Genomic DNA, 65,889 nt, shown 5'->3' with positions numbered 1-65,889 from the left:
TATATATATATATATATATTTATTGTCCTTTAATTAAAATAAGATAAAAATGTCTAGTTTTTTATTATTATTTTGTGTTTGGTCAAAAATATAATAACATAATAAAATAAGTAAAAAAATAATTTTGGTTATATTAATATAAACTAATTTATCCATGATTTTTAATGCAATCTTTTGAAGCAATTGTTTTGATTATGCAAAACCATTCATGCATTTTGAAACATAGTTTGTACAATGGTCTGTTTGGCTGGAAAATATGAGAAAGTTGAAATCAATAATCCTTTAAATCCATGGATATATATATATACTAGCTTTATAAGTCTATTATATGATCCACCATTTGCTATGAAAGTTTTGATTTAGCAAGTGATTAAGGTCAAATGGGTTATCCCAATGTCAATGTTTATGTTTGAATTGGTAAGATGAAAATTGTTACTAAAAAAGAAAACAGAAATATGATCTTGATTTCCCTTTTGACATTATATTTGAGTTCTATTTTTTTTTTCCATTTGTTTTAATCTTTCTGAAATTAAATGTCAAAATATTTTATTATTATATTATTTCTTACCTATTTTTTTAATTATAGTATTTTTAATTGAATCAAAATAAATAATAATTATAATATATTTTGTCTAATAAAAAGCACCCGATTAAAATAGAAGGTTACAAAAGGAGACTTGTCTATTGTCTCAAGAACGCGGATTTATCATCATTCGGTTGACTGTTTCTGCTATATATGAATTGTTGACAATGACCTTGTCTTTGTTAATCTTACTTTACAATTTACATGATCTATATGTTTGTCAAACTAATAAATATCTGAATTAGACAAAGACATGATGAATGCGTCTTAATTTGATTATCACAATCATTATTAATTCTTTCATTTTTTACTCTTGTATCCTATGTATATGCACAACCAGATGTAAGAAGGAATCATATATATGATGACATTTATACATATGGATGCATGTGGTACACCTGATTTTGTTAACATAATGATTGATGGTGGCGGCGGTGGCGGGTTCAGCGGTGGTGATAGTGATTGCGGCGGCGGCGGTTTATATAGATTATTTGATAACTTTTTATTTTTGTAAAATAATTAGAATAAAAAACAAGTTTTGATATCTTAATCTTGTGCAAAGTTGACAATGAAGTTTTGATATCATTAAGAGCTTATATTATTTATTCTCCTCATTGTTTAAAAACTCCAAATCCCAAACCACATTTAAAAACTAAGTCTAAGAAATTGTTCGGATTGGAGTTATTTATATAACTTAGAGGAAGTAAAAATATTGATTGGTTGGATATTTTTGAAAAAATAATGATTATTTTTAATAATTTTTTTTAAAAGAATATTAATATATAAATAAAATAAAAACTAATAATTTAAAATAAAGAGTATTTTAGTTAATTAATTGAACGAGGCAATGAATGAAAATATAGAGTGAAATGATATTCGAGTGGTTTGAAACCGAACGAGACCTAAGTCTAGCTCGAGTCAATCGGACTTATTAAAAATTATTTTTTTAAAATAATTTAAATATACTGGACCCAACACTATTATTATTGACACTCATCTCTTTATTAAAGATTTTTTTTTTATTTTATCTAAAAAATTGTTAGATAAAAATATAAGTTATTTGAAATTTTAATTTTATTTATTAAAATATTTTTTTTTTATTGAAAATTTAATATAAATTAAAAAAAAATTAATCCATGAAATAAGTTATATAATAATTAGAATAATGTGACAAAATTAAAAAAAATCTTAAAAGTTAAGCTTATCAAACTGCTCTAATTGTATCTTTATGAATCATCCTTTTTTTTTTATATGTTTGTATCCTTTTCTCTTATGCAAATAGAAGTTATAAATGATTTGACAGCGTTTCTTCCAAACTGAAACTAAACATCAATAAGAAGTTCGAATTTTTCCTCAGTTGGTTATTTTGGTGGGATTTGCTTTTGAGTTTTTTTTTTTTTATCTAGATTTTTCAAAATGTAGTTGACTATTGTATTGTATAGATGTATGGGATTTTTTTTTTTTTGGAAGAGAAAGGGAGATAAGTCATAAGAATGATTTTTCTCACGGCTAATCTCAGATTTGTAATTAAGCTTGTAATTCCATAATATTTCAGTTGATTTCTTCTTGCTATTAGTCTACTTGTTAAAATAATTAAATTAGTATTTAGAAATTATGATATGAGTGTTGTGTTGTAGTTAATGGTAGTTGACATGCATAAATTAAAGATATCAATTAAATCATACACTTTTCAACACTTACCTATCAAATGGCCAGCAAGAGGAAAAAAAAAAAACAATGATCCTTTTATTTTTATGCAAAACCCAATTGTCATCAATAAAATGAGTGATAAGACATATATAACTCAAGTTTTGACCAGAAGTCCATGCATTAGTTCTCAAACTAATTCGAGAAGAAAGTATTTCAAAAATAACTTTCAACTTTCGCTTTTCTTCAATGAAAAAGCTATAACAATCTCTAGCAATGGTCTTGCGTGATGGAATTGAAAATACATGATTCAAACACTTGCAGAAGTATATATAAATATCTCATGTTCTACAAAAGCAAAAGACAATTCATCCACGATAATCATCCTAACAAGGGCCTTTCTACAAGCTGTTTGATCATATTACCAACAAGACAGAAGATATATTGTTTCAAACACACCATCATCACGGTCAATAGTTTTTGTTTTAACTCCCATAAGTTTTTACTTCTTATCCATATTAGCAGAAAGTTGCTTACATCTCTTGATATGATTAACTAAATGAGTTGTTTCATTTTTTGTCGCACAACTAATTTTTATAGCACAATATTTGCACTTTGCATAATTTATATCATTCATTCTATTAAAATGAGATCACCAAATAGAATCCTTTATCTTATTATCACGACTAGAACTAGAAGAAGAAACACCACTAGAGGAAGGATGCCTAAGTAGTTTTTGACTTGTAGAAACAGGAGGTTCATTTCTATCAGACACAAATTTTTCACTCATATTTGTAAACTTTGAATTAATATTCTCTAATTTTGCTAAATTTATTAGGTTAATCATAGTAGTTACTTTGCGACTGTCTTCAACATAAGACCAACATAACATGCATACTTCCATTTATCATCAACTATCAATAAATTTACTATATCTTGACCAACAGAAGATTCACAAAATGGATCAGGGCATCTCAGCATTAAGCATCCAACACCTTGCCAACATCAGCATGTACGACATTAATCATCTAATCTCAGCATTAAGCATCCAACACCTTGCCAACATCAGCATGTACGACATTAATCATCTAATAATGCATAATTTCCCAAGGAGGAAAAACTTTGCCAGCATTAGGAGATTTAGAGAATCGGGAGATGAAGTCCAGCTCGTTGTTGAGGCTTGAACGAGGTAGAGGCCAAAAAGCGGCTACATCATGGTAGGAGAATGGAGATTTGTCAATGACGCGAGCAAGCAATCCAGACTTCACTTTAGGCTCTTAGGGTTTTTAATTTGTATAAATATGTTATTTTATCTTTAAATTTAAAAAATCACCGGATCGAATTCAGGTATCCGATTTTTTTTTGTCCAATTCGTATTAGATCCAGAAATCCGATAAAAGTATCAGATCGAATAAGCCAGATCAGGTATTTCACATCGGATTTTTTGGCCACCATCGTAGATAGGAATAGTAAGATGGAGTAGTTTGACATTGGGTTTCATATAAATTATTATGAATAATAAAAAAAATGATTAAATTTTTTTTATTTATTAAATTAATATATATTTTAAATTAAATATTTTTATTATTTTGTTTTTCAAATTTTCAATTTAATATTATTAATTTTGTTTTTCATTTTTTATTAATATTTTTAATTTAATGATATATATTTTTAAATAATAAAATTATTTTAATGAACAATAATAATATAATATTTTTTTTTATAAAAATATATATAATAATTTTAAAATATTAATACAAAAAATAAAAGTAAAAAGTATTAATTTTTTTATTTTATAATATTTGGTTTTATTATAATCACCATGTATTATATATAATATTATAAATTAAAATATTAAATATATAAAATATAGTATAATTAATCATTTTATTTTATAGTTGATATATATATATATATATATATATATATAAAAGTTTATAATAATAATATAAAAATGATGAAAAATATAAAAAAGAAAAAAAAACCAAAAAAAGAATTTTAAAAAGTTTTTTTATAAATAAAATAAGGTATATATTTTAATTAAAAATAAATTTTTCTTTCAAATTTATTTAATACTAGAATTATATTGTTTATGTAATATTTTTGTAATTAACATATTTAATAATTCAAAATAATTTCTTAATAAATGCTATTATAAAATCAATATTATAAAAAGTATATAATATATAATATGTTTCAAAGAAATATTAAAAAAATTTAAAAATAATATTTTGATTTTATTTATAATTATGTAATGCAAAAAATCGACCATTCCCGTGAAGGGGTTTTCGTTACTCGATAGTCGAGCCTCATAACTCACATTACTCGAGAAATTAGGTAAGAAAAACATTTTACGTGTTCAAACATATTTTATAAATTCTGTTATTAGTTCGGTGCTTGGTTACACGTGAGAAAAGACTTTCGTGCTATGACTCCCATTCTGTCATATGACAGTCTCTATTTTAAACTTTTGGTCATTTAAAAGAGTATTATTGACACCTTATTTATTCAATACTAGGGCATGCGTCTAGAGATAAATCTAAACATAAACATGTGTCTAGTTTTGTATCATTTTGTTCCTAAGGCATGTGTATGTCTTTGTCCTAAAATTAAAGCATAATAAAATAAAATAAAATAAAATGCTAGTACCTATAAACGAGAAAGGAGGCTCGGCTCGGAAAAATAAAGGTGAAAGAATCCAAATAAACCTTTATTACATTTATATATATATATATATATATATATAATATTAGAAATAATTACTTTTTATTTTGGAATATTTTTAATAGAAGAAACCAAACAAGTCCTAAATAATGTTTTGGTTGAAAATAATATGTTTTTTGAAATTTTAAAAATTGATTAAAGCATTTAAAATAAAAATAAAAGTACAACAAGAAACTGAAACCTGTCAAGCGGCACATGCTCTATATGAGTATGTGGTTAATTTACACAATTGCTAACTTGGCCGAGTTGGAATTTATGTTGACAATTTCATTTTGATGTTTATGTGTTTGATGATATCTCTGATGTTTTTTATGTGAATTAACTTGTGATAATAATTGACATAATTTGTGGTTTGTAACTAAGAATTAATTAGTTGAATAACTTGGTTTGTAACTAGGAATTAGTTATATAGGATGATCCAAAATGACTTGTAAATTGTAAACTTTCAAAAATTAAAAAGAATAAAAACACGTGACCGCTTGTGACGCCTTATAGATCTCACGATGGTCTATATAATCCGAGGAGATGGAATATGTTTTAAATATTATTACATTTGTTTTTAACTTTGCAAAATTTAAGGTGAAAGAAATGGTGAATGTTCTTGCCATTCTTCTTGTCGTCCTCATTGTTTCCATTGTGGTGACTATGTTTCTTCTCTTCTTAGTAACCAGTTGGAAGGAGAAGAAACATCATGACCTAAAAATTGGCAAAGGGAAATTAAGTTCTTTCTATTATTCCGGCCAAACCTATGGAGGTGCTGGCAGTAATACATTTAAAGGGGATTCCGGTGGCGGTGGCGGCGGTGATGGTGGTAGAGCTGACATGATAGCGGGAGCAATTGCTACACAAGCTTTTGTCGGCATAACCATGGATGGAGATAGCGGAAGTGCGTTCCATAGTAGTGGTCATGACGGTGGGTTCCATAGTAGTGGTCATGGCGGTGGGTTCCATAGTAGTGGTGGTGGCGGCGATGGTGGCGATGGTGGCGATGGCGGTGATGGTGGTGGTGGCGGTGGTGGTGGCGGCTTTGGTGGTGGTTATTGAGAAAAGTTAACAGTTAATTTTGTTTAGTAAAAATAAAGACTTAGTCATCCGATTTTGTTGATTGATTAAGTCATGAGTTAGTTAGACATTAGTTAGTAAATAGATTTAAATTAAGTGTTTCAATTAATTAGCTTAATGGAAGGCTCTTAATGAGATTATAAAGTTTTACAAAGTTAATTAATTAGAGATCCTTTTCTTCTGCCGATATAGTTGTTTCAACTTTTATTTTTATTATTAGAATAGAGGTCATGCAAGTTTTACCTTTGATCTTATGAGAAACTATTATCTAATTTACTTGATAGCAACTAAATGAATTATGGTTTTATGAAAAAAAAAAACATTGACTAATGTTGATTTAAAAAAAATCTACCTAATATGTTTTAATTCGAAGAAAGCTAGTATAATTGTGTTTTGTATCTTATATTTCATCAAAATATATCAAATCTGCATGACTAAAGAGAAGACTAAAAATTAAGACTAAAGAGAATACTAAATTTAATCTCAAGGATGGATATTGTTTGAGAAAGAAATAATGATTTTACCAAATGAAAAATGGTGGCATATATATGGTTATTTATGCATTAAGTAAACAATAATATATTAATATTTGTTTTCTTGTCTTTTCAGTAATCTGTAAAGTTTTTTTATCTAATAAAATAAAAAGTAAATAAAATATTTATATTTTCATATAATCCCATAATATAAATATTGCTATGTTAGAAAAAATTGAACAATATTTGGATTATGGGAATATATATAGACCCTAACCTAGCTAGCTATGTGGTCAAGCAAAATTAATCGTTCTTCGTATATAGGTTTCCATAGTCCAAAATAGCCACTTCAAAAAGGTTCATTGCTCCCACTTAGAATACGATTAGTCTGGTAGGGCTATATTTACCGGATAAATTGATAAGTCGAGCATTCCTGGTCCACCAAGCGAAATCAGTGGTTTCTTAGTCACGACCAGTTAAAGTTCCATTAAGAGCAGAAACTCCTAAAGAAATATAAGATTTTAACGAGGCGATCTTGAGCCACCATACAAGTATGGATACCTCCGTTTAAGAGAATATTTTTAGTGTAAAATATGTAAATCCATGATTATATATACTCATATAAAATTAATATGCAGGCTATTTGTACGGATTATTTAGTAAATAATTATTTGTGGAGCCATTGTCGTGTCAATCGGACTACGAAAATAATTAATTTTGGGTTTTAAATAAATAATAAAATAACAAAAAATTATATTTAAATAATTAAATATAATATTGATATATTTTGAGTATATTAAATTAATGATTAATTTTAGAGTCATCGTCATGTCGATCAAATTCTGAAAAAAATAATTTCGGTTTAGAATAAGCTAAAATGTATAAAATAAATTATATATTAATATATAGATGAATTTATTTTTGTATTAATGTGTTTATTTTGTTTTGTATGTATTTTGGAAAATGGAAGAAATTAAGAATAAAAAATATTGACCGACCAAGAGCTCGACCGAGCGTCTATTCTTGACGTTTTTCAAATGTTCTTCAACAGAATTCCGGATGACTTGGTCCAAACTGTGTGGAGCCTTGATAATTTCTTCAAATACGCTTTTTCTTACTCGTTTTAATTTTGAATTTAGCTCTATAAAGTGTTGTAGAAATGTATGGGAGATTATAAATTGAATTTGCTAGCACATTCGACTAATAAACAACCACGAATTCTCCAACGAGGATAGAACAAGTATCGGTCAAAAAGAGCCAAAATCGAAATTCCGAGAGTTTGGCTGACCTAATTTAAAAAAAGCCAAAATCGAAATTCCCAGAGTTCGGCTAAGATTTTTTGTCGTATTTTTTACCGCACCTTATAAATACCCTAGGCCACCTGCCATAAAAAAAATATATAGTTGCCTAGACTCCCATATCCCAAATTTTATTTTTCAAAGTAAAATAACTAAATTTGTCTCCTTAGTACTTTAATCAAATTATTTTGCTTTAGAATTTGTGGCTAGCTTCATAAGAATATTCATAATCTTTATAAGGAATCCTATTATTATTATTTTTTTAATTTCAATTTCAATAAAGAGTAGATTGTCATTTCTTTAATTTCTATGCATGTGTGGTGTTTGAATTATCAAATTAAATTTGCACATTGTTAATTAAATTGTTTTAGAAGCTTGATGTGTTCATATAATTACAAAATTCATATCCAATCAAAAACGTCCAGATTGATGATTTAATTTATAAAATTGTTACTTGATCTTTTGGTTTAAGGGAAAGACTTTAAAAGATGTATAATTTTATATATTAATGGAATGAAATACTTGCCGCTCCTAAAAACACCTTTTGATTTGATTAAATAAAATAAAGAAAATTTATTCAAAAAATTTAATTTTCATGTTTGATTGATGTTATAGATGTGATTATGTTGTTATACTGCTGTTAAAAAAAACTCTAAATTCATATTTTGTTCGGCTAAATAGAGAAAATATCTAGATTTTCAGTCAATCGACCGAGAAAACTAACCAACCCCATTCACCCGACCGCATTTTCCATGTAGCCTAGCGTGTTTTCTAGTCAAACTCATGCATTCGACCACATTTCCAGCTCTCGCTAGATTTCCGACCGAAAAATTTAGCCACGACCAAGAAAATCACCCATGACCGAGAAATAGAGGCAATAGTTTGGCCTTTGATTTGGACCCGGTTCAACCAGCCTAGTTCATGCTTAATGTTTGTTTATTTGTAATTTTTGTGTTTGTTTGGTTTATTTTTGTATTTTATTTTTTTTTTCTATGTTTTAATTAATTGCTAAAAATAAAATATAAATAAAATTCACAAAAATAATATTTTCAACGAAAATTTGAAATTTTTTCCAAATAAGGGCCGGCTGAAAATCTCAATTTTCCTCAACTCTACATAGTCATATTGAAATCAAAAATATTTTCTATCCTATTATCGGGTTTTCATAATTTTCTGAACACTTTGAATTTTTCGACACTTTTCAAAGGTTCTGGACATATTTTGAGATATGTAATATTTCTTTGATGCATGTGTATGAGCTTTATCTAATACTTCTTTCTTTGTTTTGGAGAATTTCTACATACTTGTACATATGTTTGTTTTTGTATTATTCTTTATATTTGTAACAAAAGTTGAAAGAACCACACAAATATGAATAAGGAAAAATCAATAAAATGTAAAATGTAAAACTATATTCTAAAAAGTCTAAAATTGCCGTAGTAAAGTCCATCTATTTTGACGGGCGTTGTAAGAGATAACATTATTAGCCATTTTCTACACATAACCAAGCATAAAACTCATAAATAAAATCTATAATTTTTGGTGTTTATACACCATAATCATCTTTTCCTAATTTTGCGAGAAAAATTAGGTGGCAACTTTTTGTTGTGGATTTTATTCTTAAAATAGAAAAAAAAACTAAAAGAGACCTATGTAAACCCGTCATTTTATTCTTATTCTCGTTTGAAATTCAACAAGAACGTATGTTTTGGGGTAGATTATAAAGTCTAATTTATTTCACCAGATTTTTTCAATCATTTAAACTTTCAATAAACATTTTTAAGCGACTAGAAAATCCAGAAAAATTGAGAAATTTTATCTTGTACAATATATTAAACCTCTTTAGGGTAATACCCTTAGGAACATGAACAAAATATTACTTTACCGAATTTATTACTTTATTAATATAATAATATTTTATTACGTTATCGATAAAGTAATATTTTATTACTTTACCGAAGTTTTATACAGTATATACATTATTACAATACAATACATTATGTTTAAAAACAAGAATCAATCATATGCAAATTGTTTTCGGCATTGCTTGTCAGCAAATTGAAAGTTGTTGGTCGTTATTGTCTTTTATACAATTAGGGCTTATTTAACTATTAATGGGCTTAGACTTAAATGTGTAAGTAGTTTAAGACTTCTAAACTTAAATGTGTAAGTAGTTTAAGACTTCTAAGCTAATTTACTCCTTTAAAATGATTGTTTGCAAAGATTTATATACAACACTTAAGGCTTAAAACTTTTTCTCTTTAACAAATATTATTATACTTCTAAGTTTTTCCTAAATTTCACTTGTTCATCATTGTTCTTAGAAAATCCGATAATCGAAACCAATATTTGGTATTAGAGCCTATATGAAGATCATGCCATCGACAAGATCAACTAGAGATGCGGCGACAATGAAGATCAGAAGAGAAGAGAAGGGAATGTGGCGCTCTCATATCTGTCACTCACAAAGAGTAACTACTCAGTGTGGGCGTTGAAGATTCGAGTAAACTTACAAGCACACAAAAGTGTGGGAAGCCATGTGTACGCGTTTAAAAATGTCCACCCCGAAAATCAATTTTTTCGACTTTTAAGAAAAAAATATAAAATATAAATATCTCTTTGAAAATTTTGAAATAAAATTAAATCAAATCGGGAAATTGTTTAAAAATCAGTTTATGACTAAAGAGTGGCCACCTAATTTTTCTTACAAAATTAGGATAAATAAATAAATTATTGGCATGTAAAATAATAACGCATTTGAAAAGAGATTCTTTAGGGGTTCGGTGTTTGGTTACACATGAAAAAGGGCTTTGGCTATGTCTCACATACAAATTGTTTTCAGCATTGTTTGTCAATAAATTGAAAGTTGTTGGTTCGTTATTGTATTTTATGCAATTAAGGCTTATTTAATTATTAATGTGCTTAGACTTAAATGTATAAATAGCTTAGGACTTCTAAGCTAATTTACTCCTTTAAAATGATTATTTGTAAAGGTTGATATACAACACTTAAGACTTTTAAAACTTTTTCTCTTTAACAAATATTATTATACTTCCCAGTTTTCCTTAATTTCCTTTGTTCATCATTGTTCTTAGAAGATCCGATAATCGGAACTAATATTTGGTATTAGAGCCTATATGAATAACATGTCATCGACAAGATCAACTAAAGATGCATCGACAATGAATATCAGAAAAGAAGGGAATGTGACGCTCTCATATCTGTTACTCACGAAGAGTAACTACTCGGTGTGGGCGTTGAAGATGCGGGTAAACTTACAAACACAAAAGTATGAGAAGCCTTGTGTACGCGTTTAAAAACGTCCACCCCGAAAATCAATTTTTTCCACTTTTAAGAAAAAAATATAAAATATACATATCTCTTTAAAAATTTTGAAATAAAATTAAATCAAATCGGGAAATTATTTAAAAACCAGTTTGTGACTAAAGAGTGACCACCTAAATTTTCATACAAAATTAGGATAAATAAATAAATTATTGGAATGTAAGATAATAACACCTTTGTAAAGAGATTCTTTAGGGGTTTCGATGTTTGATTACACGTAAAAAGGGAATTTGGCGCTATGTGTCGTATGCCTACTAAAAAACAGACTCTACTTCTAATATTTTGACCAATTTTAAAAGATATTTTACACTTATATTATTTATTTGTCCATTCTTATTCTTTCTAAAATATATAGTAATAATATTAAAATAAGTATTCACAAATAAATAAACGTGAGAAAATAACTTTTTTTTATTATATTCATAAATAAAATTTATGATTATAAATAAATCAACTCACAATTTTTGGAGTTTTTATATTTGGGACAAAAAAAAATTAAAACAAATATTTAAAAGAAATAAATCAAAAAAATTTATTTTAATTAAAAATATTATATTTATTTTTGATTTTTTTATAAAATGGTACAATGTTATTTAAGTGAAATAAATAAGAAAAATAAAATAAAACATAAACAAACCGTGAGTTGTGGGTTGGTCAACGAATTTCATCTTCAACCTCCCCGTTGCTGCAAATCATGTGGTTTCCTGTGATATCTTTGGGGTTGTAGTTCTTGAACAAAGAGCTCAAGAACGACAAACCCGTTTTTCCAATTTCACAATTTAAAGTTGAGTATTTTCAATATAAATTAAATAGAATAAATTTATTTCAACAAAAGAAACAACTTTTAAATTATGTTAGTAAGATTTTCAATTAACAATTTAAATTTAAGGAAATTAAATTGTAACTTAAATATATAAAACTTGTAAGCATGAAAATTTGAAATAGCCTAATTTAAAATTAACATTATTAAATTATAATAATATTTTGAATTTTTAAATTTAAAATAACTCAAAAAGATATTAAAGATCAAATTATGGTTAATTATTCTGACAATTAAACTCTACTTAGTAAAATTAAATAAATTCCAAAAATAATTTGAAGTTAAAATATTGTATTTATTTTACCCAAATTGAACCTTGGAAGGGTTGAAATTATTTAATTATGATTTTAAACATAAATTATGTATATTTATGGCTTAAAACAATTAAATAAATACCCAAAATACCAAAAAAATAAAAATAATGGACATAATTTTTATTATGTTTCTAAAAATAAATTTTGTGAAATTTTTGGTGAAGAAAAACACAAGAAAGAGATTAAAATCCGATTTCAAATAACTCTTTTTTATATAAAAAATAAAACATATAATCGGGTGTAGCCGAAAATGAGAAATTAAATTACAGTATGTTCATGGACCATCAGATGAGCACCTGGGCATCATCGAACGCTCAGGAAGACGCCACGCACCCCGCTGTAGTAGAGGCACGCGCGCGCCCGGTCCATACGGAAGCAACTAAACGTCAAGCTCGTTAGCTGAGATTCTCAAATGCGGACGAATCTCCAACGGAACATAACAATATGTTTTTTTAAACAAAACAATATCCTTTTGTTCGTCTTTCCCGATCGAAGCTATAGATTGAAAATTTTAGGTTGAACAAAGAGAATAATAAATGTAGACTCTCATACCAAGATAAGTTAAAGAGAGTAGTTAGTGTTTCTTATTAACAAGCTTAAATAAATTGAATGTAATGAAAGAGTTTATATAATTAGTGATTACATTAGACTAAAATGTTTTTAAGTGCTAATAAGATAATAAAAGTAATATATATTTAACACGATCATGTCTTTTTTTTTCAGGATACAAGGCAAAGTATTATAACTTTAATATCGAAAAAAAAAATTACACGATTGAACCCGAGAACGCTCCATTCATCATCTGGTGTTCATTATCATACCAATCGTGTTGATTTTGTAACGCTACCCAATTTCTCAAAACACACTTGATGGCGTCTCAACATACAACTATACACGTGGCGATTCATGATCAAATAGTCGTCAATATATGCTTAGGAATAAAATATTGAGATGCTGCTACAATGCTTTAGAGGTCGGAATTTATGGATTTATAATCAAATGACATCTTTAATATAAATTAAAATAATGTGGTTTAATAATAAAATCATGTATATGAATATATTTGATAGGGTCAAAAACAATAGTAGAAGGAGGTTGAATACTGTTGTTCTATTTTTCACTTAAATGCGATTTTAATCCTATTAGGGATTGAAAATCTGTTTCTATTCTTGGATAAATCGTAGCAAGCTCTTGAACGATTTCAAGTGCAGAAATGCTTCCAAGATTTGAAACGATAGATATAAGACTGAATGAAGCAATGAAAAGACAACACACAATCTTATGGATGTTCGGAGATAACTCCTACGTCACCCCTTCTTCTATTTCCAGAATGATTCCACTAGAAGACTTTGATTTGTATAGCCTCTACACAACCTACTCAGATCACAAGTCTTAACGCTTGCATGTCTGAACTTCTAGCTCTCACACCACCGTGTTGAATAGACCACTATCTGTTCAACTTATACAAAATAAGTAAAATGATTTTCGAATGATACAAAATATTATTGCTTAACGTATATCATCTCGTGTATGCGTAACGTTGTCACTTGCAAAAGACTTAGTCGAGAGAGAGTGCTTCGGATGAACGAGTGCGCGAACTAGAGAGTCAACCGTTGTTCTCCGATGCCTTTTTATATTTGAAGCATGACAACAGTCAAATTCATTTTGTTGATACGTGGCAATAGTACATTTGTCGTATGTCTGGCGTACGTGATTTTAGTGCGCAGAAGAATGAAATATTCGTTTATCGTTTTGCATGTCAGATTTGAGAGCTGATTGTATATTTTATCGTATTCAGCTGATGTGGAACTTAGCTGATAGCGAGCTCTACTGATGAGCTACTCTACTGATAGTGAACTCAGCTGTTGAATAGTTCTGCTGATGAACTCAGCTGTTGAACAGTTCTGTTGATGAGCTACTCTATTGATGGATTAGCTCAACTGATAGCGAGTCTATTGTTGGCAACTCTGCTACCAGCGAACTCTACTGATGACGAGCTCAGCTGATAACGTGTCTGCTGACAACTCTATTGCCAGCGAACTCTGTTGTTTGGAGTAACTCTGATACCAACAAACTCTGTTGTTTGAGTAACTCTGTTGATAGCGAGTGTGCTGATGGCAGCTCTGCTGTTAGTGAGTCTTCAGTTTTACCTACGCGTTAACATTGCTGAACTTAGTTTTATTCATTCATCAAAACCATGTATGTTCATTTTAATTATCATAAATTTATTTTAATCAATTAAAATGTTTTTCATAATTCAACTTAATTTAATAATTTCATTTTTTTATTTAACATCGCCTTTAACTTAATTTAACAATATTTATTAATCCAACTTAATTTAATAATTTCTTTTTTTATATTTAACATCGCCTTTAACTTAATTTAACAATATTTATTAGAAATATAAAATGAAAATATTTTATTTACTAAGTGAGTGAACTGTAGAAAACTAAGACAAAATTAATTTTAAGGTCATGGTTAATAATTTAAATTACTATTATTTTCACTCTATCTTCCATTATCAACACTATTATCAACACTATGATTCAGGAGAAAAAAAATCTGAATGAATTCAAGTACTTACTCATTTAATTTAATGAATTCTAAAATTTTATAATTTTGTTTAATTTAAATAAAAATTATTAAATGCAATAACATATCAAATCCAAATTTATATTTTTTAAATGTTTTATCTTATTCAACTATACATTTATTATCAAACATAATTATAAATATATATATAAATTATTTCTCAATTTGTTAATTATATATATATATATATATAAAAGGAGCACAACTCATTCTTTATGTGTATAAATAAGGTTGAAATGTCGAATTGAGACTCTTTATTAGAGTCAATTAAGATTTCATATTTATTTTTTCAAATCTCATAATTTGCTACTCTTTTAAACAACATTAACTCACTATTTAGGTGTTATTTATATATAAATAAATAAATAAAAGATTTATGTCACTCATTCAACTACCGAATTTTAATGAAATAAAAGTTTTGACTATTTATATTCTCAAAATTTGACTCGATATAATTGTTTTGTCAACCCTACTAAATCCCAAAAATATGGTTTGTTGAGCTTCTCATGTTCAAATGAACAATATATTTATATCATATTTAGAAACACTTTCAAAATAATTAGTTATAATATTAAAATTATATAAATTAAAAAATGTAAAAATATCTAATTAAGTTAAATTATAATTTAAAATATTATCTAATCCAAATAAATATATAACTATGATATTAGAAATTTCAAATAAATTTATTCGAGAAATATTTCTAAATGGATTACGATAGTAGTCATAAATAAGGACAAAAATGTGTAGTTCAATTGGTTAGAGTATCTCTTTAATAAACGTAGAGGTCTTGAGTTCAACTCTCAAAAAGATTCATCTTTGTTTTTTTCTCTCTAAACATCTCAACAAGATTCATCTTTGTTTTTTTCTCTCTAAACATCTCAACAAGTGATTTTTAAGTACGGGTATGAACTATATTGATAAGGGAAGTTTTCAACTTGAAACAAGGATCTTTCCATCTATTTATATATATATATATATATATATATATATATATATATTTTATACCATCTTTGTTATCATTATAATCATCCACCATCAATTCTCTTCACCTCCTTGATCATAACATTTTCTTCATGTAATATATTGTTGACATTGATGATTGCTTCTTCTTACTACTTTTTATTTTGAAAATGATTCATGAAAAATTATATAAATGACAATCGTTTAAGCTTAACGACAAAAATATTACAAAATTGAAAAAAAATATTTATAAAAAAGCACCGAATACAAAATAGTTCATCAATAATAAAACAAAAAAAACAAATTTTAATGAGCACGGATATCTTTAAGAAGTCAATATCTAATTTCTCATAATTCTAAAATCCTAATGCTTCATAATATTCTTTATCATATTATTTATTTTTATATTTCTCATATCTAGTCTATCTTTGCTATCATGGCGAAGTGAGCTTTATTCGGACCTCAAATATATATATTTATTTAAAGTAGAAATGTAAAATTATCTCATAATTTTTTTTTAAAAATTATTTATTTATTTCTCCACTTAAAAAAAACAACAAAACCCACATCATTCATAGATTTTATACATAAATTTTCCTTTATGTTTTTAAGCACTTTCCAAAAAAATTGCAAACTTATCACAACTCTAATGACAGAATCTTTTCCTGATTGTAATCATTTAACACCAATTTCTGTGTGCCCTCACTATCTCTAACTACATCTTCGTCAACAACGTTTTTTCAAAAGCGATCAATTCAATCTCACATGTATATATTTTTACTTCACAACGCCTTAAAATAGAGGCTTTCTAAACGACGACATTTTGAACTTTCCCTAAATGCAATAGGGAAGTGCCCAAAACATTCTCTCTTGTTTAAAATGGTCATTCAATTTCTTTTTTTTTTTGGAAAAAATTCGACTTCTTTTATACAATAGGTATTGGGTATTGATTAATAATTACGGATTTTATACGGATAGGCTATTCTCGGGTCTTCATAGGTAAATTTCTGATGGGAAAATGTATTTTTTTTTTAAACAGAACACTTTCCAACTGATTGAGTTTAAGAGATGAGCGAAACATAATAAAATCAAAACGATAATACAAGACAAGTTTTAGCGTGAAAAATATTTATTTAAATTGAGATCGAGTAAAAAAATTACAGGATTAGTCAGACCATTTAACAATCCACTATCATCAACAAGGTTACAAAAATAAGTTCACTCTAGTTATAATCAAACTAGAGTCACTAATCAATTTCCTCAAGATCACACAACAATTTTGACAAATAATAACAAAGAGCAGAAAGAGTAAAATCAATTAACTTTATCGATTCTACCATTCTGCAGGTTTCTTTTAAACTAAATTAGAAGCCTTAGAAAACATATATCTTCACCGTTCAAAACGTAGCCCCATAAATAATCAACAAGCTGTCAACTTTTGAAGTCGATCAAACAGTGCAAACTCCGACAAATGAAAATATTCTTCGGCTGCTACCTCAAACCCTTGAATCTGTTTTTGTTTGGATCACTCTTGTTGTTCTCAAAACCAAGTTAACCTAAATGAAAAATAATGTTCTTCACATTATATACCGTGGCCAAATAAAACCACACTAAATTGGGTATCTCCTACTAGGAGGACAAAACTAACAATTCCAACGAAATATTTTTGAATATTGGTTTTTTTATTAAGTTTAATTTAATTCCTGAATTTGGCAATGAGCTGTTGGAATTTGGATACATTTGGTTGCAATCAAGCCCAACTATTTTTTTTTTAAACAGATCCTTTTTCTTATTTTTATTAATTTAATTTGTTTATAATATTTATATTTATTATTATTATTATTATGATTATTATTTATAAGATAGATAATTTGAAACACAATATTAGAGATTAATCTATTAAAGTTAATGAGCCTATATAAATATTTTAAAATAATTTCATTATACAAAATTCAAGAAATTATAAATCGAGAGGTTAAAATAAATGTATATCCAAAGTTTATTTGACTAAAATATAAAATTAAACAAATGTAGAAGAAATTGAAAAGTATAGTGGATTATTCTTTGGTTGAATTGTGATAGATTTTGAATATGATCTAAGCAATTATTTCTCATCATTTTCATTTATAATATTATCTCTATTTAAAAACACTAAAATTCAAAATGGCAAGATTAGACCAAATTAAAGAATGTAGATAAAATATCTTATTCTAACTTAATTTTATATTTGTTGACTGTTCTAATTCAAATGGTACGCAGTAATCAAATAGACGCGGTATGAGTAAAGATGAGGTATCAAAGTCAAAGAAAACATCTTGTTAACGAGGTCCGATTGATCTCTATATATAAGTAATTGTCATAAGGAGAAGTATATAGTATTAATTCATTAATTATAAATTAAATATTTCATCTTAATTAATCGAAAGAAAAGAAAGACATGGCAGGACCCGGAAACGCTCCGTTCATTATCATACCGGTCGTGTTTGCTTCTATAGTGTTGATTTTTATTCTCTGTGCATGCCTTAACCGCCTGAAGGACGACCGGAGAAAGTCCAAATTCTTTTCCTCCGCCCAAACTCACGGAGGAGCACACATGATGGCGGCTAATGATCATACAGGCGACGATTTTGTCGGGATCGACATGCCTGGGGGAGGCGGATATGATGGTGGTGGCGCAGGAGGAGGAGGCGGATATGATGGTGGTGGCGGAGGCGGAGGAGGAGGCGGTGATGGAGGTGGAGGTGGAGGTGATAGTGGCGGCGGAGGAGGTGGTGGTGGAGGTGGAGGCTGCTAATCTTTATTCAAACTCTTTCAAGACTAATAGAATCCCATTAGTTTATTTATTCTCATGTAATTATTATTAAGAGTTTGTTTCATTATTGATTATATGTATATTTTTGTATATATAAAAGTAAATTATTTGAATAAAATGAGTTTTTCAAGTATAATAAAATCTATATTTTTAATATACCCAAACTTTCATCAACATCTCATATTCACGGTTGGTTCCGATTATCGAATCTTCTAAGAACAATGATGAAGAAAGGAAAATAAAGAAAAACTAGGAATAACAATGATATATATATGTTGAAGATTAAAAATTTTAAGAATTTTAAGTGTTGCATATTAACCATTGTAAACAACTCTTTTAAATGAGTAGATTAGTCTAGAACCTTAAACTACTTATATATAGAAACAAAAGTCCATTAATAATTAAATAAGCCGCAAAAGGACCAACAACTTTCAAATTTGTTGACAATCAATGCTTAGACTCACAATCTCCCCCGTAAGCTTCATTTGGTTCGAGATCCTTCACGCAGAGTAGATCTCGCATCTCCGCAAATTTGACTCTTGACAATGCCTTGGTTAGAATGTTTGCACGTTGTTCTCTAGTGCGTATGAATCTACGTCGATTTGTCGGTTTTCCACACATTCACGTATGAAGTGGAACCGAGTGTTGATGTGTTTGATACATCCATGAAACACCGGACTCTTCATTAATGTTATTGCAGACTTGTTGTCGATATAGAGTGTTATCGGCCTCAGCTCGCATCTGAGCACTTTTCTTAACAAGTTTCTTAGTCAATGTCCTTGACACAACGCTGCAATAGCTGCCATAAACTCCGCCTCACATGAAGATAAAACAACAGTTCGTTACTTCTGTGATTAGGTGATTAGATTCCCATTGAGATAAAACACCATCCTTCTTTTCCCAAAAAAAAAACACCATCCTTCTAGTGTTTTTTTATCGTCTGTGTCACCGACAAGGTTGTTGTCAGCAAAACCAATGAGTTCTTCAACTTTTTGTCATCTTCTTAACTGAATCTCATAGTTCGTCGTTCCCTTCACGTAACGAAGAATGTGTTTTACTGTCTGTTGGTGTAGAGTGGTAGGTTCCTCCATGCAACGACTCACTATGCCAACTGCATAAGAGATATTGGGTCAAGTGTGCGTCAAGTACCTACACCCGATGATACGCCTATACTCCTTTAGATCCACTAAACTTCCTTCCACATTCTTTCTAAGCTGCAACATTGCTTCCATCGGATACTTGCTCAGGTTGCAATCCTCCATTGCGAACTGTTTCAACACATTCTTCGCATAAGTCGCATGCTTAACCTCGATGTTATCTTTCCTGTGGTCCACTTCGATACTAAGATAGTATGAGAGTAGCCCCTGATCACTTATCTCGAACTCCTTCATCATATTATTTTTGAGCTACTCAACATCCTTGATGCTTGTTGTCAACATATTTGCCAATAATGAGTACTTCTTCTCCATGGTTTCCTATGTACACAACCTTCTCTTGAGAATATTTTACGAAGCTGAAACTCATTATTCACTTGTTAAGACAAGTGTTTCATGCTCTTGGTGCTTGACGTAGTTTGTAGAGAGCCTTGTAAAACTTGTATACCTTGTGCTCTTTATTTTTATTTTGATGAAGTCTTTAGGTTGAGTGACGTAGACTTCTTCTTCGATGTCACCATTGAGAAATGCTGATCTCAAATCCAAATGGTGGATCTCCCATCCACGGTGAACTACGATGGCAAGAATTAGCTTAACTATGTCAAGTTTCACCACCGGTGCAAAGGTCTCCTCAAAGTCAATGCCTTACTTTCTGCACGTAGTCTTTCGTTACCAATCCCGCTTTGTGCTTGAGGATGTTGCATTCACTATCTTTTTTCAACTTGAAAACCCACTTTAACTTGATGGTCTTGTGACCGGGTGGTAAATCGTTGAGCTTCCATGTCTTGTCCTCCTAATAGACTCGAGTTCTTTCTTCATGGATTCATACCACGACTCTTCGGCTACCGCCTTGTGATATGTTGTTGGGTCGTCGGTGGTGAGAAACAATAATTCATCACGATCCATCTCTACCAGTGGTGCCTCCGCATAGACATCTTATATGATTCTGAATTCCATTAGATTTTGTACGAGCTCGTTGTTTTCGTTACACCATTTCTACTTATTCTCCTCCACGAACACAACATCTTTTTTCACAAAGATTTACCTGCAAGCTGGATCAAGAAACCTGTGCGCCTTGTTTCCATCTTCGAACTTCACATTTTTGGTGATCTTCTCGTTGAGCTCATTGAACATCTCTCGATAGCCCGTTATATGATTGATTGCTCCATTGTCAAGGTACGTCACGTCGGTGTGATTATACTCATCACCACTTGCGAGAAGGTTCGCCATAACTTTCTCTTCAATGAGCAAAACCACATTGGGTTCCTCCTTGGACAATTATTGTACTAACTCTTAGAGGTTTGTGTCCTCGTCTTCGGGCAACACATTCGTCACTCCCTCAAAAAACATTAATGCTAGCTCCTTGTCATAGAAGCTAGTGAGGTTTGCCTCATCGTCGATCCTTTTTTTAAGGCACTCAGACGCGTAGTGCTCGTACTTTTGACAAGAGTAACATTTCAATGTGCTCTTGTCTTTGCGGGGCTTGGTGTCTTCTTGTCGAGGTGAACTTTCTTTACGACCTCGCCATCGACCTCGGTTATCTCCACCGTTGCCGCTACGACTCAACGATCTAGAAGAAAAATTGGCTTCTCTGTTTTTCTTCATTCGTGACATCCATTCATTATGTGTGAGATATATGTGCTCCTTCTCTTGGTCTCTATAGCCGTAAAGTCTCTCCTCGACGGTCATATTCTCGAGGTCACAAAATTGCTCGATCGCAGAATGTTATAATAATAATAATATAATAATAATAATGTAATTACATAATTTTGTAAGAAAATGTGTTATTGACAAAGGTTAGCATTAATGATCATATAATAAAAGAACATAATTAAGAAAACAAATATTTTTTTTAACAAACTTAAATTATGATTTTAAAAAAATAATATAATCCTACTTTGTTGTTGATTAATATGTCATTTTAATAAACTATTTATATAAAAAGAAAATTATATACATAAAACAAAACAAAAAAGAAAGTAACATATTATAAGGAATTATAAATTATAAATCATTTTTAAATATATTGGTACTTTTATATTAGAACCAATTCTTAATATAATCTTAAATCTCGTTTAACTTTCTAAACTAACTTAGTTTTTTCATTTATTTCTAAACTAACCTAGTTTTATATTAAACTTATTTTTTTTTAATTTTTTTAATTTTTATTTTTTAAAATTAATTTATTTATTTACATTTAAACTCATTATTATATATATATTTAAATTATTATTTTTATAAATATGATATATTTAAATTATTATGTTTATAAATTAAATTATTTATATTTTGATATATATTTTAAATTATTATTTTTATAAATTTTATTATTTATATTTTAATATATATATATATATCAATTATTAATTTATATAATTTTTTAATAAGAAAATCAATAAGTTCACCAAACACTTCCACCGATGTTTTAGAAAAGATATTCTCTATTGCCATAGCTAAGGATGACAATTTAAAACTGCCCCGCGGTAATCGAATCGAATTGCCCCGTTTGGGTGGTTTTTCCCCGAAACTTAACGGGGATGGAGCCAGGATGGTATTTGTGTCTCTCGTCCCGCCCCGATCTCATCTTGATTCTATCCCGAACACTATAAACACAATTAAATATATAAAATCACTATTATATTTATTTATTCATTATATTTTATAAGAGTTGTAAGTTTATTTTTTTATAATAATATAAAATTTTAATATATTACCATATATATTATATTAAAAAATCTGTTTATATAATTTTATTCTATAATTTTTTTAATTTTTTATAATATTTTATAAATAGTGCCCCGCGGAGATTCCCAAAATAAAAATAGGGCGATGATGATAAATGCATTCCCCTCTCCTAACTGCCTCATTGTCATCCCTAGCCATAACAATATATTTAAATTATTATTTTTCATAAATATTTACTAAATATAATTTTTATTATGAGCAGTCTAATTTAATTTTTTCATTGTATTATTTATCCACGTAGTTAATTTTCTATTATATTGTCTCTTCACAACAAATTTTTATTAGTATTTAACATTTTATAAAATAATAATTTAAAAATCTATCTAAATATAAATAATCAAATTCATTAAAATATAATTTAAAATAATTATCAAAATATAAATAATTTAATTTATACAATTAATAATTTTTTTATCAAGTTTATAAAACTAATAATTTAAATATATATAATATATAATATATATATATATATATATAATAATAATAATGAGTTTAAATTTAAATAAATAAATATATTTAAAAAAAATAAAAATAATAAAAAAAATAAAAATAAAAAAAACTGAGTTTGAATAGTAAATTAGGTTAGTTTGAGAATAAATGAATTAGTTTGGGAAGTTGAACGATAAACAAAGTTATATTGAGAATTGGTTATTTATATTATTCAACTAAGACCGTCTTTAACTTATAAACTCATTTTTAACTCAAAATACTATAGGTGTTACATCAAACAATAATCCATATCTAACTTAAAAACTCATTTTCAAACTTAAAAAAATATTTTATGAATATTCTTTTTTATACCAACTTTTTCAATAACTTATATATTCATCAATTGGACAAATTAAACCAATAATTTTTCAAACTCACACCCATTAAAATAAATTATGATAAAATTAATTATAAATAAATAATTTATATAAAAAATAATTAAACAACATTAAATAAACGTAAATTAGACTACACGAGCAAAAAATATTACATCAAAATAAACATTATTAAAAAAGTACTTTGTACATCAAAATAAACGATGTATCAATTCTCTGAATTTGTGTACTCCTCCTACAAATGATCAATTAATGTGTTACGAAGTGTAATGTGAGCTTCTTTATTTCTTAATTTTTTTACCGAGATATAAAATCTTGAAATCAAGTATTTTCATCTATCATCATTTCGTCATCCGGCGAAAAGAGTCAATAGCTACGAACATTAGCCACGTTTTTTTTTGGGAAAAATGACTTAGCGTCATTTCATTAAAAATTTCCAAAAATGAGATAAAAAACCACGAGTTTAAGAGATCATTCTAAACAGGCCTAGAATGATTTTGAAGTCGTAACATTCTGAATAAAAACTAAAAAGCTAAAAACGTAAATGAATTATCTGATTACAATGCTTTCAATTCTAGTGAGTTTAAAAAATGGTAAATTCTAGTTACTACAGATATTCCAGTTCTTCTCCGTGTTTGAATTCTTGTCCACGTTCCCGCGAGGGCGCTGCAATCCTATACAATATCTTTCCATAACTCTTCAACGCTCCTGCGAGTTCTGCCATATACCCTTGTATTCCGTTTTTGGAAAATGTTATACACCACTACTCCAAAGCCGCACTTGAACATGTTTGTTTCAAATCTATTTCCCTTGGCTTTGAGTAGCGCTCCAACTTTGATTTCATTACATTCGCTCGGGAAACTGATCAGCTCCAGGCTTTTATAAAATCTGTCCCAAAGCTCTAAAGCATTACAACAGCTCCCGAATAGGTGATCTATGGTTTCTTCATTTCCTCTACATAGAATACAGTTCGTGTCCGGGATACTCATATATTTTCTGATACGATCACGAGTGCTGAGTCTTTCCAAGAAGGCGAGCCATAGGATGAACTGATATTTAGGGATAATCTTCGTTGACCATACAAGAGGAGCCCATTCTACTTTCTATGCTTTTCCCCGGGTTACCTCCCATATTTTCTTCGATACCAGCTTCCCATTGTCCTCAACTTTCCATTCATGAATATCCGGTCTATCGTGTAGTTGTATGTTACTTATATGATCAAGTATCCTCTGTCCTTCTAGATTCCTAAGGTAATGAAGGAGCTCGATACACTGATGAAGAACTTTATCTGAGGAAGTAGCGGAAGAGGAGGAAAAAAAGTCAAATGGACCGCTCTCTGTAAACCGAAGGACGATATAGGCATCGAATTGAAGAACTGTATCGAGTGGAACAAGGCTCTCACCTTCAAACATCGGTGGGCTTTGGAGCGCAATCAGGAGTCACTATGGATCAAATAAGTGCATACGAGATTTATGAAATACGAAACCAGCATATGGACCTGCAAAATTCATGAAGGTATGAGTTGGTCTCTAAAAAATTATTAAATTAAGAAGCAATATTGCAGATCTTTATGACATCTGGCTAGAGGATGAGAAATGCACTTTATTCTAGCATTAGCCACGGTTTAAGTATTCCCGTTGCTGGTTGTTGATAAAAGAAATAAATTAGGCACAAACTATATTTAAATAGCTATAGGAATTTTTCACCGTTGCCTGTGTCGTTAGTAAAATAATTGTCATTAGCGACGAAATTAACGACAATTGTGTTGTTACCGTCGTTGTTGATCATATAATACTGAATAATACCATATATATTTATTAATAGTCAAGGCCATTACATCCCTTATTATATTTTTTATATTTAAATCCTAAGTATTAAAATATTAATTAAATAACAAAAAATGTTTCTTAAATTCATTATCTAGCTAACAAATATGATAACTAGAGAGAGTACTCCAATGGTAGTCATCCGCTCTCTTAACCTCTCCATCTTCCATGTCACTTGCTTTTTTCATCGATTTATTCTGCTTATCTCTTTCCTTCAAGATCTCCAGTCATTTCGATTCCATTCCCAATCGTCTCAGCTCGCTGACTATTCATTTTCTTCGGCTAAGGTAAATAATATCTTCGATTTCAGTTTTTTCTCAAATCCATCTCTTTTAGGTCAAATTATTATATTTACATTTGTTTGTGATCCGAGCTATCAAACCTTATATATGACAATGGTTGTGAGTTTTATTTTTTGCATCCGTCGGTATAAGTAATTTTGTTCATATGAAGCTAGTAGTGATATTTCATAGGGAGAAAAGTAGATAGTTAATAGTAGTTTTCGTTAACGAGGTTTTATTTCTGGTTCAATTATAGACTATGAAACTTATGGACTTGTTCCAGTGACACTGAATCAGATCCGTAAAGCTTCTCAATCTGGAGATGATAAATCAAATTTTCATATACTAAAATAAGCCAAGTATGAAATCTGACAAACTCTAAACATTTTTACTGTGTACTTTTGTATGTGTATGTTTTATGTTTGGTTCTCTGTTTCTCTTAATGAAGTAAGACCGATTCTGTATATTAATTTTGTTGAGGTCATATTCATTATCTTATTTTTCTTTGTTTCTATTGATGATTCTTCACCTCTTCAAATGTTAGTCTACAAGGTGTTCGACGAAATGTTCACAAGAACATCTTTGTCTTCAGATGGATATGCAACTTTCATTTTTTTGAGAATCTCTACTACTCTATATACGGTTTTTTTCTTCTTAGTATTACATCTGTTTTAGTTTTCTATTGACTTGTTCATTTTCTTTTTTTTATATATTCTCTTTCATTTGTGTAAATTATATAAGTTTATCTAGATAAACAAATATTCATTTTGTCCTAGGTGTTTATCTCATATTACTCTGATTTCATACCTTGAACTTCCTAATTATTTATGTAAATAGGATCTAATATTCTTTCCTTCATCTATTTTTCTAAAGAAATTAAAACTATCAAGAACCCATCTTACTAGAATTCATGTATGTCCTTGCTACCACCTAATGCAGGTAAATTCACCTTGTTCTAATGAGATTTTATGGACATGAAAAAGTATAAATTTAATGAAGCTCAATTAGAATTGATGTTCAACTAACTAGTTTGAATTAACTTACTTTGCCAATGTTGTTATGTTTGTAGACCAATTTTATGAGAAAGATAGAAACTCTAAGTTCAACTAATCTATCTTAATTGATGATTAGTTTTATATATTTTTATGAATCCCATAATCTAAAAAACAGTAACATATTATATGGATATTTATTAGACCAATAAATCGATCCTTGCTAATTAGAATATTTTTAAAACTAGGAATATAGATGTAGTATTTGACTCTCAATGATTAAGATTCGTCCTTGATACCTCAAAGAAAAGCCACTAGATAATATATTTTATGAGATTGTGAGATTGTGAAATATATGTGTGCTTATTTTCTTTCACACAAATAATTGGCTGTCCAAAATATATTTACGTTAGTTTTGAGTATGAGCAACTAACATGTTGTTTTGAGTATTAAGTGAAACAATGTTGATAATTTTTTCTTATTAATCTAACTAAACTTGCAAACTAGTTGAATTTGATGATAAAGACTTAACAGAATCATTGTAACTAACTTAAATTATTCTTTAATTGTGGCAATAGTACTAAGAGGTGAGTTGAATATTCATTATTATCTTATCTTTTGTTTTAGAATATAAGATTGAGTTTGAAGATCTAGTGAAATATGTTGAAATCAAGTTAGTGAGATTAGTTGGAGCAAAGAAAAATGATTTTACAGGTATGGTTTACAACTTTAGTCATATTTGCAAAATGTGTAATTTGACAAAGTGTGAATGTGAAGAAGAATGCTAATCATTTTCATTTGATTAAATTCTCAAATATTTTAATTACCTTCAAGATGCAATCTAAATTATAAAGAAAATTATTATCATTATGTCAGATTGCGGTATTGCGGTTGCTGACAATAATCATGTTCAAATTTTTATGAGGGATTAAGAAGACGAACATAGTCCTTATTTCCGAACTCAAGCTGATGTCAATATAGGTAAAAAGTTCACTTTGTGTGATAATGTATATTTTAAGGGTAATTTTTTTTTTATTAATCTACAATTTATTTTAATACCGTATTAATCATGATTCATGATGAGCATCTAGGCATTATTTACATGCTCTTTCTAATTTTAAATTTTTTTACGTTATCGAAACCAAGTGAAACTGTCATTGCTATACAATATAATAAAAATTATAATTTGTTTGAAACTAACAATATTGAACTAAATGGAGGGTATGGGTTATGACATAGTTTATACATGTATATCTAAGATATGTGTTCAACCTTAATGAAAACTATTTCTTTTTACAAGTTCTAAAATCTTAATTGGTCTGAACTAGGTTTAGTTCATTCATATTCTCTAGTCAAGCAAACAAAGAAGAAGAAAATGGTATCCCCTGTTTTTATATCTTGATATAAATACAAGAGGCGCGAAGGTAACAAAGTTTATCCCCAATGCAAGGTACAAATTAATTGTTTGTTTCTTCTTAATTGAATTTGTTTTCATAGTTATCAACAAAATGCAATGTATATAGATTTAAGAACACTGTTCTTTGATTGAAATTTCATTCTTGGATTGAAATTTCATTTACAATGTTTGTGGATTTACTTTGGTAATCTTTGTGAATTTAGTTACCTTCTTTATTCAATTGTTGAAAATATATATTCTATTTTTCTTTGTCTTAAACAGTAATTGAATCTGATAAAATAAAGAGAAGACAATATCAAGTGAATTGTCTATATTTCTAATGTTGATCACAATGTTTGTAAAATATCTTTTTGATTTTATTAGGTCTGAAATCATACTTTAATTACATGATTCTGCGAGATCTATTAAAATCAACTTACTTTTTTTAATTACATTATTATACTTTAATTTAGACTCTTAAGAAATATATTTTAAGAGAATGTTAAATTCTTAATAGGTATATTGGAACAAATTAAATTATTGAGAAATGATATATACAGCACCCTTATAACCCTTATACAATACCTTCAAACAACACCTACCTGATTTGGTAAGAAAGAGAAAATATATCTTTTTATATCTTTAAAAAAATACAAGAGAGAGAAAAATATTTTCTCTTTCTTACCAAATCAGGTAGGTATTGTATGAATATGTTGTATAAGGGTGCTGTATATATCATTTCTCTAAATTATTTGATCATTGGATTAAAAAGACTTTATTATTTTAGATTGACTTAACTTTTATCGGATGATGATCGTATTAATTTTATTGATTTTTGGTAGGGATTACTTTGATGACTATGAATTACAATAAGAAAAGAAGATTGTTGAGAAGTGGATTGAATGTAACATGTTACAAGAGTTCAAATATAGATTTTAAACAAAATTTGTACTATAGAAATATTATGTTTGTTTGGGTAGTATAAATATTTAATTTTAGTATTAGAAAATTGTATATCAAGATCATTTGAATATATTTTTTTTTGTTAATAATAGATATGGTAGTTGATGACAATTTTAAATTTTTTATTTACAATTTTAGCGACACTAAACTGTTTCATAGTCATCCCTTTAGTGACGGTATTTTACTCCCGTAGCCACTTTTTAGCTTATTCTCGTAGCCATATTTTAGCTATAGAAACAATAGCGTTGATTGGTGACAGGAACATTTACTGTGGTTGTTGACCTTTAGCGACAGTAAAGTGAGCAATAACTACAATATTTCTTGTCGTTGTTGACATCTTTTTCACTAGTGTGTCTCTTTATAAAATATTAATTATATTTTAAATAAATCTAACGTGACCTAACCAAGAAACATCATGATTATTAGGCCAACGTCCATGGCCACTTAGGCTATTAGATCCAACACGGCCTACTAGGACTCCTTAAATCTCTACTTACAAACATCTAAGTGGACGACTATGTCATCGATAGGAATGCCATTTTTGCCCCCGACGGGTCGGGTACCCGAAGGAATCGAAACTATCGGTTCGTGTGATTTTTTCTTTTTTCGGTTCTTGGTAATTTCGGGTGGCAATTGATCGGTTTCGGTTCGGTTTCGAGTAGCCGAGAAAAAATTCTGAAATTCAATCAATCCCGTTTTATTGAAATATGTCTTTTTATATTATTATAATCGATTTCAAATTCAGTTTTATTTTTATTTTTTAAATCATGACTATTTTTTATAACACGTGACTGTTTTTGTTAAGTAGTGATAGGGGAGGAAATTTGTGAGAGGGAATGGGGAGAGAATGAAGTATCACTACATTACTGGCTAGAAAAAAGATAAATGGTGAGGATAGAGAGAAGAGAGAAAAATTATTAATTTTTTCAGCGAATCAAATTGCGATACGTAATTCTCTCAAATTTCCTCTCTAAAATTCTCTCTCCCAATATTTTTTTTTATTATAGAATGAGTGTCGTAAAATGATAGAAAAAATGGACTTAAGAGAGAAAATAAGAGATGAAAAGATGAGATGAGGTAAAAAGAAAGATAAATTTAAGAGATAATTAGTTTTATTTATATTTTTTTGGTATAAATATTATTTATTTTTATAAGATATAATATAAGGCTGTTTTATTTTAACTAATATAATATTTTATAATTATTTTATCAAAAAATTTTGTAAAGCTTAATAATTTTTAATTTTTAATTATTTATTTATTATTAAATGCTTTAAAATTAAATTAAAAAGTTTAAATTTTTTTAAATTGATTCAAATTATATTTAACTAATAAATATGTTAAAAAAGTACAAATATATTAAAATAGTTAAATAAGTAAAATAAATAGTTTTAAAAAATCGGGTCCTGTTCGGGTACGGGTACCCATCGGTTCCTGTTCGGGTACGGGTACCCATCGGTTCTGAACCGATAATTTGGGTAATTTAAGTACTCAATTTTTTCGGGGTAAATTCGGTTGAGGTCCGGTTCGTGTCCTCTGAAACCTGATTGTCATGACTAGTCATCGACGTAACTATATAAAATATAAATACCTAGTGAAGCAAGTCTCAAAAATAACGCTTGTTTCACTCATTTGAGTGTTGTAAATACCTTGTGAAGTAACCCTCGCCAGATAGCGCTTGTTTTATCTTTTTTTTTTCTTGCAGGTTTACATGAACGTATAATACTCTTCCATGAACGTATAAATATTTTCTCATGAATTTGTTAGTAATTTCACATGAACGTTTATATATATTTAATATATCATTATATAAAATATATAATAATAATTAAAATAAATTTATTTAAATATCTTGTAAATAAATTTTAAAATATTTTATTTTACAAATTTATTTAAATATCTTAAACTGAAATTTTTTAATATGTTGTTATATATATTTATTTAATATATAATTATATAAATTATAAAATAATTAAAACAAATTCATTAAAATATTTTATCAATAACATTAAAAAAAATATTTTATTATATATATATATATATTTAATATATAATATATAATTATATAAATTATAAAATAAGTTGTACAAATTAATTTAAATATATCACAAATAAATTTATAAATGTAAGGATCGATAGTGACAAAATAATAATGTATGCTTTTATATTTATACATAATTAATACAAATTAATTTAAATACATCATAAATAAAATAATAAATATATTTTTATATATAATTATATTTAAGATAAAATATAAAATAATTAGTATGTTTTATTTACGGGGTCAAATGAAGCAAGTTTCATATTAATTATTTACAGAATCAAATGAAACTTCATTCAGTTTTACCGTCAAGCTTCATTCTGTTTTACATTTTAAAACCCATGTAAAAAAAATAGAATTGTGTGCTTTTCAACCTGGTAATGTAAAACGGAGTGAAGCGAAGGAAGCTCTGATTAATAGAATTGCATATCTCTCTTTTCTTTTTAACTCGCTGCTTAATTTAATAGTAAAATAATAAAGTTGAGTTTTGATTGGTCCGGAATATGGGAACAGGTAATCCTGTATCAAAAGATCTGATTTTTTTTATTTCATTTTTATTAATTGATTTATTTATAATATTTATATTTATTATTATTATTATTTATCAGAGATAGATAATTTGAAACACATATTAGAGATTAATCTATTAAAGTTAATGAGCCTACATAAATATTTTAAAATAATTTCATTGGTACAAAATTCAAGAAATTATAAATGGAAAGGTTAAAGAAATGGAGAAGAAATTGAAAACTATAGCAGATTATTCTTTGGTTGACTTGTGATGGATTTTGATTTTTCTTCTAAGCAATTTCTCATCATTTTCATTTATAATACTATCTCTATTTCAAAACACTAAAATTCAAAAAATGGAAAGATTAGACCAAAAGAATGTAAATAAAATATCTTATTCTAACTAAATTTTATATTTGTTGACTTATTCTAATTATTCAAATAGTGATTATCCAAATAAACGTTAAATAGACGCGTAGGAGTAAAGAAGAGGTTTCAAAGTAAAAGAAAACAACTTGTTCACGTGGTCCAATTGATCTCTATATAAGTAATTGTGATATAGAGAAGTAGTATTAATTAATTGTAATTAAATATTTCAACTTAATCGAAGAAAAGAAAGACATGGCCGGACCGCGAAACGCTCTGTTCATCATACCAGTCGTCTTGGTTTCTCTAACATTTATTTTTATTCTCTGTACATGCCTATACCGAGTAATAAATAGCGACCGGAGAAAGTCCGAATTCTTTTCCTCCGCCCAAACTCACGGAGGAGCACACATTCATGATCATACAGCCGCCCATTTTGTCAGCATCAACATGGCTGGGGCAACCGGTGGCGGTGGTGGCTTCGGCGGTGGTGGCTTCGGCGGTGGTGGTGGAGCTGGCTGCGATGGAGGTGGAGGTGGGGGTGGGGGTGGAGGTGGTGGAGTCTGCTAATCTTTGTTCAAACTATTTCAAATCCCATTAATTTATTTATTCTAATGTAATTATTATTAAGAATTTGTTTCATTATTGATTTTATGTATATTTTTGTACTATTTAAAAAAAAAATGTAAAAGTATAATTATTTGAATTAAATTATTTATTAAATATAATAAAATCTATTTTTTTAATATACCCAACCCTTCTTCCACATCTCATATCACTTACTTCTACTTAAAAATAGTAGACAAGAAAACAAATGATGAATTCGCTGCAATGACCAATTCAAGGTTGGTGCCCTATGTTGCTATTCCGACGATTATTTGTCACCCGTATTGATGCTTCGATAGCGGCTGTGGTGGCTGTGATAGCTTGATTTGGCTAACAAGAATCTCACTAGTCCCATTCAATAGATGGTTAAGAATCTTAGATCTTGAGAAAAATAAAATTTATTAGTTTTTTACTTATAGTTATTTTTCACTTGGATTGAATTTAAGAAATGGAATTGGAAGTATGTACTTTTAATGTATAAAATCGATAAGAAAAAAAGTATTATAATTTTTTTTGCATTTTTATAAGAGTCTAAACACGGAATGATATTAATAATACGAAGGTGTAATTGAAGTAGTGTAAAACGGTTTACATGAATGTATAAATCATTTTACATGACAATTTGTTGTATATATTTCAGTTTTCAAGCGTTAAAAGTCGCATTTTCGGTATATATTTCAATTTTCAAGTATTATAAGTCGTATTTGAACATTAAATCAAATATTTTAAATGATTTTAATAACTTTTGGTTATATCTTTTATTGTTTAAGCACTTCAGTAAATCGCATTATAGATGTGTAAAACGGCTTACATAAATGTGTAAATCGTTTTATAGAATGTATAAATCCTTTTTAAGTATTAAAAGTCGTATTTGAACCTTGTTAGGATCTAGGTCGCCGCTGGTGGACCGGGGGTTGGACCGGTTAGCGGTTCTCACTCGTAGGGTGGTGGTTAATCCGGTTAGAGATTAACACCGGGGTTTCAATACTACACAACCTGTCACAAACCCTTGAACTAGGTTCAAGCGCGGAAGAGGTTTGCTTTCAAGTTGAAGCGGTACACGTGTATGATAGGCGAAGTCGGTTTCGGATGATGGAGATTTGAAGAATGGTGGATCGGTTTCGGTTATCTGGATATTCGGTATGGTCAGTATTGAGTCGGTTTGGAGCGGTATGGTTGAGTTAGTCGGTTATGTAAGGAAGCCAACAGAAAGTAAATAACACAACAAAGTTTTATGGATGTTCGGAGATAAAACTCCTACGTCACCCCTTCCTCTCGAAACCGCGAGAAGGATATTCACTAAGGAATACAAATACAATTCGATCGAGACTTATTTCCTGCTCGATAACACTCTTACAATTCACACTGAAATTGTAGCACACACACTTAGAATTTAGCACTTAGGCTTTCTTAGAATACCACACTGTTATCACTTGTAGTAAATGCACTTAGCTCTTGTTATCCCAATGTTTGTCCCACATTTACTCTTCTGCAACTGCCTCCTTTTATAGGTGAAATATGCCAACGGTCATATTTCGAAGCCTTGAATCTGATTGGCTGATCAGAGATGCAGTGATTCAGTGTCTCAGACCTGCGGTCTTCTCCTCAGACCTGACGGTCAATCTCAGACCTGGCATCCTGTTTCAGACCTGCCGGTCTGTAAAGCAAACCTGCTGGGTTTGTCTTTTACTCAATGTAGGCACTGTCTGCTTGGACAGTTGTCTGTACTTTGAAGATTTCCTTTCTGGCTTATCCCGAAGTAGAAAGATCCGGTAGTACTGTTTTCTGCAGCCTACAGTCTTTCCTCAGACTTGCATGGATATGGAAGTATTCAGTCTGTTCCTTTGGTATCATTCTCAACAGATACCCAAAGTGTCTTCTTGTACTAGTCGGTCTCTTGACTTGGCCGAATGTCTTTTGGTAGTGAAGTAACCGGACTTCTTCCGGTTATTCTTGTCTTGTAGATTAATCGGCTATTTGATGGATCTGGCTTTTAGGCTTTGGCCGATCCTTCCTCTGTGCGGTCACGTACCGAATACTCTTGATCGGTTTGGTAGCTTGACCGGTTCGGTTTCTTCAGTTGGTTTTCTTTTGTTCATCCGGTCCGGTTCCTTGTTCGTGCGTAGGAAATTTGTTTAAGTTAGGTTTATTTGAACCGGTATGAATTTATCTAACAATTTCTCCCTTTTTGATTATTTTATTTAAAATTATCAAAATTATGTAAGTTTGCAACCGTAGGCCGGTTGTTTTGTTTGGCCGGATTTTGACTTGGGAGAATTTTCGAAAAATTTTGGGAGAGAAGTTTTGGAAGAGTCTTTATCTTTTATCTAACAATTTCTCCCTTTTTGATTATTTTATTTAAAATTATCAAAATTATGTAGAAATGCAAAATAAGGCCGGTATTCAAAAATAACTTTATATATTTATAGATAACCGGAAAAGACTAAGCAAAAATACTAAGGCAAGTAAGAAAAAGAAGGATAGTCCCTATTCTGAGTCCGTGAATTCGTAGGCACTCTTCTTTTTCTTCGGTTGCGGTGGCGGTTGCGGTTGCTGTTGCGTGGAGTGTCGTGGTCGTTTAGATCGGGACCGCAGCTGTTCTTCGAATTCATCCTCGACTTGGGCGTCTTGCTGCGAGGTACCCGTCTCGACCAGTTCAGAGATTGTGTTGAGCGTCTCGACAATTCGAACTTTCTTACTAGCCGGCTTCTTTCTTTTCTTTGATGCTGAGGCGGAGACGACCGGTGCTGAAGCAGAGGGGGCCACTTTCTTTTTCTTCTTGTTTGCTTCGGAGAACTCTTCCAGCCCACGTTTTTGTCTCTCCAGCCGTTCGGCATCATCCGCAGCTTGTCTTGCTATTTGCTCAGCATACCCTGGATACATGATCTCAGCCCTTCTTATTCTCTCGGCCTCTACTTCTTCCTCGGTCAGCGGAGTCGCTCGCGGCGCCTCTTTGTCTTTGTTGACTTCGGCGTCCAGCCTTTCCTAGACTCTCTTAGCAACCAGAGCATCGGCCTCTATAGCCGCGGCATCCGCGTTTTCCTTAGCTTTCAGGATTTCGGCCATCTGTGCAGTAAGTGCCTTTACTTCGGCCACGAGATCTTCGTTTTTCTTTTCCAGTACCGAGACTCGTTCAATTGTCGGATCAACCCGTTCGAAATCCTTCTTTAATTCCGAAGTGAGACCCTCCAGAGCTATAATATGATGAGCACAATTTTCTCGCTCACCGGCCTCTTCCCATAGTCCGGTGCTGAGTTCCGCTAGGCGCGCTTGATGGTGATCCACAACCTTCTTTGTCACATCGGCGAACTGCATGGCCGAATCGAAAACGTTCTCGCATCTATCCTTGAGCGGTTGAAGCTTAGAGACGTTGTGTTCAAGTATGCGGTCATCAATCTGCTCTGATATTGATGCTTCAAATTTCTGAAGCCGGTCTTCAACCTGCCCCGATGTGGACACTTCAAATTTCTTAAGTTGCTCACCAATCCGTCCCGAAACGGATGCTTCAAATTCTTGAAGCCGGTCTTCAATCCATTCCTTAGGAGGAACTGAAACAGTAGCTTCCGGTGGTGGAGTGGGAGAGGACTGCTCGGTCGGATTAGGATCGGCTCTTTCATCAAGATTTATCGGTGCCTCCTCTTCATTTGGAGGTTCTAATTGAGCCGAATCCTCTAAGTTTATTACCTCAATTTCTGAGTTTGGAACCTCGACATTTTCTAAACTTTGTACCTCAACAGTCTTTGAAGTCGGTATTTCAGCATTGTCCTGTATCGGTGTCTCAATGTCCCTCGGTGTCTCGGTGTCTTCTCTTGAGGTTGTTGTCCAGTCAATTGGAAATTCTTCGATGACTGGAGCGGTATATACCGGTACTTCTTTTAGATTGCATATGGCTTCCAGCCGCTCTATTTCCTGCCGAATTTCCAGTTTGCCCTTTTCAAGCTTATCCAATACTCGCGGTGCTACTGTAGACACCGATCCCCCTTCGGCATATTCTTCCTTAATCTTTCTGATACGCCTTCTTATCTGTCGAAGATGACTTCTCGGTATCAGTAGGCAAGTTCGGCATTGTACCTCATGAATGGTATTGGATTTTGTGAGGCTTAAGATCATGGCCTCCACCTCCTCCAACCTAGCGAAGCAATCCTCTTGGTTCAAGTCCGTCATGATGTTCTTATAGTTCGTGTTAAAGCGGTGCTCATGCCACTCCAAGTATAAGCTTATAACGTCCTCATCCCGCCTGATGATGCCCTGAAAGATATTCTGGGCTAATCTTTCGGCCTCGGCCTCATCGGCTTCTTCCCTGCTGAGGCCTTCATCATTGGCACCTGTGTCAACCCCGGCCTCACCCTCGGTGGTCTCAGGATTTATGCTATGTTCGGCATTGTTTGGACTTTGAGCCGAAAGATCATCGTCATGGTCCGTTCTATTTTCGGTTCCCTCTGTGTCGGCTTCCTCATCGTCCCACTCCTCATCCTCTGTTTCTTGAGGTGGTTCTTCGAAAATTACCTTTTCTTTTCTCTTCCCTCCGGTGTTTTCTTTTGCCGGGGTATTTTTCTTTGCGGCTTTCTTCTTTCGGCCACCTGTGGAACTGGAGGCCGATTGCTTTCTTGGAAGAAAATGCCTTGATCGGATGATGCTGCGTTTTAGTATTCCAACACCGGGACCGACTTTGATCTTCAGATGTAAGAAGATCTTGCCGAGTTGTACGGCATACCCCCAAGACCTGTCTGAGTCCGGTCTCACCATTTCCATAAGGTTGCTGAAGACCGATCTTGCCCAGTTGATCTCTGTGCCTTCCATTAGACGAAAAATCATTCTGATTTTGTCTTTGGTCAGATTGCTGAAATTTCCTCCCCTTGCCAGTATCGCCCTGGCAAAAACGTCACACGCCGGGATGAGCTCCGGTTTCAGCAGTTGTTTCTTTCCGGATGTGGGAACCGACTTGTTTGTTGCTGATAAACGGCGGCAAGCCATCTTAAAAACGTCATCGTCCATCTCTGCTGTTGCGTCCATGCCGGTAGTTGGGAGACGTAGACTCTCGGCCACTACAGCTTCGGTGATCTCTATTTGGGAGCCGCAAACCGTTGCGAGGATCCTGTCGTAGGAGGTGGTTGCGGTTTTGAAGAACTCTTCGACCGCGTCCTTGTATATTACGTGGGGACCGTCTAGTAGATATTCCAAACCAGTTTTAATCACTCGGTCAATTACTTCTTTTGCTTCGGCCGTTCCGTTCTGCCGAATCTCCTCGAAGTCCACTTGAGAGTATAGTTTGAACAACGCCGAATCACGACCCATGTTTGAAGAGTTTGAAAGTGAAAGAATTCGGCTTCAAAGGATTTTAGAAGTTTAGAGAGAGAAAGTGAATTTGTGTGAGAATGAAAAATAGGACGAAGGCCCCCTTTTATAGGCACGGTTTGGAAGCCAAACCGTCCCATCATGAATGGGCGGGAGTTTTCCCTCCAAAATGAAAGGACATGGTTTCGTGCGAAACGGTGTGCGGTGTCTTTGAGCGGGAGTTTTTCCCTCCAAAACTTTGCCTATGTCATGGATGACATATTTTTCTACGAGACCGAATGGTAGATTATGTCCAAGCTTATTCAGATATTTTGATTTATCGGCGTTTACCAGTTCTAAGCATATTTTATAATACCGGACAAGTAAGTGGTTATAGGTGTTACTTAGATAATTGTTCAAGGAAAAGGACTCGGTTATTTAAACTGAAGTGATAATAAGATTCAAGAAATATTGGAAGAAGAAAACCGATTATAAGATTCGGTACATGAATAAGCATATAGAGACAACGAAAGATATAGCCTTATTCAGCAGGCATTCTCCAGAGTCGTTCTCTTGCCGAAGCAACGTTGAGAATGTTCGAAGAGGAAGCCGGTGTGCCTGGTCCGAACTCCGGTCGATACCCAAGAATCAGCTTGCTGATATGCGGTGCATACCCGAGACCCTTCTTGGTCAGCACCATGTTCTTTAGGTTTTCCCAGATGACCGATGACCAGTTAATGGCCGATTTGCGAAGGATGTTGGTCATGATATTGTAGGTATTCCTGGAATACCGTTGATTGGGAGATTGACATAGGATTGACCTGGTCACGATTTCGAGCAAGAGCTGACCGTGACTAGCAAGTTGGGTTTTTGGCCCAAACTGTGCCACCGGAAGAGGAGTGGCCGACAGGTAAAGTGCGGTTTCAGTTCCCGCAGGGTCCTGAACATCCGGGAAGTCAGAGAAACCTTCAGCGGGTAGATCGAAGAGTGAAGAAAAGTCATCCTCGTCGATCCAAAAGGTGTGGTCTCGGACAGTCGAGACGATGTACTTGCCCCTGATGCAGGCGCTTCGGAAGAAGGCCTTGACATCATCGATAAGGATAGGTCCGGCCTCTTCAAGAAATGGTTGAAGGCCGGATTGAACAAGAGAGTCATACATGATTCTTGTCTTGGTATCGCAATTTCTTATTTCCGTGCATGAGTCGAAGTCGATGCACAGAAAATTTCCCAGAGTTCTGCTAGGCATGATTTCGGTATGGAGAGAGAGAAACGGGATTTAAGAGGAGAGAGTGATTTTGTACTTTCAGGTGTGATGAAATGAGAAGGGAATGGCTCCTTATATAGGGTCGGTTTTTGGAGGGAAAATCTGTGCATTGATGGTCAGTTTTGTTTTATTAAGGAAAAGAATCTTTTCCTTGTCAAATCACATGGGGAAGCGGCGGTTTGCAAGGCCCGAGGTAAATGGTAGTTGAAAAGTGACCAGATTAGTTGGGAATTAAATATGCGGGTGGTTGGGAGTTATCTCATTAAATTGGATTATCTCATTAAATGCATTTAACACATAATGATATAGATTAGATGGAGACCGAAAACTGTAGAGACAACACCGAAAATGACATACATAAATGATGAAGTTAAAGAAAGCACAAATAAAACCGAAGTGGACATGGATGAGGCCGATATGGTCAGAGTTGAATAGATTAATGATGCATCCGGTACATGCAGCAAAACGACCGGATGCCAGACGAAGTGACTTAGCGAGGGGGGTTGAAGTTCCTCCTCCTCCATTCTCTCTCAAACCGACTATAGAAAGAGTCGGTCATTTCCCTAGTTAGCACCTGAGCCTGGTTCAGGCCTTCGCCAGGGCAAGTTGGAACACCGAGTTCCACCAGGAGGGTGCTCATTTGGGGAATGAGACTGACTGACTGGACGTTAATCATCCAAACCAAGGTGTCGAACAGCACCCGGGACCAGTTTACCGGTGTGCCGGTGACGATTGCGGCCATCATATTAAAACTTGCCACGCAATAGGTGTTGGTGACATCTCTTCCAAAGATGCCCCTTCCTATTATATCATTGAGGAGCTGGTACTCAGCCCTCAAGAGAGATTTGGAGCCACGGTCGTTGACAGGCTCATCCGACCGGGCAAAGGCTAGGGAAACCTCAGCCTTAATATCGGCTGGGGGGTTGAGGTCTGTGATACCTTGTTTAGGCAGATTGAAGCATCGAGCAAAGTCCTGCTCGGTGAAGTCGAAAATTACCCCCCCAACTTTGGATTGGATGTGGGTCTCAAAATGGGGTGTGCCCCGGAATACCCTGGCATTGTAGTAGAATTCCATGACGGATGCAGGGTAGATGATTTGCTTATCATCCAGAAAATACTGGAGACCGGTGTCTTCTAATTTCTTAATCATCCGATACACCTCATAGTGTTCGGTACCGGTACAGGATTCAAAATCTACTTGGAGGATGTTTGGGAATTGAGACATGGTTAGTTTGCCTTAGTGAGAGGATATTCTTGTGACTTGTGAGTTTTGTGGTGAGCGTTTCCCTCTCTTAAATACTAGTTTAGGGGCTAACCTATTGTCCAGGCATTAAATGGAGTGACATGTATTAACTGCAGGATAAAATGTTTTTCACCAAAATGGGTATGTTTGCAGTCTAGGTGTCGGTCATAGGCCTGAACCATGAAAGATATCAAAAGATCTTCACGTCTTTTTAGGCGCGACCAGTTTTCTTTAAAAAGGCAACATTTCAGAACAGACATCTACAAACATTGGTAGTTGTTCCACATCTGTGAAGTTCAAATAATCTGGGATGACCTGCTTCCGAACCGGTCAGTCATCAGTTGTTCATCCCGATGCGGTTAGTTGGTGTTTCCACCAAGTAGCCGGTCGGTTTACTCTGTCTGATGAGCTGGGCGGTTCTTCCATAGGCATCTTGAGAATTCAAAGATCAGCAGCTTAAGAAGAACTACCTGTTTTATCTGTCGAAGCCGGTTTTCCTTTTAAGTATCCTTAGGAAGGATCTGACTGATGTCGGTTAAACCGAGAGTAAGTCTAAATTGAGAGAACTTAGCTTCCTGTAGAGGCTTTGTGAAGATATCGGCTACTTGTTGGTCGGTGGGTACGTATTCCAGCCGGATATGCTTCAGCGTGACATGCTCTCGAATGAAATGATGCCTTATGTCGATGTGCTTGGTTCTGGAATGGAGAACCGGGTTGTATGTAATCGCAATGGCACTTGTGTTGTCACAGAAAATTGGGGACACTTCGGCTGTAATACCGAAATCCTTCAGCTGCTGTTGGATCCAGAGAAGTTGAGAACAGCAACTTCCGGCCGCCAAGTATTCAGCTTCTGCGGTTGATGTAGCCACCGATGTCTGTTTCTTACTATGCCATGACACCAGTCGGTCACCAAGAAACTGACATGTTCCGCTGGTGCTCTTCCTATCGATCTTGCACCCCGCATAATCTGCGTCTGAGTAGCTTGTTAGGTTAAAGGATGAGTCCTTTGGATACCACAGACCGACATCAGGAGTGCCTTTTAGATACTTCAGTATCCTTTTTGCGGCTGTGTAGTGGGATTGCTTTGGATTTGCTTGGAATCTCCCACACACACCGACTGCAAACAGGATGTCCGGTCTACTCGCTGTCAGATATAGCAGGGAACCGATCATGCCCCGGTATGCAATCTGATCTACTGATTGCCCTTCATCATCTCTGTCCAATTTAATGGATGAACTCATTGGAGTGGCCGCCGAGGAGCAGGTGTCCATACCGAATTTCTTCAGAAGCTCCTTGGTATATTTAGGTTGACTGATGAATGTTCCTTCCTTGAGTTGCTTAACCTGAAGACCTAGGAAGAAACTTAATTCTCCCATCATACTCATTTCAAATTTGTCAGTCATCATTTTTGAAAATTTATCACAGAGCTTTGGATCGGTGGAACCAAAAATAATATCATCTACATAGATTTGAACAAGTAGGATATGTTCCTTCTTTTCAAATTTGAACAAGGTCTTATCCACTGAACCGATGGTGAAATCATGCTCTAATAGGAATGCGGTTAGTGTATCATACCAGGCTCTTGGTGCTTGCTTTAGACCGTATAAAGCTTTGTTTAGCCGGTATACATGGTTTGGAAGTGCAGCATTTTTGAAGCCGGGTGGCTGTTCAACGTACACTTCTTCACGTATATCACCGTTCAGAAATGCACTTTTAACATCCATTTGAAAAACTTTGAAATTTTTGAAAGCAGCAAATGCAAGAAAAATCCTAATGGCTTCAATCCTGGCTACAGGAGCAAATGACTCTTCAAAGTCAATGCCTTCTTCCTGTTTGTAGCCTTGAGCCACTAATCTGGCTTTGTTCCTCGTGACCAAACCGTCCTCATTGAGTTTGTTTCTGAATATCCATCTTGTTCCTATGACCGATTTATCTTTCGGTCTGGGAACTAAGTACCAGACTTTACTACTCTCGAACTGGTTTAGCTCTTCTTGCATTCCCAAGATCCAATCCGGATCTAACAATGCTTCATCTATTCTTTTCGGTTCAATCTGGGATATAAAAGCAGAGTTAAAATATCCTTCCAGAAGTTGACTCCTAGTTCGAACAGGTTCTGAAGGGTCACCTATAATTTGCTCAGGAGGATGTTTACTGTTTCTTCTGAGATTCAGCTCAAGGGTGTCTACCAAGTTACCGTTTGATTGATCAAGGCTAGACATGTCGGTAGGCTGACCAAGATTGTCAGACCGACCGGCTTCCTCGGGTTGGACCGAGGTGTCAGCTTCCCGTTGTGAAACAGCTTGATCCGGCTGGGTATCAATATTACCCATTAGGTCATGGACAAATCCCCTGAAGACCGGGGTCTCATCGTCGCTATCAGAATGAATATCGTTGTTTTCCAGTCTGTTGTGTAGATCAAAGCATGAAGCAGTATTGCTTTCAACCGATTCATCGAAAACAACGTGAATTGTTTCCTCCATGGTTGCAGTTCTATTGTTATATACTCTATATGCTTTACTTACCGACGAGTATCCTAGCATAATGCCGGTGTCGGTCTTTGCATCAAAAGCAGTGAGTTGAGTTTTACCATTATTATGAATATAACATTTACAACCGAAAATCCTGAGGTATTTAAGTTTAGGAACTCTGTTAAAATAAACCTCATATGGTGTTTTGTTGTGAAATCTGTTAATCAAGGACCGGTTTTGTGTATGGCATGCAGTGTTGATAGCTTCAGCCCAATATTTCTAAGCAATGCCGGAGTCGGCTATCATGGACCGTGCGGCTTCCTTGAGAGTCCGGTTTCTTCTCTCGGCCAGGCCGTTTTGTTGAGGAGTCCTGGCACTAGACAACTCGTGTCTAATGCCGGATTCATCAAGATATGCAGTTAATGTGCTATTAGTAAATTCGGTACCTCTATCGCTTCGAATGCAATTTATACGAGTTGATTTTTCATTTTGCAAACGCTTAAGGAGGTTGATTAGGTTTGATACCGTTTCACGTTTAGATGGTAAGAATATTACCCATGTATATCTAGAGTAATCATCAATAACTACCATGGTGTAAAGCATACCTCCTAGGCTTATGACCTGAATTGGTCCAAATAGATCCATGTGAAGAAGATCTAGGCATCGGCTAGATTGTAGATTTCCTTTGCTTTTAAATGATGACCTAGTTTGTTTACCCATCTGGCATGCTGAACAAACCTTATCCTGGTTAAATACTATATCTGGGATGCCTTCAACTAATTTCTTACCACGAATGTAGTTTAAGGTTTTCATGTTTAGGTGGTTTAGTCTCTTATGCCATAGCCAGGTTTGATCAGTTTTAGCTATCATGCATATAGGATGTTCTACTCTAGTTTTCCAGTCTACCTTGTAGATGTTACCTATCCTATTTCCGGTTAGTAGTACTATCCCTTGAGAGTTCTTAACTAAGCATGCATGTTTAAGGAATTCTACCGTGTATCCAGCATCACACATCTGACTAATGCTAAGTAGATTAAAACGTAGGTTTTCAACTAGAAGTACATTGTCAATAGTTAGGTTACCATGGACAATCTTACCCTTGCCCACGGTGTTACCTTTAGAGTTGTCACCGAAAGTGATAGGAGCACTGGTTACTGATCTAATGTCGGTTAGCAGATTGCTATTTCCGGTCATGTGTCTGGAACAACCGCTGTCCAAGAAACATTCGGAGTTTCCTAGCCGTTTCTTTGGATCCTGCAAAATGTACATATTTACAACTATTTGGTACCCACGTTTACTTGGGTCCACATGCGATTAGTCCCTTAGGTACCCAAACCTTGATAAATCGAACGGTCTTCTTTGCTAAAGTTTCAACTGTTCTCCTCACGCTTGGTCTGGTGTATTTCGGTTTCCCTACAGATGACCTAAATGATGGTGGTCTTTGGTTTGATGATCTATAGTTTGATCTACGTGGTTCAGGGAAGTCTTTCTTATATTTGAGGATTTCTGCTTTCCTTTTCTCAAGGTCAAGCCATGAATCGGTTGGGCCAACATAGTCATACTTTGTCTTTTCTTCCCTATAATATGCGGTCTCCTCTTCTTCAGCTGTACAGGTGCTCTTAAGGAATTTTATAAAGGGAAGGTTTCCTTTTGTAAGCTTTTCTTTCCATATAGATTTTCGGTTTTTAGATCTGTTCTCTGTGTATCCTAGGCCATTCTTACAACGTGGATGCCTGTATTCTTTATTCAGGTTCTTTACTATATCGCTAGATCTCCTATAGGCGGCCATCGTATACTGAAATCTGGCATTCTCTTTCTCGGTTAATTCTCTAGTCGACTCACTAGGTTGTTCGATCTTAGGGTCTAATTCGGTTTCTAGGGTATGAGTATCATCAGATTGCATGACCTCCGGTTCGGTTGTGATGAGTACCTCTGGTTCTACTGGGATAGGTACTATGGGATCGGTTTTGATGTTGAGGTGCTTAGGTAACATGGTCAATAGGTTCTTATATTCTTCTACCATGTCATTCAATGCATTATATAACTCATCTTTAGTAAATTCTTCACAGGGAGAGTCAAATACCTGTTCCTCATTTGCCATGAGACATGTGAGGTCATCGTCACTGTCACTGTGAGCCCATAGGCTTCCTCCATCATCGGCTATCAGTGCTTTCGGTACTTCACTTCCTTCACCGGTTTGTTGATAGTTGTTCCGGTTATTTTGGTAGTCTGGTTTCTGTGTATCTCTCCTTGGTTTCCTGCATTCCCACTTAAAATGTCCCATACAGTTACAGTTATAGCATCTTATATTGGATTTGTCACCATAGTAGTTGTTTGTCGGTTGGCTCCTTTTCATGAACCTCCCAAACTTCTGTGCAAGCATTGCCATGGCGTCCTCAGTAAACTGTTCGGCGGTTCTGATCGGTGCAGGTGCAGGAGTCGGTACCGGTGCAGATGTAGATATAGGAGCAGGAACAGGTGCAGCCGGTTCCGTAGATGTGAACAGAGCTCTAGTTGACGTTGAGGCCGAGACTTCCTCTTCAGTTCTGGAATTCATCTCGAACTCATATGCCTTAAGATCTTCGAATACATCGTATAATTTCATCTTACGTAGGCTCTTTGATTCTCTCATGACCATCGTCTTTATATCCCAAGCACTTGGAAGAGATCTCAAGACCTTCATAATGACCTCTTTGTTGTCGTACTTCTTGCCCAGATTTGCTAACTCATCTAATACACCAGTGAACCGGTCACTGTATTCCTTCATAGTTTCCCCTGGTTTCATTTTGATGCTTTCAAACCTCTGTGTGGCCACCATTATTTTGTTCTCCTTTGTTCTTTCATTTCCCTCAAAGATCTGGATGACCGTGTTCCAAGTCTCCTTCGCGGTTTTGCAGTCTCTGATCTTGCAGTATGTATTTCTGTCCACGCTGTTGGAGATCCGGTTTCTTGCATGGTTGTCCAGATTGTTCCTTCTCCTATCTTCAGCCGTCCATTCTTTTCTTTCTTTATCAATGATTATCGGTCCTTCGGTCAGAATGGATTCCATTTCATCATCCAAGGTGACTAGATGTAGATGCATGCGTGCCTTCCAGTTGGCAAAATCATCACCTTCTAGCATTGGAGGCCTATCCTGATACATGTTTGCTTGAGTATTGAAACTAACTGCTCTGATACCAATTGTTAGGATCTAGGTCGCCGCTGGTGGACCGGGGGTTGGACCGGTTAGCGGTTCTCACTCGTAGGGTGGTGGTTAATCCGGTTAGAGATTAACACCGGGGTTTCAATACTACACAACCTGTCACAAACCCTTGAACTAGGTTCAAGCGCGGAAGAGGTTTGCTTTCAAGTTGAAGCGGTACACGTGTATGATAGGCGAAGTCGGTTTCGGATGATGGAGATTTGAAGAATGGTGGATCGGTTTCGGTTATCTGGATATTCGGTATGGTCAGTATTGAGTCGGTTTGGAGCGGTATGGTTGAGTTAGTCGGTTATGTAAGGAAGCCAATAGAAAGTAAATAACACAACAAAGTTTTATGGATGTTCGGAGATAAAACTCCTACGTCACCCCTTCCTCTCGAAACCGCGAGAAGGATATTCACTAAGGAATACAAATACAATTCGATCGAGACTTATTTCCTGCTCGATAACACTCTTACAATTCACACTGAAATTGTAGCACACACACTTAGAATTTAGCACTTAGGCTTTCTTAGAATACCACACTGTTATCACTTGTAGTAAATGCACTTAGCTCTTGTTATCCCAATGTTTGTCCCACATTTACTCTTCTGCAACTGCCTCCTTTTATAGGTGAAATATGCCAACGGTCATATTTCGAAGCCTTGAATTTGATTGGCTGATCAGAGATGCAGTGATTCAGTGTCTCAGACCTGCGGTCTTCTCCTCAGACCTGACGGTCAATCTCAGACCTGGCATCCTGTTTCAGACCTGCCGGTCTGTAAAGCAAACCTGCTGGGTTTGTCTTTTACTCAATGTAGGCACTGTCTGCTTGGACAGTTGTCTGTACTTTGAAGATTTCCTTTCTGGCTTATCCCGAAGTAGAAAGATCCGGTAGTACTGTTTTCTGCAGCCTACAGTCTTTCCTCAGACTTGCATGGATATGGAAGTATTCAGTCTGTTCCTTTGGTATCATTCTCAACAGATACCCAAAGTGTCTTCTTGTACTAGTCGGTCTCTTGACTTGGCCGAATGTCTTTTGGTAGTGAAGTAACCGGACTTCTTCCGGTTATTCTTGTCTTGTAGATTAATCGGCTATTTGATGGATCTGGCTTTTAGGCTTTGGCCGATCCTTCCTCTGTGCGGTCACGTACCGAATACTCTTGATCGGTTTGGTAGCTTGACCGGTTCGGTTTCTTCAGTTGGTTTTCTTTTGTTCATCCGGTCCGGTTCCTTGTTCCTGCGTAGGAAATTTGTTTAAGTTAGGTTTATTTGAACCGGTATGAATTTATCTAACAATTTCTCCCTTTTTGATTATTTTATTTAGAATTATCAAAATTATGTAAGTTTGCAACCGTAGGCCGGTTGTTTTGTTTGGCCGGATTTTGACTTGGGAGAATTTTCGAAAAATTTTGGGAGAGAAGTTTTGGAAGAGTCTTTATCTTTTATCTAACAAACCTACTAAATGATTATAGCAACCTTTAACCTAAACATTTTAAATAATTCACTTAAAAGCAAATCATTCACTTAAAAGAAAATCACTAAAACGATTTAAATGAAAACATTGACATGTGATTCAGAAGAAAAAACCGATTTAAGTTGAAGATTCTAAATTATTATACCAACTATTAACCTAAAGATTCTAAATAATTTACTTAAAAGAAAATCAGTCAAGTGATTTACATTAAAACATTGACATATGATTCAAAATAAAAACGGTTTAAGTTGGACATCGTATATTTTTATTTTTAACATATATTCTTAGTTTTATATGTCGATACTACATAAACATGGTTTTAAATGTATTATGTCCTAGTTTTATCTGTTGATCTCTTAATCGATTTAGTAAACGGAACGATTTGTTTATGTGATTCATGATTATCAAATGAGAGATAAACGTAAAGCTTCAACAGAAATAAGAAATAAATGTATAACTTGAAAAAAATACGGAAATATATATATATATAATGCTTAATTTTAATTTGTTTGATTTATCAGATTGAGAGTTGTGCCTAATTTGGATATATATGTGAGAGTAAATAAATACTTGGGCGTGTAAAAATATTTTTTATAGTTAGAAAATATTTTTAACTTTTTATTAAAGAGTAAAATATTATTTGTGAATTTTAAAAAAAACAAAATTTTGATAATTTGTTAGGTTACAAAATATATATATATATATATATATATATATATATATATAGAGAGAATTATAAATAAAACTAATCAATCAGAAGTAGTCTAATTGTTAAAGTGATCAGCTTCCACACTTGGGAATAGAGTTCGAATTCTTGTAAATGAAAATTTGAGTTAATTTATATTTGTTTGAGAGAATAATATGATGGTGATATATGTGGGTAAAAATGGCAATAAATGTTTGAGAGGATAGTGTGATGGTGGTATATTTGAGTGCAAATTTGAATAAATTATATGTGTTTGAGGGATATTATAATAGTGGTATATGTGGATAAGTATTTGAATAAATTATATGCGTTTGAATGGATAATGTGATGGTGGTATATGTCAGTACAAATTTGAATAAATTATATGTGTTTGAAACGATAATGTTATGGTGGTATATGTGGGTGCAAATTTGAATGATTATATGTGTTTGAGAGGACGGTGCGATTGTTATATATGTGGGTACAAATTTGAATAAACTATACGTGTTTGAGGGATAGTATAATATTTGTATATGTGGGTAAAAATTTAAATAAATTATATGTGTTTGAGTAGATAGTGTGATGGTGGTATATGTATGTACAAATTTGAATAAATTATATGTGTTTGAGACGATAGTGTGATTGTGGTATATGTGGGTGCAAATTTGAATGAGAAAACCTAAAAGTTCGTTCATAGAGGGTGATTTAGGACCTAAGATCACACTGAAAGAGGTGTAATCAAATTTTGGTAATGTCAGCTTGAGTATGTGGATATTTGTGAGAAAACATAAGGGTTTGTCCATGAAGGGTGATTTAGGGTCTAAGATCATGTTGAAAGGTGAAATCGAATGTTTAAGAATGCACCCATGAAGACAAAGTTCTTCCACGAAAGGTGAGTCAAAATCCTAAGATCATGCAAAAAGGCATAAATCAAATGCTTAAGTATGGTAGGAAAAGAGAATAGTTAGGGTTAATAATGCATATCATTGAAAGATAATTTAGATGATATATATGTGTAACCCCTAAGAGATGGTCCCCTTACGTAGTTTAGCACGTGTTTGGATGACACGTGGCAATACGGGGGAGGCCCGAGGTAAATCGAGTTTTGTTGCGTTTCAACCTTGGTTTACATGTCGGGCATATTTTTAAAATAATTATTTTTTTGAAAAATACATAGGAGCTTTGAAAATTAATCATTCAAAAATAATTAATTTTTTTCAAATTTTAATAATTTGAGATTAAATAATAATTTGATTAAAATCCGATTTAAATTAATCAAACGTAACTAATTTAAAAGATTATTTATTTGAAAATAGATTTACCAAATGATTTTAGAAAAAAATAGTAAAAGGTACATGTATTAACGTACTTCATACCAGAGTTCCAATAAGGGGTTCGGTTTTTGTTACGCTCGGGAAAAGGCTTTCGCACTATGTTCTCTATGCCCCTTACAGGACGGTTTTATTTTTTAAATAAAATTCTGGCTATTACAAGATTTATTTATAACATTTTATTTCTTTTAATTAATAGTCCGGGAATGATATGTTTAGATTACGTAAATAATTATACAAAATTATTTAAAATGGTGTATCTACGATTGCGTTGATATAAGATTATGTATAATACCTGAAAAATATCATAAAAGTGTTAGAATTTAAAAATAAATTTCAAATAGGGCCTTAGACAAAATATTTGTTTGGAAAATATCCTGAAAATATTTTAAATATCATTTTCTAACTTTTCGAGATTATTTGAAAATGGTGGGGTTCCAAAATAAAGGGACATTGACTGTTCAGAAGGCTTAGGTAAAATAATTTTGGATTTTGAAAATAGGAACCAAATAGGCCTTAGGACCGAAGTCCTAGGGCTTGGGTCTACTTTTACCGATCAAGGCTCAAACGGGCTTGGTCTATATCGGGGTGGTCTGGATCAGAGCTTGGGAGTGTGGGTCCATGGATCTGAAGGGCTCGATCTTGGGTTTTGGAGGCTGAGTCTCGAACTCGGATTCCTCGGACCTAAGTTTGGGATGCTTGGTCCCAGGATAAGTTTACTAGTCTAGTTCTTTGGTCCTAGGTTAAGGGGACCTCGGTCCTACGTTAAAAGGTAACTTGGTCCTAGGTTAGAGAAATCGGTCTTATGATAAAGGGTGTGTTAGATCCAAGGTTTGAAAAGTCGGTCGAATTTCTCGGTCCTAAACTAAGAACATCAGTCCTTGGGTTCGGTCCTAACTTAAGAACATCGGTCCTTGGTCACGGTCTTAACTCAAAAACATAGGTCATTAGTCTCGGTCCCAATTTAGTTTTCTCGTTGGATTCATCGGTCCTTTGCCTTGGTCCAAGAGGACCGAGTGTTCTTGAATTAGTCAAGAATTACACCTACAGATCATGAAAACATGATTTGTAAGTTGCAAATGACTCATATGATTGTGGGGATTAAAATCCCTAACCTTAATCTCAATCAATTGATCTCTACAAAGATCAATTTCTCAAAACCGTTTTAGGGAGAAAATTTGGATCTTTTGAATTAGGCAATCTCATGGCGTAATTCTTGTTCCAACAGCTTTTAAATGATGAACATTGTCGAACACAACCAAAATAAGAACATGATAGCAGATCTATAACAAGTTTTGAAATTGAAATTCAAATCCATTTTTTCAAAATTTCAGTTTTTTTTTGGAAAACAGCTTAGTGCCATTTCATTAAAAAAACCCAAAAAAAGAAAAAAAAATACAAATTTTTAATATAAGATCTAGACAATTTCTAGATTTGACAATGAAACAAAAATTGAATTACAAACAACAACAATAATCAATTAGCGCCTATAGCGTTTTTACTTTGATTCTACTTGTGATTTTCTCAAACAAAATATCTCATATGTGGCAGAGCTTTCAATTCTCTTCATTCCTTTCGATTTATCTCTAGGATTGAATGAATTCATTTTCATCTGAAGTTATATCTCCCCAAATATCTTCAGTAGATCTATTTCTTCCACTGTGAGTTCTTGAATTTCTTTCTTTTCAGATATTGTAGATTTGGAAATTTCAATTTTTATGATTTCTTTCAAAATTTCAATTAGATCAAACATGATCAGGATATTATTTTATGATTTAGAAATCATCATAACATTGCAACTATTGAATCAAAATTCAAGCCAAAAATCTAAGAACATCAAATATACATATAAAAATCCATAAAATATAATATATACTTCTTATTTTAATATATATATATATATATATATATATATATATATATATATATATATATATATATATATATTAACTAGATACTTTAATTTTAAATTCACGAGAATTGTTTTTATTTATTTATTATTATAAAAAAATAAAATAAGATATTATATACTTGAAATAATATTTTAAAATTGTGAAAAAATAAAAAGAATAATATCAAAATATATATATATGATTAATTTAAAAAATTGAAATAGAAGATATAAATAAATGTTTGTTAAAAATAAAAATTATAAAATAAATTAATAAAAATATATAAATTAAAAATATATATAATTAAATATGTTAAGTTTTAAATTTATTAGGAGTGTTTGAGACTTATTTATTATTATAAAAAACAAACTAAGATATTATTTATTTTTTTATTATCAAAGTTTTTTTAATTAATTATATATATATATATATATATATTAATTTTAAATAGATTTTAATATTTGTCCAGTTATATATCATATTAATTTATTATTATAAAAAACAAATTAAGACATTCTAATAATAATATTTTTATTAGCACGTATTTTTTTATTTAATTATTATATAATTAATTTTAATTATTTTTTAATATTTGCCCAATTAACTATTATATTAATTTATTTATTTTTAAACAATTAATTATATTCAAAAAATAAGAATTTTTATAAAAAATATTTTTTACTAAATTTGATTATTAAATAATCAAAATCATAATATTATATATATATATATATATATATATATATATATATAATAAAAAACACAAATTAATTGATTAAATAATTATTTAATATTTCATTTTTCAAATAATTAGAAATATTAACTTTATATAATTTAATTGGTAATTTGATATAAAATTCAATAATCGATGATTTTTTATTTAAATTATTTTTCTTCTCACCTAATGATGTTGTCAAATTATATGACCATCATGCATACATTATATCTTTCTAAACTTTTAGATGTTTTCAAACTTTGTATACTCGATAAATTTAAAAATATATTTAAACATTAAATTTGAATTAACTTAATTTTTAAAAATTAAAATCAATTCAAAATTTTAAATAAAATTATTTTTATTTAAAATATTTATATATAAATAATATTTTGTTAATATCTTTACTGATGCAAATACATAAGATCCATGCCAGTGAGAAATAAAACTTATAAATATACCATTTTCGCTTCACAATACAAGAGCTTCAGAATTATTTGATATCGAGGTACTCCAAGATGAAAAGAAACATGAGAAATGGAATAGAATAAATAGATGAAAATCCGCGAATAAACGAAAGACAAGAAAAAGAAACGAAGACCGATAGAGAGATAAACCTTTTTTTCATTGATTTTTTGCCGAGCGAGAAACCATTTTTCATTGAATATATATATATATATTATTTTATCTCACATCTGACGTAACTTGCACGTGGCATGTCAAGTCGGATTCGTTGCATTTCGCTTCTTTGTCAATCATTCCTCTATTCAAGGCGACCTAGGGTAAGGTAGCCAATGCAGCCTCTTAGGCCCCCTCAATCTTAGGGCCCCAAAATAATTTATAAAAAAAACTTTAACAATGTTTGAATTTAAGACCTTTTAAAAAGTATTATATCATTTAACCAACTAAACTAAATTAGTTATGTTAAATACATTACAAAATTATTCATCTTTACAATTGTAACCCACAAGAATCGCTCCCCTCCGTATCTTAGCACGTATCGTGGGCACGTGGCAATACGAGAGAATATCGCGGGGAGACTCGAGGTTCGATGCATTTCAACCTTATTTTGTGTGTCACGTTTCTTTTAAAAGAAAACATTATTTTAAAATATTTTTATAATAATTCCTAGAATATTTGAAATTAATCATGTAAAAATAATTATTTTGTTCAAATTTTAATAATATGGGGGGCCAAATAACAATTTGGCTAAAACCCAATTTAAATTAATTAAACATAACTTAATTTAAAAGATTATTTATTTAAAATCAGAGTTGCCAAGTAATTTTATAAAAATCAATAAAATGATACGTGTTTAAACGTATTTATACTATAATTTCTATAAGTGGTTCATTTTTTGTTGCACTGGGGAAAAGGCTTTCGTGCTATGTCTTCTACGCTCGTCAAAGGACGGTTTAAAAATTATAGAATATACAAAATCTGGCTATTTAAGATTTATTTATAATATTTATTTATTTTAATTAGTAGTCTGGGTCCTAAACAATGATATGTTTATATTGCGTAAATAATTGTACAAAATTATTTAAAAGGGCGTATCTGCGATTACGTTGATATAATACTGAGTAAAAACCCTAAAAAGAAAAGTGTTAAAATTTAAAAATAAATTCCAAACAGGGTCTTAGCGAAAACATTTGTATAATAAATATTCTGAAAATATTTAAATATCATTTTCTGACCTTTCGGGATTATTTGAAAATAGATTTGGGTTACAAAATTACAAAAAATAATTTTGGATTTTGAAAAGTGAAATTAAATAGACCTTAAGACCAGAGTCCTAGGGTTTGGGTCTGGTTTAGCCGATTTGAGCTCGAACAGGCTCGGTCTAGACCGGGGTGGTCTAGACCAGGGCTCGGGACTATGGGTCAAGGGACTAGAAGGCTCGGTCCAAAACTCAGGTTTCTCTGTCCTAGGTTTATGAGGCTCGATCACAAGTCATATTTATCGATCTAGGTCCTCGGTCATAGGGTTAGTTGGTTCTCGGTCCTAGGCTAAGGGAGGCTCGGTCCTAGGTTAGAAAAATCGGTCATAGGCTAAAGGGAGTGTTTGGTCCTAGGTTAGAAAACTCAGGTGGGTTTCTCAGTCCTAGGTCTTGGGTATTGGTTATGGGGCTCGGTCCTTCCTCGAGAACACTAGTCTAGAGTCTCGATCCTAACTCAAGAACACCAGTCCTTGGTCTAGGTCCAGATTGAAGATTCTCGGTCCCGGTCCTACATAACTTAGTCCATGACCGAGTGTTCTTTATTTGGTATGAAGAAATTACAGGTCTCGTAACTTTTGATACAGATCATAGAATCATGATTTGTAAGTTGAAGTTAGTTCATATGATTATGGAGAACAAAAACTTAACTTAAATCACGATCATTGGATCTTTACAAAGACCAATTTTTAAAAATCATTTTTAGGTCAAAATTTGAGATCTTTCAAATTATGTCATTTCAAGGTTTAATTTTTGTTCCATTAGCTTTGAAATGATGAATATAGTTGAACACAGTCAAAACATTAATATCATTACAACGATTTTCGAAGATGGAATCAAAATCAAAAATTTTCATAAACATAATTTGATCAAAAATGATTAAAATGAGTTACAGTCATTGGAAAATTATCCCAACATGTTTAGCATCTATTTGAATTAAAAAAACAAGATTAAACTCAAGAACATGAATTTCAAAAATTCAAAATTCTTTTTTAAGTTGATATGATCAATTCTCTTTCAAAAAAAAGTTCATAGATGATATAGGGAATTTCTAAACAAAAAAAAATCACATGATTAAGCCCTAGAATAGATGAAACCGATCAAACTTAAAAATTTTGAAAAAAATCAAATCTTCAATCACAATTTGATATACAAAGGTTCTGGATTCATATCAACACTTGGAGAAGACTCCTAAGAGTTGTTGGAAGCTTTCTAGAAGCCTGGATCAAAGTTGGAATCTCCGGAGATGGTTTTCAAAAAAACCAGTTCTTTGCCGGAATTCAAAACTTTAATTTCTAGTGTAATATGAGTGAATTTTTTATTGATTTGGTAGAGGAACGATGAGGGACTATTTGTAGAAGCTTTAGGTCGGTTGGGAGGAGCAATTCAAGTCAAATTTGTTGATCGACGATCTTATCCCTAATTTTATCTTCGATCGTGGCAGCCTAGTTCTAGGATAAGGTGGGGTAAATAGGCTTATGGCTATTGTAGGCGAGGATAAAGCGAACACGCATGTGAAAAAAAATAAAGGATAAGCTTGAGAAACGAAGGAGCTAGACCTTCTAGAAGAAACGCCACCGATCGATCGTGATTCTGGCGAGCGTCCGGCTTGGCAAGGAAGACGACCCAAAACGGTATCGTTTCGTGGCACCATTAGGTGTTTCGTCCGTGTCCGTCGGTGTCTGGGAGATCTGGGCTAATTGGATTAGTCCATCCCGTTAGTTGATCTAGTGGATCCAACGCTGATTCGATGGCTAAGAATCTGGCTGCATCAATTAAAAAGTTACACCCGATTATCAGTTTAATTTTTAATAAAAAAGGTTATTTCAAATTGATTTTAATCCATTTTTTACGTTTTTTCTTCACCAAAAATTACACAAAAAATATTTTTAGAAACATAATAAAAATTATGTTCACATTATTATTATTTTAGGAATTTTGGGATATTTATTTAATTGTTTTTAAGCTATAAACTACACATAATTTATGATTAAATTCCAATTAAATAATTCTAACCCCTTCTTTAGTTTAATTTGGGTAATTAAATACAATATTTTAACCTTTAATTATTTTTGAATTTTATATTTAATTATATAATTAAGGTTTAATTATACAATAACCAACTCTAACTTGACATTTAATCTCTTTTTGGATTATTTTGAATTTAAAAATTTAAAATATTATTTTAATAATATTAAAAATAATAATAATATTTATTGCATAAGTATGTCAAAATTTTAATATAACATTAAAAATATAGCAAGTTAAAGATAAATTTTGAAAGGAAAAAAATATTTGCAGCAGCATAGGTCCCCAAAATTCAGGGCTGTTGCTACCTCTGCATTCCTCTTTAAATATTTATAGAGAATAAGCAGATTTTTATTTTTCACTCCTTTATATTTATAATTTAATTATATATATACTATACTTATTACAAAAATATATTTATATATCATTTTTAATATTTTTGTATATTTTTGTAAATTAGTATTTATAATAAAAATAAGATAGTTAAAACTGGTAAAAGTGCTTTGTAAAATATTAAAATTATGAGTTTGATTCCCACAATAATTTTCAAATTTTTTTAAAATTTATTTTTTTAATATAAGAAGCTAGCATAATTTACCATCCTAATTTCTACCTCTAAATGAGATACGAACATGTTAGATATCTTAACAAGAATATCCTAAAACTCTGCTAACTAAAATTTATGGTGCAAATTGTGTAATTAACAAGTTTGATATTTTAATTTCTTCAATAATATATTTGTATGTATATGTCTATATGTTAACAGCTCAGTTAATAAAATAAATTATATATTTAGTTGAATTTATTAGCATTTTTAAGCATAACATTGTTTAGTAGAATGATATAAGAGGTTGAAAATTGAGAATTTATACTAATCACGATGGAAGATATATATGAAATTAGCCTTAACATACAAAATATGTAGATAATATTTTCTTTTGCATGTTACACTTATTTATTAAATACAATTTGCATTCTTTGTGTATAGACGTTTATGAATCTTGATAATTATATTTTAATTTTTCATATTTGAATATTTATCGTGTTTAATTAATTCTTTAAACGAAAGTATTTTGTGCAATATGAAATAATTTTGATACAATTGTAGTTATTATTTGTCACGTAGCCTTGTTAGTGATTTAACAATTAGAAGATTAATATTAACATTTACATTATTCATACAATTTACTGTGTATATATATATATTTTAAGTTAGAAATTCTTGTATATCAAAGACAAATAAGTATATAAGTTATAATTATTTTAAAAAGTTTTAAACGAATAATTTTGTTTTGAGTTTTTACTTTGAATTATTTGTTAGGCTTTTTGCCATGAGTATAATTGATGTGTTTTAATTCTATACAGTGCCGGTCCCGAGTTTTGGGCTACTCCAGCCTAAAAAAAACGTCAATTTTGACAGCTAAAATAATGATTAAAAAAAAGTTTTGGTGAAGTTAGAATTCATGACAAGATAAAATCATTTTGTTTACTTTCTAAATCACTAGGCTAAATCTATTTATGTTTAAAGAAATACTAAAATTATCCTCTTTATTTTAATAAATTGGCTGCCCTTAGGAATGGACACTGGGCTTACTCCAGAGTCCCCAGGCCGACCCTGATTCTATAATACAAATAGTGTGTGTAATGCAATTATTATTATATTTATTTTGAGAACAATGAAAAATAAGAATATTTACAAAGCATAACTTATTTTTATTGGAACACAACATAACTTATTAATGTTTTCTCCTCAAAGATATTTATTTTTATTTTAATAAAATAAAATTAATTACATTAATGTCTCTCCCTGTAAAAAAACAAAGGAGCATGTAAAGTTTGGTAGCATAGGATCTCATTTTTTTACATGACACCCAAAATTTAAAAAAAAAATATATATATATATATATATATATATATATATATATATATATATATATATATATATATATATATATATATATATTAACAAACTAAAGCATTTAATATAACTAAACTATTTTAGTTTTGTTTATAATAATAATACATAACTTATTATATTTATTTAATAAAATATATAATATAACTATAAATTAAAAAATAAAAATAAATTTATTTGTTTCCTTTAGGCACATATGATATATCAAGAAAATTAAGAAGATATACAAATAAAGTTTATTTTTATTATTAGAACATAATACATACATGATATATTTTTATCATAGATAGACTTGATAAATTAAGTTCATGTCATGAATACGGTGATCATGATAGCTTCGCTTAAAAAAAATAATAATATATAATTAACACACATAAAAGATCATTGCTTTATTATGATATAGTAATCACGTTAAATAATCTTCTTGTTTGGAAACACTTGAAATTGTGATGATGTTGAACGAATAAATATTATTAAATTTATTAATAAATATATTTAACTAAAATTTATGTTAAAAAAATATTTTATTTAGATCAACACCTCAATAAATTATTGTAAAAAAAAAATTAAAAAATTGCTCAAACTCAACTTCAGCTCTAAAGCTGAATAAACCAAATAGGAGATAACCAAAATAATTAAGCATGTCGACCCTTATCCATGGTTTCAACCAGTTAGATCTCAATAAGTTAAAAAAATAAAAAATAAAGATACAATTTGAAAAAAATTGTTTAAAAATATAAATTATGTATGATTTTTTTTTATTAAGAACGTCAATAAATAAGTTATCATTAACTTTTTTTTGATAAAAATTTAGTGGAAAAAGTCTCAGCTAGTACTCGGTTTATTTTTTATATTAAAAATACGAAATACTTCACAAAATGAAAATTAAAAATCTCATAATTTTCTTTTAATATGAATTGACGAGGAAGATAATACGGTGAATTCGTTAATAAATTACCATATTAGTAACCCGGTTTACCCTTTGCCACGTCATCAACTACTTTATCATGATAACCTGTTGACCACAACAAGGTAAAAATTAATTAACTCAACGTAATTTTTTTATAAAACAATTAAGTACTATAATTTTTTTGTTTTTAATTTTAAGAACTAGATACTTAAGTTACATTTTGTTTTTACTATAGATTGAAAATGAGATTTTTTTCACACTTAAACATGATTCTTTTAAGAGCGTTTTTGATACAATTTTTTTTTGCCAAAACAAAAAATCAATTATGTTTGTTAAAAAAAATATTATGTAACTTGATTTAAAAATTGATCAAAAAATGTAAAAAGTTTATCTAATTCAATAACATATTTAATATGAAAATCAACCTCTTATATTTTTCAAAACAACTTTTGATGTTAATAGTTACAAAATATATAATAGTTAATACATTTTAATATTATTATATAATATTTTTAATATTAATATTTTAGAGTTTTTATGTTATATTTTTTAATATATATATATATATTTATAATAAATTAATATTAAATATTTATATTATATAAGATTTTTATAAACATTTTTCAAATAAATAATAATTTGTAATAGTTATTTTTTTAATTTGGATTCCATAATCTAAAATTTTAATCTAATTTTTTTATTTAAAAAAATAGTCTAATTTAAAAATATGTATACAACTCTACAATTTTAATCTAATTACTTTTAAATAAATATTATATTAAGACTATTTTATACTCCTCCAACTTAAATTAAATTTAAAAGTAGTTTAAATTTAGAATTTATTTAAAATCATTGATAATTTATAGTTTAGTTAAGATAGTACAAGTTTACTTTAAAAAAATAATATTAGTCATATATATTATTATTATTATTATTATTATTATATAATTAAGTATTTTAAACCCCATTTCCAATATACATACATATATTATTAATATATATATAATAATAATTTTATATTTAAAAATTAATTACATTAATTTATTTAAATATATATTTTTATTTATACATATAAATTCATTTTTTAATAAAATTTTATAAAATCATAAAATTAAAATTAATTATAAAATTGTAAATTTATAAAAATTTATTCTTTTAAAATTAAAATAGTAAGAATTTAATTATTTAAAAGTTTGAATCATCTATTAAAATTTTAATAATCAACTCAAAATTTTTATTATTTATGTAATACTGTAATAGTGTGTATATATATAATGATTAGGTGATTGATCCATAACTAACCATGTAGATTAGCATTTTGAACAATAGTATAATCAAAATATATAAAGTGACGATTTATATTAGGACTTGGGTTAGTTAATCTTTAATTATTTATTCGTTTTATTTATAATTTTTTTTTTTTCTTAAGTTTATCTTATTTTTTTAAACACATCTCGATTCAAATTTCTTAGTCCATTTATAATATATATATATAATATAATATATAATATATAATAACCTTTATTTTTATATAATATTTTGAATGATCTATAATCAAATATATAGGCTATAATCAAATATATAGGCTGGTTAGCTTTCTGCAGATTCAACTTTAATTTTTTATAATAATTATTTTAAATAATGTGAGAAATATATAATATTAAATTTTTTAAAAAAATTAGCAGATTAGTTATATTTTTATAAATTTAGTATTATATGTGAAGGTTCAAATCTTGAAATAAATCTAAATTTAGTAGAGGACAATCCAATACATAAAAGTATTGTTATATGTACAGTAAATTTTTAGGATTGTTTGGTTGATTGATATGCACTATTAATTAGTATAACTTATACCTTATAAAGGATATAATTTAGTACCTATCTACATTAGTTAAAGGATGTATAAACTATAATAAAACTTAATATTATTCTTAATTTTATAAAATTATTAAAATTTTATTATATTTTATAATATAGTAATAATAATAAATTATATCTAAATATTAATTTAAATTTAACAGTGTTTAATTTTTAAATTAAAATAATAATAAATACACAATTACTTATTTTTATTTGATTTTTTTAATTTATACATTTTTATCTCATAAACAATAATTATATTATTTGAAGTATAAAATTTTTTAATTAGTTAATTTTTATACATAATTAAATATAATTATTATTTAAAAATAATAATAATATTAATTAAAAATAATAGTCATATATATAATTAATTTATAAAATAAAATTGTATTACATTATTAAAATAATATTTATAAATAATTATATAAATTAATTATATTATTATTATTATTAATTAATACAACTTATATCTATATAATTTTTGTCTAAACTAATTTATATTTATAACATTCGAATTATTTTATTAAAAATATTATTTTTTATTTTATAAAAATAATTAATATTATTTTAATATACAAATATTTATAATGATCTATAAACTTCAAAATTAAATATTAATTAATTTATAAATAAGTTTTATTTATATAATTATATAAATTAAATTATAAGGAATTATAAATAAAATAATATAAACCATATAATAATATTATTTATTTTAAAAATATTTTTATACAATAGTTATATATTATTTTTATATAAAATTCCATCTAATTAATAATACAAACTACCTCTAATAAACATTTAAATAATTTAAAAAATATAAATTTAAAATAGTATTTTACACTTTTTATTACTTTCTTATACTACTAATCAAATACAAAATAATAAAATATATTTAATTTTTATATATTTTTTATTCTTAACCCAACACTAATAACCTATATAATTTATAGCTCATAATACCTCATTATAATTTATATAATTTATACTGCTTACTAAGTTGGAGGAGGGTATAACTCAATACTAAATACTAATTAATGCATAAATTTAATCATCGTAGTTGACATAACATTTAAATAAGTTTAATCTTCTTAAAGTTGACTCAACATTTTAATAAGAGTTCTTATCACTAAACTAATTTTAATAAGGGTTCTTCTCACTAAACTAATTAAAATATGTTTATATAATAACTTGATATTTTAATTATAAACATATTTTAATTAGAAAAAGATAGCATGTTAGTTTGTTTGAGTTTAATGAAACTTTTGAAAAAACTTTTATTTAATATTTTAGTTTAATTTTTTATGCCTTTATATATATATATATATATATATATATATATATATATATATATATATATATATATATATATATATATATATATATATATATATATATATATATATATGTTTGAATCCTACAATATACAAATTTATAACAATTATAAAAATTTGTTGGTTGACCAAAGCAAATGTAAAAGGGGATAATGATGAGATAATTTGGTCCAGATGCTCTCGTTAAATAAGTGAATGTAATGGTTGATTGACTGAAGTGAAGTTAAGAAGATCGGATATACAATGCTTAATTAAAATAAAAAGTAAAAGAGGTCGGGGTATTAAAATATTCAAAGTAAGGGAACGAGTAATGAAATGGTTGGTTGACCGAAGTGAGGGTAAGAAGATATCATGTACAATATGCTCAAAGTGAGACACAAAATTAGTAATGAGATGGTTGAATAACCGAAGTGAGATAAAAAAAATCGAGTATAAAATGCTCAAAGAGATGGCACAAGATTAGTAATGATATTAGTTGGCCAAAGTGAAGGATAAAGAGATCGAGGTACCAAAATGTTCGAAGTGATGACACGAGATTAGTAATAAAATGGATAGTTGTCTGAAGTTATGGTAAAAAGTCAGATGCTAAATGTTTGAAGTGAGAGCACGAGATTAGTAATGAGATGGATGGTTACCCAAAGTGAAGGTAAGAAGTCGGGTACAAAATGTTCAAATTGAAGGCACGAGATTAGTAATGAGATGGTTGGTTGGTCGAAATGTGAATAAGAAGTTAGGTACAAAATGTTCGAAGTGAAATGTAAGAGGTTGAGGTACCAAAATGTTCAAAGTGAGAGTACGAGTATAATAATGAGATGGTTGGTTAAAGAAAGTCAGCATAAAAAAGCTTAAGATACTAAAATGTTTGAAGTGAGGACGGGATTAGTAATGAGATGGTCGATTCACTAAAATGAGGGTAAGAAGTCGGGTACAAAAGTGAGGACGTGTGATTAGTAATAAGATGGTTGGTTGGTCGAAGTGAATAAGATAAAGAAGTCGAGTAGAGAAAATGCTCGTAGTGAAAGCTAAAGAGGGTCATTAGTAATGTGATTGTTGGGTTGCCCGAAATAAGGGTAAAAGGTCTGATACAAAATGTTTGAAGTGTGACACGACACTAGTAATGAGATAATTAGTTCACCAAAATGAAGGTTAAAAGAGCTTGGGTACAAAATGTTCAAAGTAAAAAGTAAAAAGTCAGGTACTAAAATACTCAACGTGGGTACACGAAATTAATACTGAGATGGTTGATTATAAGAAGTCAGGGTAAGAGGAATAACATGATTTGGTTTTCCGAATTAATAGTAATAGGTCGGTACAAAATATCGGTTAAAAATAATATGATAAATCGATCGAGAATTGTTTGAAGTGAAGGTTATGAAAAAATTATCAATTCTAATTTTAAGGTGAATACATATTTTTTTAAATAAAAATTTAATTATATTTTATTTAATTATTATCAATATAATTTGTTAATAACATTAATAAGATATTTTATAATTGAAATTTTATAAGTAAAATAATATTTTTAATTAATTATTAAATAAATATTTTAATAAAATATTAAAATATCTAACATAATATTTTTTATTTTAGGATTAGTTTTTTTTTTATTTTTATTATTTATATATTTATATTAAAAACAAATTCACAAAATATAATATATATATATATATATATATATATAAATAATAAAAAAAATATTTAACGCTATATTTTAGCACGTTGATAAATAATTTATATATATATATATATTTATTGTTTTAATTTATGATATTATTATAGATGTATATATTTTATAAAAAAAATATTATAATATTAAATTATTATTATTATTGTTATTAAATAAAAAATAATATAATTGTACAACTATTCCTAATAATTATAATTTTTAAAAATATATTATTAAATAAAAAGACTGATAAAAAAAAGTTTCATAAAAAAAATTAAATTAAAAAATATATATATTTAATTGAAGATGTTGATTTTTAAAATAATGAGAAAATTCTCTTTTAAGTTGTTATTTTTTCTTTTTATAATGGTTAAGATGTATAATGTTAAGTTATTTATGTCTTGATAATAAATATAAAAATTAATTTTTTTAACTAATAATAACATTTAAATATATTTTATAAAATATTAAAAAAAATGACAAGTGATTCTTTCTTTTTATTATTATTATTATGAGTACTATTATCACAATTAAGACAAAAACATATTTATTATATCATTAATTGACAAAAATGTATATAATATGATAAATCTTAACCTAATAAAATTGAGGTGAGCTCTCCGAAATAAAATGAAATGAAGAGGTTTAATCTTAAAATATCAATTTGACAATTAATTGCAAAATAATATATAAATATTATCGTCCAAAATAGGTAGACCTAGATCATAATAGAAAACAAAATGAGATTTAGTTATTTAAAATTGAAAAAAAACTATTTAGAATGATGTTGTTTTGCTCTAAACGAATAAAATATTAGTTACATAATTTAGTCTTCTTCTTTGTACAGTTTTAGATAGCTATTTTTATGAATGTGTGATTTTTTTTTTGATTGGTTAATTTTATATTTTTTCAAACTTTCTATTTTATTGAGTTAATTATTGTAAAATAAAATAATTATTTTTAAAAAATAATATACTATGATTTTGTGTATTTAATTGGTTTTTGAGAAATGATAAAATGTCACAATTTTCTTTCAATATGAATTGGGTGGAAGTAATTGATATATTACCATATTTGTGACCCGGTTGACCATATTGGTGACCCGGTTGACCATATTGGTGACCCGGTTGACCTTCTGCGACATCTCCCCTTCCTCCTCCCATTCCTACGCCTCCAATTCCAACTTTGCTTTCTGTATTTGATCAATTTATTAAAAAAAATTATAATATGTATCACTTCAATTTAAATTAATTTTATTAAAAATTAAACATAATTATGGAAGAGGAAATTTGGGGAGGAAATAAAAGAGGAAATGATGTCACTTTATTGGTTGGAAAAATAAAAAAGTGTGAGGAAATAGAGAAATTATTATATTTTTTCAGCCATTGTGTTAAGTCATTATTTTTTTCATTTCTTTAATCAAATTCTCTCATCCAATCATTTCTCTATTTTAACTTTATAAGTTTTCTACTTAAACTATTCTAATAAATTAAAAAAAATATATTTACAAAATGAAAACCAAATAATTTCACAATTGTTTTGGTAGCACAGTGAAAATAGTGATAAAAAATAATAAAAGTTACTAATTTGAAGAGAATTGAAATTATTTAATAATTTACCTGATAATTCTCTAGCTGCCAGAACATTAAGCAAGAGAATCGTTACAAGCAAGAGATTTAAACTGCTCTTCCACATCCTAATTCTAGTAGAAGCCATTGATTGATGAAATAATATAATCACTTAGTTTTCTTATATACACATCAAATTTATGGGAAACTTTGACTATTATGGACTTTTTTATACATATTTTTTTTTTGATTTTATGGGTTCTTTACAAAAACAAATTGATAAAAATAAAATAAGTTATTTGAGATTTGTTTAAAATAAATGATTAATATTAAATTAAAAATAAAATTAAAATTAAAATTATTTTATTTAGCTAGTCAAATAAATTTTTGATATCCTATTTGATCGGTACTCGAATAATGAGTATCCCATATAATCAAGTTTGGGGAATCAAAATTCTTCTCAAAGACTTTGGTGAAAGATTTTTTTTCAGATTAATCTCTTAATGTTGGTCTATTTTTTTTTTTCAATCTTATATTGTTTTTGTATGAATTTTAATTGTTTTGATATCATATTTGTTTCTTTTTATTTAAATTACTCTTATTTTTTAATATTTTATAAATACTTTCCAAAAACATATTTAAATAATTTGACTGATATTGAAAAAATTCAAAACAAAACCTAAATTAACCAATATTATTAAAAACAAGCAAGCATATTTACTCCAAACTCAATATTAGATACTTTTACTTAATTAATCACATCACTCTTTTTATTTATTAAATTTTAATAATTTAATATATTTTCTCTCGTCATTTTTATTTATTTAAAGAAATATAGAAAACTAATTTTTTTAAAATAAAATGAAATAGTTTTATTACTCAAACTCAAGGAAATAAAAAAAAAAAACTCAAAGATGAAACAAGCTTAATCAAGAGTTGGATGAAAAGTCAGTCAACCCTAATTTATTAGTCATCTGAATGAATTATTTTCTTGTAAATTCAATAATAATAAAATATTCA

The 65,889-nt window shown here is 30.3% G+C and overlaps 3 protein-coding genes across 3 annotated transcripts; 2 read left to right on the top strand and 1 right to left on the bottom strand.

Annotated features, from left to right (window-relative positions):
• The first annotated feature begins 5,542 nt into the window (after positions 1-5,542).
• LOC124946307 (glycine-rich protein 5-like) lies at positions 5,543-5,998 on the top strand. Its single transcript, XM_047486870.1, has one exon. It carries the CDS (start codon positions 5,543-5,545, stop codon positions 5,996-5,998), a length of 456 nt encoding a protein of 151 aa, XP_047342826.1.
• Positions 5,999-18,258: 12,260 nt separating this feature from the next.
• On the top strand, positions 18,259-18,615 carry LOC124946306 (glycine-rich protein DOT1-like). Its single transcript, XM_047486869.1, has one exon. The coding sequence runs from the start codon at positions 18,259-18,261 to the stop codon at positions 18,613-18,615; it is 357 nt and encodes a 118-aa protein (XP_047342825.1).
• A 13,537-nt stretch (positions 18,616-32,152) lies between these two features.
• LOC124946305 (arp2/3 complex-activating protein rickA-like) lies at positions 32,153-39,619 on the bottom strand. Its single transcript, XM_047486868.1, has 4 exons — positions 39,452-39,619; positions 35,427-36,248; positions 35,031-35,324; positions 32,153-32,296 (listed from the first exon to the last, which is right to left on the bottom strand). Exons 1-4 carry the CDS (start codon positions 39,617-39,619, stop codon positions 32,153-32,155), a joined length of 1,428 nt encoding a protein of 475 aa, XP_047342824.1.
• Positions 39,620-65,889: the final 26,270 nt, after the last annotated feature.

The sequence above is a fragment of the Impatiens glandulifera genome, chromosome 7 (genome assembly GCF_907164915.1).
Source record: "Impatiens glandulifera chromosome 7, dImpGla2.1, whole genome shotgun sequence".
NCBI classification, from domain to species: domain Eukaryota; kingdom Viridiplantae; phylum Streptophyta; class Magnoliopsida; order Ericales; family Balsaminaceae; genus Impatiens; species Impatiens glandulifera.
This window is presented reverse-complemented; position numbering and strand designations above follow the sequence as displayed.

Coding starts and splice junctions, on each gene's coding strand:
- LOC124946307 (XM_047486870.1), top strand. CDS start 5,543: ATGGTGAATGTTCTTGCCATTCTTCTTGTCGTCCTCATTGTTTCCATT.
- LOC124946305 (XM_047486868.1), bottom strand. CDS start 39,619: ATGGCCGCAATCGTCACCGGCACACCGGTAAACTGGTCCCGGGTGCTG. Junction 35,325..35,426: donor ACGAAGATCTCGTGGCCGAA/GTAAAGGCACTT, acceptor AAGAGAGTCTAG/GAAAGGCTGGACGCCGAAGT. Junction 32,297..35,030: donor AGAAGCCGGCTAGTAAGAAA/GTTCGAATTGTC, acceptor AAAGATTAGCAG/ACTCCACCACCTCCACCCCC.
- LOC124946306 (XM_047486869.1), top strand. CDS start 18,259: ATGGCAGGACCCGGAAACGCTCCGTTCATTATCATACCGGTCGTGTTT.